This window comes from Papilio machaon, chromosome 7 (genome assembly GCF_912999745.1).
Source record: "Papilio machaon chromosome 7, ilPapMach1.1, whole genome shotgun sequence".
NCBI lineage: Eukaryota > Metazoa > Arthropoda > Insecta > Lepidoptera > Papilionidae > Papilio > Papilio machaon.
Window position 1 is genome coordinate 4,866,753 of NC_059992.1, and position 72,089 is coordinate 4,938,841.

The 72,089-nt window shown below is 31.9% G+C and overlaps 1 protein-coding gene across 1 annotated transcript; it reads right to left on the reverse strand.

The window, feature by feature from the left end:
• Positions 1 to 8,930: 8,930 nt before the first annotated feature.
• Positions 8,931 to 49,607, reverse strand: LOC106715080 (protein O-mannosyl-transferase TMTC2). The gene is made up of 11 exons (XM_045678557.1): positions 49,369 to 49,607; positions 43,585 to 43,718; positions 37,555 to 38,359; positions 21,380 to 22,358; positions 18,174 to 18,288; positions 11,754 to 11,839; positions 10,501 to 10,763; positions 10,131 to 10,271; positions 9,972 to 10,056; positions 9,533 to 9,711; positions 8,931 to 9,255 (listed from the first exon to the last, which is right to left on the reverse strand). Exons 2-11 carry the CDS (start codon positions 43,671 to 43,673, stop codon positions 9,088 to 9,090), a joined length of 2,910 nt encoding a protein of 969 aa, XP_045534513.1. The 5' UTR covers positions 43,674 to 43,718; positions 49,369 to 49,607; the 3' UTR covers positions 8,931 to 9,087.
• Between the last annotated feature and the right edge of the window lie 22,482 nt (positions 49,608 to 72,089).

Here is a 72,089-nt window from a genome sequence, read left to right on the forward strand (position 1 = left end):
TTAACCAAAAAAGTATCTCAAATCCGATGCGAGCTTTCATCCATCATAGCAGCGGGAGTGGCGAAAGCTTGTCGACCTTAATCGAACCTCTAACATGGAATTAAGTAAATTTTGACTTCCTTACATTCAAATTCAAATTAATGTACGTGGAAAATAGAACTTTGTTCTCACCTAATATACGAGAAATAAATAGACGACTGAATACAATTATCAATCTCAACCGTTTTTTGCTTATCTAAGGTATATAAGAATAGCAATTAAAAACTCTAATTTACCCTACAGACAGAGATAATTCCATCTTTGTACTGTGTTACAATTAGTTTAAAAGGTTTTCAATCAATTTTAAGGAGCGGTTATTAAGTTGGGCCACTAGTAAATAATATTTTTATATAATATTGATGAGGTAGTTTATTTAGTTATAAAGCATAAAATACAAATCAAGTCTGGTAATTCTCAACGGACGCAACTTTAGATTAACATGGAAAGTGAAGAATTCTATGCATAATAAGTTAAGTAATCAACGGACCGACGTTGCATAGTAAATCCATAAATGAACGGTGCGGTTATACATAGACTTAAAGCAGACATAAACGGACTGTAAGCAATCGGTTGCTTTTTATTTACAACTGCAACTGTGGTTCGTGTATGGCGAACGTCAACTGCGAGTCGCATTACGCTCACCACTTGAAGCTGTCGATACCGACTTAAATCGGTCCGTGTAAAGCTCTGTTCTAACTAACGTTTTACATTTTATTTAACAAAGTGGAAAGTATGAAATCACAGGACAAAGCAAATTGTTTTCTAAACTAATAAACATTTTTAACCATACCACAGTACAAAATTCAGGACAGTAACATAAAAACATATGAGTTAGTACAACCGTAATATAAGGTAACGTGCCTCAGACATTGTAAGGCACAATAGTCTACTTTTGCAACATAATAAATAACGGTCATAACAATTAAAACAAGGATTCCTTAATTATATGACCGGCTAAAGATAAGACGCTTACAGCCAAATCGTCAGCTTGTTGCGTGACCAGGCGAAGATTTATGACTTAATAGCGAAGAGCGCGCGTTAAGCAGACCTTAGATAAGGTGCTTCTAAGTGATTGTCGGCGCTCACAACAATCGTAATTACTCGAAACTGCTATCTGCGCCAAGCGCCGCTACCGCGCCGGAGGCACGCAATCTCTTTCAATAACGAACTTAAATTTTGTTCTAATTGCCTGCAAACATTCCATTCCATATATGAAACTCAGTTATTTCGTTTTACTATATCTTAAATTCAACACTGCGAGATGAATACATGTTTTCAATTGATAACTAAGAAAGGCTTACAATTAAAAATGTGTATATTTATTGTTAAGTTTGTTTTACATTAGAAAAAAATCGTATCATTACCAAACATTAAACTAAGTGCCAGATAACTTGGAATTTAGATCAGTGATTTACTAAGATTTAGATTTAGTAGTTAAATTTTACATTATAAAAACGGAAACCTTCCTTATTATATTTCAATACGTTAATAAATATACTATTAATTATTAAAATAGACTTATAATTACATTTTCCCTTTTCATTACTTTTAATCCTAGATGAACAATTGAGTGCAAATTAGCAGTGACAATCCGCAGTGGGAAGCCGCACCCAGAAGCCGCACGCATACGGACAAAAAGTTAATCGTACATCATATTACCTTATAGAAACAAACTAAAAGTAAGTGTAGCCTTACAGTTGTTAGCTTAAGCACACGTGACACAATTCCTGAACTAAACATTGTTTTTTAACCCATAAAAACTGAAAGTAATTTAAATAGAAGAATGATTAGTTTTGTTATAAACACGAATTATTTAATTATAAAAATACATAAATACGAATAATTTAATTATAAAAATACGTCTTCATGGAACTTTACTTTTATAATCACAGATTCGTTTCGTTTATCAAATAATAAAAGCTTTATTCTTAAAAATGAATTTATATTTGCAATTTTTAATTAGTTTATTATTTCTTATTTTTTAAGTGTTAACAATTCTGCGTGCCTGTGTGTCACGCAAAATATTAATCGTCCCTGCAAATAGTTCAGACCATCATAATGAACTTCCATTTTAATCCGACCCTGTTTCAATTAACATTTCCACAGTCATACTTTTTATTAAGTTAAATAGAATTTGTGAAGGTAAAATGTAAATAAAAATTTCACTATAAATAAAAACAGAAAGAACTATGAATAGAAAATCGAGATAATATATTATGCTTAGTTGATTATTAAAATTAAAAAAAGGCGGTGAGAACGTCACTATAATGGTAGCTTGGTTCCATATTTCAGTGTTCATTCAATAAATTACTACAACTTAATAATGAACCTAAATTATTTTTACCAACCAAATATTAGGATAATGCGGAAATAATCTGCATATATAACATACTAAGTATATACTTAATCGGAATTAACACATAAACAGCTTGATTTTGATACATAATTAGTCTCAAAGCACTGAGTGAGCCTAATTATCTTGTAAGCAATTCCATTGACTTCCACAAAATCTAGCTACATACATACATATATATATATATATATATATATATATACGTTCTCACGAATAGTTACCTATATAAAGAATACATAGCTATTAGGGAAATCAGCCAATTCTATGAGCATTTTGTTGTCCAAGGAGCAATATATTAGAAATCCAAAGGAAAATCTGTATTTCAGTGTAAATATAAACAGTATTTGTAAGCAAAAAAAATTTCTCTTAATTTTTGTTCTTCTAAACTCATGTTACATGTTTTAATATACTTCCGTGTAGTCATAAAAGTAAAAATTAACGACATTAAGGTTAAGTGAACTTTATTATTATCATAGCTTGTATTTGAAAAAATGTTGGTTATAAAAAAGCCAATAAAAGAAAAATCTACAGTACAAACACAAGGTAACATATGTCCTTACCAACGATTTCATTACATCTGTCCGACCGTCTAATTCTAAAATAAATAAAACTTCATAGAGAAAGCCCTACTAACGTATCTCATTAAAGCGCCACACTAAATCAACCAAGTATAAACAACGTAAATAGTGTGTCTGTTACAAACAAGCCAAATGGGATTTGTATTTCGTACCGAAATGAGAAGTTCTCAGGCGAATGTGTAAATACGTGAATACTCCAAGGTGATGGTGCAGGCGTAAGCATGTGGATTTGATTGCGGAAGGATGCCTGATGCCCAACATTCGATGAGGCATGTGTTAGTTAAAGCAATAGTAATGAGTTAGTACTGAAATTAGTGATTTTTTTTCTTGGAATATGTATCCGTACGACAGATACTACGTAATTAAAGTGATTTAGAGATCGAGTCTTATCAATTTTTTGTTTTACATATCAATTTTCAGTAAAGCGATTTACTGAGACGCAATAAGTCCAGAATTCGGATACTTTTGATTTTGTTTTAACTTTCTAACCGCAAAAGTATAAATTTTTAAGCACTTTTTTTGTGACCGAGTAGTCACCGTTTGCCTGGTCCCGAGGAGGCATTTACAGTTTCACCGGGCTTGAGGTGGCCGGGCTTAGATGGTGCTTAGCCTAAACCTCGTTTACAGCAAACTTAACGTTTGACATTATTATATGATAAAGGGGCAACGAGCAGCGTATCGCCTAAAATCATTTGATCCTATGCTCTTGGACATCCGCAGACGCGTTGTCGGCCTTTAAGGGAAGGCTTTAGGGGAAAGGGGCCTTTGTTCGCTCTTTTCTTGAAGGCCCCTACCTGCCTTACCTTGAACATTACATTCATTCAATGCTTTTATTAATATTTAAATTTTTGTTTATCTAATGTAGACTGTAATAAATAGACGAACAAACTCTTTTTTGTTACGTTAACAGAAATCAAATCACCTTTTGGAAATTGCTTTTATTTCATGTTTCATTTTGATTGATGTAAGTATTTGCGTTTTGGATTTAATAGTACCAGACTAGATTGTTTTTTGTAATTTAAATTTCGAACACAAAAGCCGAGTAGGTTACGTATTTCGAATTTCAAATTTATTCACAATATTAAAGTGAAATTATGCATGAAGTCACAACACAGTAGCCGCTTGGTTTTACCACGAAGATTAATATTAATGAAGTTGCGACATGCCGTTCAGGTAAGCGATGTCAAGCTTCTATCTTCCTTTTAAATGCAAATCGTGGTTTTCTTTTCTATGCGTACTTGTTGCGATACAATCTTGTCGTTTCTTTTTTAATACAGCGAAATATTTTGCCCGTAATTTTAATAACGATAAGCAATGTTTCTCCTTGAAGAAAAAGGTGGTTATTTTTTTTCTTGCAAAAAAATAATAGATGTACAAATGGGCGTACTAGATTACATCTTGACGGCAATTTACAGGTTATTTGCACATAATATTCTACCGTTTTTAGCCGACTTCAAAAAGAAGGAGGTTATCAATTCGACTATACTTTTTTTTAGTGTGTTACCGCTAAGCTCTGCACCTGGTGCTCTGATTTTGATAAAAAAAATATTTTGGGTTGTGGCTCTGCTAGCTAGCTCTATTGACTTAATACCTTTTATAAAACTTTGATTATTATATTCAAGTTCTTAAGAATGCAAATGCTATGGTATCCATGTTAGCGGTTTCATATTTCCACACAATACTTCTTTATTGAGCTACTTTTTTTGTAAAAGAAGGGGAGCAATGAGCCTCGGGAACACCGAGATGATCATTGTTGGACATCCCCTATACCAGAGGAACTATAGATGCGTTGCCGGCCTTTTTCATCGTATATTTTTGGCCCACATAATTAAGTAGTTCTTTTCTACTTTTCTATAATTCGTAGGGAAATAAAAGAAGATAAAATATCGAAGCTTTTATTTACAAAATTACCAACATATAATATCACTTTGGGAATTCGCAGTTTTACTTGCATAACACTATAAATACAATTACATAACTGGTATAAAAACAATAATGAATACAATTCCTGAATCTAATTCCCGTAAATGTAGACACAATTACATAGTAAAACTATTGTAGAAAACTAAACTGGTTTATGGAAGTAAGACTCAAAATAGTATACATACAGTGTAAGAATTTAATTTGATTCCCACTTTAGATGGAATATCGTAAAAAAGTCATAATTATTATGATGCTTTATTTAGTACGTTTGCATGAACTATGACAAGTTTTCGATAATAACCTTGACACTTCATCGATATATTCATCATGGGTAGGAAATAAACTTCCAAGACTGTAAATCTTATATTCGAGAAGTAATGATTACTATGAGGCTGTAATACAAAAACAATGTCTCAATAGACGATTCTAATTTAGAATGTCTTAAGGAACTTAAGTAACATTATGTCATTTCTTAAAAAATCTTTTACGTTTTAGTTCTGTAATATTCAGATGTTTAATAATTATGAGATGACTTCACTACTATTATATATTTAGAAAATAAAATGGGATTGAAAATATTGATATTTAGAAATATATAGACTTATCAGAATATAATAAACAATTATTAATAGACGTCAGTTCTCAATTACACATATATTTTTGGGTTAGATGTTTTGCTTTTGTTATCACACTTGCTCGCTTGTTTAGGAAAGCGCGCGGCATCCACCCGTTGTATTGGCATATACGCCGCATGATAGCCTAGGCAATCATCTCATTGGAATTATCTCTGATTTAGTTATTTAAGTCTACCATATTAAGTTCTAATTAGAACAGTATTATTTTCAGACCAGTCAAATGTTTGTTGACAATAGTCGAGTATATTACTTAGCGCTTGAGGTGTTTTGCAGAAGAGAACTCCCGACCGATACCCGAATACCCGACGTGCCATTCTGAGAATCGGTATAACATGTTAATTTCGAAAGATTTATACTTGTTTAATAGTTTAATATAGAATGGTTTATTTATCTATAATTTAACCACGAGTCCAGTCATCGGATTGGTCCAGTACCTAATGAAAGCTTCTCGATTGAAACAAAATTGACTTTTATAAACACGTATTATTCGCAATGAAAATAATATTTGGAAGTAAACAGTTAATTTGGCATTTATCTATTTACTACAAAGCGTAATTTACATTTATTGTCACAGTGAAGAAGAAACTAACAAAAATAGGAGCAAAAGTATATAATTATAATTAAAGGCGTTTCGAATAATTATGCCTTTAAAGCCTTAACTTTTATTTACAACAATGTTATGTTAAAATGTAACATGTAACAACGATTAATGTATTATTTTAATCTAATAAAACTTAAATAGATATGTTTTTGAATTCATATTAAAAAAGTATACTCTGATTAATGATAATACAAAATAAAATTAATTATTAATGATTAAAACTATAACAAATTTAAATAACAAATATCATTGTTCGAAATATAATTTATTGAAGAAGTAGTTATAATTAAACACATAATAGTCATACACATAAAAGTCCCGTCTTATAAATAGGTATTAAAATAATAAAATTGAATGAAGTAATTAAATTCAATTAATTACTAGGAATAATAATAAATAAATATATTCAAGGAAACTGTGTTGATATATCACATTAAATAAAGTTACTTCACAATTTAGTAACTTCAAACAAGAGAACAAACAATATTAAATATACACTAGCCTTTAACAGTTTTATTGTTTATCGGATTTCAAAATAGAGATTTAAAATTATAATGGAAGACGAAATAAATGTAGATAAAAATAAGTTTACCCAAAATTTTCAAAATGATGGGTTCTTATTGTAACCGACATTAGCACGCGTATAAAATTGTATTTTATTTTAAAAAAGTATTTACAGTACAAATATCTAGCTACTACTACAGCGTTGTTCGAAGACCCTTGAACGTAGACTAGAATTAGGACCATGGTTGTCAGATACATATGTAGCCTAAAACAATTGCTGCAAAAACGAAAGAGTGTGCCTGTTAATATAAACAGTATATTTATAATTATATATTCGTTTAATTCAAATTGATATACAGTTACCGTAACACTTAATACTAGGTATTTATTATATTGTCTGAATGTAGACAAATCCTCGAGGATATTATGGTATAAACACGCGATTTTTGATATGACTGCTTTTAACACTAAATTGTATCTTTCTGACATCATTGACAAGGTTTACTTTATATGAAATTCCAGTGTAAAGTATTTTCATTATATATTCTGGTTCAAAGTATCAATTCCGAAATAATCAATTCCAACGTATCGCTGGCTATAAATAGATTTATCTTATGAAATTATTATTAGGCTGTTCATTTTGTGCTCATAAACATCATATAAGTAGTAATTAATACGGAATTTAATATTAGTTATACATGTTATTAACTTTGATAGGTTTGAATCCGTTGTTAATTTATTATTAGTTTGGATAGTGGTCTGTCATTTTCGTGTTATCATATTTCGTTAAACATGTTAAGTTGAATAGATAAATGAATCGGGCTTATATACTACTTTAATGTTTTAGCCTTGTCTTTTCTTAACTTAATGTGTTTGTGTTGTGTGTTAACATGTTTTATCCTTACACACACAGGTGGGCACAGTTAATCGAAAAGTTAACTTCGTTAATCGTTAATCCGTTAATTAAAAAATTAACTTCGTTAATCGTTAAAGCGTTAAATTCTCGAAAATTTAACGCAAGTTAAAGTTAATCGTTAACAGTTAACCATACCAAAATTATACATACTAATTTCGCACTTATTGTGGCGACACTTGTTTAAAATAGTAATTTGACTGTACATTCTATAACATATTAGTATTAGAGACAAGTATGAATGCATTATAGTATATTTCATTACGAGTGCAGAAAACCTGTCATTGCAAAGAGTTCCGACAAATGTCTACCCGAGCCGAGGCGCAGCCGAAGGTGAGGGTTGAAAGTAGGAACCAGTTGTAATGACAGTTCCGCACGTGTACTAAACAACTATTTTAATACGGTTGCGAAAAAATTAAGCAATTTAATAGAATAATAAAAAAAAATACAGTCGAATTGATAACGTCCTTCTTTTTGAAGTCGGCTAAAAACACAATAAACTCAACTAACTAAAATTTTAAAAAAATGGCGCCAACCGTAAAAGAATACAAACAAAGATTTTTTTTGTTTTCTTCGCCTATTCTGGGTAGGCAAAGGGAACCATGCCCAAACAGCCAAGGTTTCAGTAGATTATTTTTATTGATATGAAATGAAAATGAAATTTAATGAGATGAAATAAAATGAAACCTAACCTAATTCATTGAATCAAATCATTAAATCTGATATTGTAACAAATTAGGAGCTTCTTTTTAGAAATATTTGTATGAATCATAAAAACTTGATGAAAAAATGATAAATGATTTTTTTTTTGTAAAAACTTCGTGGTTTGTTTTTTCTTTTTAATAGACATCATTTTTACAGTTGGGAAAGAGAAGGCACGAGTATAAAGTGTTTTAATACAGTTGCTCAAAAAGTGGCGTATTGCAGGGGCGAAGAGCGTTCGGAATGTGGGAACATACTCATGCTTTTATATACTCGTAATGAAATATACTATTTCGAACCTTCTTTTGTTTTGGTCCTGTTGGTCACGTCTTTCCCGGAGGCTCTGATGCATCACACTTGCACGCGAACTTCACATATATCAATTATCAACTCGTTGGTTCACCATTCGAGTCGCCGACAGTCGCCCAACATAGTTGAACTTACGAGCGTGGCGTGACGCGTAATTTAAACAAAATGACAGCACGTCTCCAAGTTTCTAATTTAACGATTAACGGACTTTTATTAACGGAAGTTGAGTTTAACGGAAGTTAACAAAAGCGTTAACACTTTTTGAAGTTAACTTAAAAGTTAATCCGTTAAGCAAAATGTTAACTTCGTTAATTAACGATTAACGGATTAACGAGTTAATGCCCAGCTCTGCTTACACATATTAGCATTATATATTTAAAATGAAAAATATAAAATATTACATTCTTTAAGACTGTAGCAGGTACAAATTAACGTCATCTTACGCATGTTACATTCTTGTATTTGGCAATTGACATCCTATTTAATTCAATTGATAATAAATAGAGGTAAATCGCTGTGCTATCTATATCTTATTTTCTACGCTGCTTACTCATTAATGTTCGAACTCTCTTTAGATTTGTGATGGTTATTTCGTCGTTGGGCTGCAACTGCAGAGCGCGGCGGTAGGACGCGGCTGCAGCGGCGTATTTACCATTCAAGTGCAGGATCGCACCCAAATTAGAATGGTATGCTGCGTCCTGTAAACAAAACAAAATATATTCCCTTACTACCTGAGCAAAAACTTTACCTACGGTAAAATCATGAATGAGACGGTGGGTCAGTCTACGTAAGCTGTTAACGTGTTTGACAAAATGTTTTTTTAACACTCCATGACAGATGACACTTATGTGTTAGTTACTTATGTAATAGTACCTAATTTCACTGTAAAGAGCCTTCAGTTTTAGAGGTATATAAGTTTTAATATCTGAAAGAAAAATTAACAGAGTTTATTTAATTACAGATTTGTTATCTTACCTCTGGATTGAGCTCGACAGCACGAGCATACCAGCGCTCGGCAGAGCGGCAACGACGTGCATCCCGCAGCGCACGTGCCGCAGCGGCCGCACGCGCACCGTCCGCCGGCGATAGCTGCGCCGCGCGCACAAACTGCTCCGCTGACTCACGTAGCCTTCTTTGTGATCTCAAGAACATACCTTTAGAGATGGTTATGAAAATAATTATATTGTCGAAAAGTAAAGTGTATTCTATTATTAACCCGTGACTAGACAACCTGTGTAAAGTGACAATCATCTTTGTTAAGGTAAAGAACTATTCGATCTCCGGTTGACAACTTTTAATATTTATTCCTATAACTTTTAATAATATTAAGAATACCTTTATTCAATAGAATGTATGTATATATAGTTGTTTTGACAATCAAATTTAAACACACCACTGTGTTTGAAGTACTCACCAAATTGATCTCTTACTGAGGGATCGTCGGGTGCTAACGTTACTGCTCTTTTGAACCACATTTCTGCTTCTAGAGCTCTACTTGTCTGTAAATAGAATAATGATTATAATAACTCGCTCTAAATTTAATTTAATCTTATAAATAAATATAATTATTTACATTTCTCGCTAGAATCTGAGCTAGCGTAATGTGTGTGCCTAGATCCTTCGGCGCGACTGCCAATGCGGAGAGTATGCTATGCTCCGCTTGTGGCCATTGTTGTAGTTGAATGTAAATGTCACCAGCCATGGATAAGACACTCTGAAATAAAATCATATCAGATTTACACATACGATAATAAAAACAACATTAACACTGAATATTCGATCTCTCTGGTTCTAAAGCGACATATAGCTCGCAATAGCAATAAAAAAAGAATAAAATGTATTATTAAGAGTGTAAAAAAGTAATTAAAATTTTCGGTTCTAACTCAAAGATCGAATATTACCAGCCAGTCACTAAAAAGCAAAGACAGAAATTGATGATATACATGTCTTGTCCATCCAACGACAGGTGCGTTCGTATCTGGCAGTATTTGTAGAGCTTCTTTGTACGCGGATAGAGCTTTATGCCAATGGCCTCGCTGTGAGTGTAGCGTAGCCAACTGCACCAGAGCTGATACCCTTGCAGCATCATGCTCCCTTCTGTCCCTGACCCTTAGACCTTCCACACGGGCGCCCGTACGGAGAGCGCTCGCCGCTTCTGCTAGCCGGCCGTCCGCCATAAGAGACGTACCAAGGTTCACATATGCCACTATAATAATTATTAAATCTCAGTTCCATATTGCCAGCAACCAACTATAACTTTATAAGTTTAAAAAAGCAATAGATTCATAAATAAACATAATAGAAAACCACACGGAATAGATTTGAACTAGTAAAATTAAACACTAGTTAAGAATTTGTTTATGTGGTCGTAAAATGAAACATAAACCACGACTCTATTTTTATATTTTCTTACTAAGCTATCACATATGAAAGTAACATATTACTGATATTACTGAAGTAATATGTTACTGATGTACTAATTACAAAGGTATCTTTCAACTTTATTAAGATAATCTTTGCAATTTGGAAACAATGAGAATGTTAATTAGTGGAAGAGAAAGAAAATAAATGACGAAAATGTGCGAGGTCCTGTGAAAATTTTAACATAAGATGTTTAATTTCTCAATCAAAAAAACTATTTGATGTAAATTTTTATTTTACGTTGCTAATTTACAAATGAAACTTTATCATTTGCAATCAATCAAGATTAAATTAAATAATATTTTCCTAGCGTAATTTAAATGTAGAAAAGGGAAAAATCCTTACTTGTAATGTACCAAATAAGCCTTTATCTTTGTAATCTAGATTATTACCACTTGAAGGTTAATAGTGTAATAAGTTAGGCTCTGCGAAAATTAACTAGGTCGTTTCAGGAATCATATTATCGAACTAACCTTCTAATGGCGTTAACGTAAATCATAAACTTTGAACCCTAAAGCAACTTAATTTCTAACAATTATAACATGTAACAAAAATCATAGGATTACTATTTTGAGTACGGCAGTTGTACTCAGAATCGTTAAGCGAATGCTATAGAGGACCCTTAGTGTAGATTTGACTTTACAACTGTGAATAGTGAGATTCATTGTTTGTGTATTAAATTGTTCCCGTAATTTTGTAGTCTAATTTAGTGACAATAGTCAATAACTACAATAAAAAAACAACAAAATCTTGTAGATAAAAATATAATACTCACATGCCATCGATGGTCTAAAATAAATGGCCTTCTCAAAACTTGTGATAGCTTCTCTATACCGCCGCTGATTCTGTAGAAGGATTCCCCTGTAACCAGTCACTCATACGCTATAGTTATCATTCATTATCACTCACTCAGTATCAAGTCCACGAAAAAGGAATGAATCGTTACATTCTGACATGCATATTTTTAAATATAGTTTTAGTATTATAGCTTCTGTAACTGTATCGAATTTGCCGGAGGCAAATACCTTAAATTTTGTTAGCAATTATTTTTTTTTTATATTTATAGCGGACTTTTTACATTCATTGTTTTTTTTCTTTTATAGTGTAACATTTGAACAATCGGCCACCTGAATTCGCCGAAATAGCGAACCGACCGCTGCTACTTAGTAAATGTATAATATACGTTAAGTAGGACTTGTGTTATCGACGTTCTAATTACTGGTAGGCCGAGTATATAGGATCATGTAGACATTTGAGCAAGTGGGGGTGTAGGGGCGTTGGGGGGGTGGGTAAAAGAAGTAGCTTCAATATTACAGGGGTACGGCGGTAGTGCAATATTGTCCGCATGAATAATGCAGGCTCCGCAACGAGGCGGGCTCAGCGCGGCTGAGGCTACACTAATGAGAACCGTCCAACCGGCCCGACCTATTGTGTCTGTGCCTCGCCTCGCCTACGCCAACAATAATTTGTTACTAATTCCCCTCTAATTATTGTAACGTGCTTTGTGTGGTGTTGAGTTTGTGTAAATTATAAGTTTTTTTTTTTTGCATATTTTAAGTAAGTAGCGATATCCCGATCATATTTTGGAATGAATTTTACTGCTTTATTGTAGACGCTGTTAATTTTTGTAACGATAATCTACTTCCGTTTAAAGAAATGTCTTTAAAAATTTGAATGATTGAAGTAGAATTTTTCTGGATAAGAATTTTGTTTACAAAGCTAATATATGGTTTTAAAAAGGCAGTAGCCTACTTTATATTTTAGATGGCATACAATTAAGAAGGTGAACTTTAAATTTTCTTCAACTTTAAAACGATCTAAAATTTATAGTTTTATTCGGCACATTTGAATTGTAAGGTAAACGTGGAAGAATAAATTGAAAGTAATTTATACGGGGTGAGCTCACGATACGACCGCGATGCCCTCGCGGCGCCCCCGCGCTGCCCCCGCGCCACGTCGGTCACGCGATACCGACATTCCCAGATCCAGCCGAGGTGACAAATTGTAAATAAAACTAATCATTACTACGCTCATAATTATTACTGCCCACATTTTGTGCGTAAAAAATAGCATGTGTGTTAAACTACACACGATATTACTGGGAAATGTAGAAAACATTTGTTGTATTGTATCTTTTATACTTGTGCTCGTCAAATTTAAGTTTTAACAGCCATAAAACTAATATTAAAAATATTGTTGTATCTGTCTTTTTCCATATGACAATATGTTTTTATACGATGCAGGAAACCAAAGTAAAAGGCTCTTCGCATACAAGGCAACGATAATCTTTGAAACCCAGAGATTTCAGTCGTTAAGCGACTTACGCAGTACAATGTCGTGAAGTGCTCGCAATGTGATACTCGCGACGTAAGAATAAAATATATATTTTTTTATATTGAATAATCTAGAGCTTGACCACGAACCCACCTGATGAAGTGATGATGTGGTCTAAAGATGGTACGCGCTAGCGTTGTATGCCTATTCACTCTACTCTTGACTCTCCACGTCGTACTTGGACAGAAAAACTGACGGCGGCAACCTATTCCTTATTGAAGATTAACGTTAGTGTTCGAAGGGTCTAAGTGGAGAGTATTTTCATTGGTAACTTGCAAAAATATTTGATTTTTGGACGTTAGCTTGGAGTTAATATCTTAAGAGAATATAACAAACGATGGCAACACAGTTAATAAAAAATAAATAAAAAAACTTGTCAAGGTATAAAACCTTTAAGTGTTGACACGACGTAACTCGAAGCGTTCAAGGGAAATAGTTAATCTTATCGTTTAACATAAATCCATTGTACGAGGCATGTTACAAGGCATTTATAAACCGAATTATGTCACCAACATGTGCAAATACAAATGCTTCACAATTTCTCGCAAGTCTAGCCGTCGAGAATGTTAAATATGTGTTTGTGAGCGAACACGAGTTTAATCTATGCCTTATCGCCAACAGCTACGACTACGCAGCGCAAGCGACGCCTGACTCTTCAAATTGTTTGCGTTCTTCCACTGAATATTTTCACTATATTGTGAACATCAATAATAGTTTTACTTTATTTAACTAATATAGAAAACGGCTAAAACACTCACGTACATTTGCCCGTTGTCGGCACCGACTATTTTCGAGTCCATCGGGGACCCTTAAACAGGGTGAGTGGGACTGGTATTATTTCGCGGACGCGGCCCGTCGCTAACGGTGCCCGATTGGCACGAAACTAGTCGGTGCCGACACCGGACAAATGTACGTAAGCATTTTAGCCGATTTCTATATTAGTTAATGATAATGTCTCACGAAATTTTGAATAATTTCATTACTTTATTTATATTTAAATACATTTAGTCAAAATTATATTCTTCAGCAAATTAAAAAATATCCATTCTAAGCACCCTTTTTATTTAATAAGTATTTACTCTTTTCTTAAGATAGCACAATTACATATTTCTTAGGACTATAGATATATCATAGAAAAAATATGTCAAAACACCATTTGGTGTTAAAAAGACAGAAGTTCTTTTCCTTTTTCCTGAGTAAGCGTTATGATTGTTTATTTAAACATAAACAGTTTCATTAAAAATTAAATGAAATCAATTATTATCTATAAAGTATTTTTTTTTTTACGATTTTATGATGTTTACGAAATAATTGACTGAATACATATGATAATTCTAAGCAAATCTTTGAATAAACAAGTTTATGGTACAAGGTGATTTTAGTCGCAATACTTCCCCTACACAAATTCTCTAGCGACGTGTACGTGCTCAAGTGATTTCTTGCCGCTAGAATTGGAATTACCTAATCTTTGTGTAAAATCGCAGTTCATTTCTCTTTCCATTTATTTTACAGAAAGTAATTTTAGGTAACAGGATAAAACGGTTCCGAATTTAATTATTTCTCTCTCACACGTTTCTTATATCTAAAGATTTTAACCGTGATACTGTAACTCTCAAAAAAAAATAATTGAATATACTTCACAAATCAAAGGACATATTAAAAAAACAGTTTTACAAATTTTTTATCACTATAAAATAACTTGTCACAGTTGAAATGAACAAACAGAAAAATCATCAAAAGGCAAACGCAACTTTTACATGTAACCAATGTAGAAATATTTCATTTTGTACAATACACTTTTTTTTGTACGTTGAACACATCTGAATGTGACTTCGTTAGTCTACAAGCCAAGTCTATTATGCTATCGCGCTGTAGAATTATAAAATCAGCATTTTTATTCTGTTCTATCTAGAATTTTTTTCTTATTCAAATAAATATTTTATAATGAATTGTGATACAAGCGATGTTGTCAATTATTTCTTATTCCAAATGAGTATTTTTTGTGATTTACACTCACATTATACAGAGAAAAAAATTCTGTTCGGTATGCTTGCAATAAATAAACTCAAAAACTACTTTATCAAAATTTAATTAAATATGATTTCAATACAAATTAATAAAGTTATCTCCTATGTCTAGTCCAATAATGTTTTATAGGTAAAAAATATCTATTTGAGTCAAGCATTTAATCAAACTGAGCGGCGGAGGCTCATTTATTATTATTAAGCACTTGACCTGTAATCTACAGGTCCTGACTTCGAATCTCGCCATGTACCAATGTGTTTTTCGATTTCCATATGTACATTTATCCGACGTTTTTACGATGAAGGAAAACATCGTGATGCAACCTGCACATATCTGAGAAGAAATTTAAAAGATATGTGTGACGACAACCAACTCGCACTGTGCCAGCGTGGTTGACTATGGGCTAGTCACCCCTAACTTAGAGTAGGCTCCGAGCCCCTCTGTGGGGACATATAGTGAGCTAATGATTTAATCGTTCAGCTATAATTTCAGAGGAATTCTATTTACAAATATATCACAGAAGGTCATATAGCCCAATAAGGAAAATATACCTTTTAGTTTTTTCTCAGTACTTATATGAGACGAAAATAAACTTCCAGACAGACGTGGGTGGGTAATTTTTAGAAACATTCTTCGCCGTGAAATCGATTATGTATAAAAATAATTCGAAATAAACTCAAAAGAAATAAACGTTATTAAAAACATGAAATCACAAACAAAACATTATTAAGATTCGAATAGAAGACCGATGCTCATTATGCATGAATGACTTACATCGAGATCAGGGCATACTGTAATATCGGCGACATTTTAAGAAATAAATAAAAGCTCTGACGCCCGTGACCCAGAGATTCCGACACAATTCCCTCGTTTCTCTCACATCAGTATATCTACACATACATATGGTTTTTACGAGTGCTCTTAATAACGCCTCAACGTAACCAACGACTTTGAACACATTCTATTTATTTTTGTTTTACTTCATTTTATTGAGGTGTATAAACATTTTCTTAATGGCTAAAATAAACTACTTCATGGTAAAATTTAAAACCAATATACAAGGTTCCTGAAATTAAGAAATGATTTCATTTGAAAATTAAGAAATGAAGTGAACTAAAATAAAAAAAAAATCTATACTTTTCATTAAACCAAATATGCACTAAAAAAGGTGTCATTTGACTTCAGTTAAATTCCAACACGCTGTAATATGGAACAGCTTCCATCTCAATACCGAAAAATCATCAGACTACGATACCAATATTACTATTAGTAATAGTTATAAATACGAATGTTTATATGGATGGATGGATCGTTTTTTGTTAGAAGGCATTTTCAAAACGGCTCAATAGACCTTGTCAAATTTTGGGATAACTGTGGAGCATAGTCTGGAAGATCACATACTAATCAATTTTTTTCTTGTAGTTCGTCGTCGACGGAGTCGCGGGCGACAGCTAGTATTCATTAAATAGAAAACCATCCCTCGGCGAATGCTGTAACTATATAACTAGATTTAGGTTGTTCTTTCACCTATTTTAAATCTATACATGCACATATTACACTGAAGTTTGCACGAGTTAATTTGATAAATTGTGGGGCAATCGTTGAAATATTTAGTTGTGAAATGTCAACAAGGTTTTATAATTAAACGAAAAAAAACCGTGATTTGATGATATCATTTTTGCTATAAAATCTTTCATATAAATTGCAAATTTAAACTTAATGTTAGAAACATAACAGTTAATGTTAAGCTTGTTTGTTAATTAATGTATTACAATGTACAACATTGAATTAATAGGTACATACACTAAGTAAATAAAACAATGTTTTAACAAGAACGTGTTTCCCGACGTTTAGAAGGGAACTTGTAACAGCACTGTACATTATAGGAACGGATCGCTTGACGTTAATTTGTGAAACTGCACGGAAACCCAACGCTTAGGTGGCGGGATAGAGACTAGCGCACCCGATTAATTCAAGAACTCGGTGCCTCGCCAAATTAATGGGACAAGCAGCCGTGTTGCGTGCCTATTGATTGTTTCGTAATTCTAACAGTGGATTCCGACCTTATTTATTTCGTTCATCAAACTGATGCCGTTAAGTAAATTTATGTGCACATTAATATTTAATTTATATACTTAATTTAAGTGTAAAATAGAATGAATGCCTATTGCTGTGTATAAATCTGGCCAAAAGGGATACTGAAAAGTCAGGTACAATATTTTACGTAAGTTATAAACATTGTTATTAAGTAAAAGTTATGTACTATTATAATAATTTAGTAACTGAGCCTGACAGTTTTATAGGCTATTGAGGGTACTGGAATTTCTGATGTGAAATAATTATCTGTCTCAATCTTATGTACCTAATAAATATTTGAATATTTATTAAATTAATTCTTATCCAGAATTATCTTATGGCTTCTGGTATTTAAAGTTATTAAACTTTAAACTTTATGTTAGTAAATTTGATCAAATAGTTTAGAAATCAAGATAAATATAATTTACAGAGTTTTGATAAAACCAATTAAAGGCGGCGATGATCGTAAAAATTTCAAAAAATAAGTTAACTTAGTATACAACAATAGATTACGTGTTATTAACTTTGATGAACATGTTTGTATATTACAATACAAGCAATTGTAATAATGGAGTTATTTCAATTATATGTAATAAACTTAAATCCAATAAACCTAAAATTTAAATAAAGTTCCTATTTCACATAAAATGTAAGAGCTGATATTAATATTATCAAATATTCTGTTCTTGGGCAAACGTCGACCCAAATCATGAATATGAATGAAGAAGAAATGTAGCAGGAAATATAATAATTTACTTACAAATTGTAGTGTACATCGGCCATGTTTGGCCTGTATTTGAGAGCCCGGCCGAATGCAACTTCCGCCTCTGCTATCCTCCCTTGTGTGGTGAGCACGCTGCCCAGGTTCCCGTACGCTAAAATAAACACAATCATAATGTAATATGCTAAAATATTATTCTCAACCTCAAATATTTACATGCACGATATTTCCCGCATTTCACATTTTAGAAAAGCTCTTACCAAGTCTACGTTTACTTTATACATAAAATATGTAATTCGGAAATGTAACTGTATATTATTATTACATTCTCACATCTCCATTTTATAAATTCAACTGAGCGAAATATTAATTCTTTTGACTATAAATCGAGTAATACGTTCTGGTTATAAATCTCTTGTATCGGGGAAATGTTGTGTATTTCTCGTGTTTTTCGGAATTGGAACCGAATCCGAACCTTTCTCCAAATTTATTGCGCTCAGATTAGGGAACTCGAGTGAATATAATAATCGCAATCTTAGTTTACCCGACTGAAGTCAGCGATTCCGGATGTTTTAGCTCATACAGTCACGACAACAACAGTTATTAAAGTATAGGAAGTTATGATATTATATCTGTAATATTTATAGTTTTAACAATAATTTAGACAGAAAATAACATACGAATAACAATGGCTTTCTACGCATCAGGAGCTATAGGAGCTAATACCTGGAATTCAATAGTTACGTCAAATTACATACATAGTTTTCGAAACTTAGTTTAATTTCAATATCAAAGTAAAACTACAACACAGATACAATCTCTTGTAACTAATAAACTCGAGTGCATTTACCCTAATCAGATAACTATTTAAGTAAAGCAAAACATCCGGAATTAGAGATTCCACTAAGAGATATGACGGTGCAAAGCTGGTTAGTGACACTAACGATTCTAATCTTTGGGAACCTCTGCTCAGACACCGCAAAGATAGACTTGATAAAACGTAAGCTTATACAGAGAACTAAGATACCATCGCTAAGGACGCGACACACCGTTTCCCTCTTAGTCTTTGCAATCCACGGAACATATCAGTTGAATCATTTTTAAATGGAAATTGGATGAGATTTACCTGTATCTATTTCAACAGAAATGTTTATTTTAGTAATTATATGTTTGCTTATTTAATTATTTAATAAGTTAATCTATAAGGACGATAAGTATTTTAAGTAACCGATTATTGAACCGTTCAAGAAATAATAGAAAAACATTTCAACAAAAAATTTCGCAATACAAAATATTAAGTTTCAAAGAGACGTTACTGATTTCAAACAATTCTCTTTGACGTCCATTAAAGTAATACTTTTGACCTTTGTACCGACCTATGAAGTAAAATACGACCCGAAATACGGCCGTAAATGGCGGACCGTTTCCGGAGTTGCGTTTCGTGTTTTTTTTTATTCCATCTATCACGACTATTTTGCCTTTATTGGATTGAGAAAGATAGATGCATTGGTACTCTGAACATATATTTATTAAGATCTTATTTATTCGAAGATTAGAGATGAGATCATCTCATTTAAATAGACAAGACAATGGCTCTTCTAAACTGCAAAAATAAAGATGCTAGAAATGAAAAATAATCTTCAGACATTGCTACATTTGTAATACACGTATAAGTTTTTTTTTTAATTATGATGGTTACGCATAAACACTGATTCAAGTGACACCGAAACATTACGCATTTTGCATGTTCAATTAAGCTTTCAAAAATAGTATAAAGATTTACGTAATAACTTTTTTTTAAAACAAGTCTATTAATCTAACAAAAGAAACAAAAGGTAGCAAACCTGAACTCAATCACTTGTAGCTCCAATACATTCACAATCGCTACAAAAGTTGAATTCGATAAAACGCCAGAGTGCGACTGATTACGCGCCACTATCTCTGCCCTAACCAATTTGTAGCAAGGACAGCTCGTGATTGGTCTGTTTCGAATATCCCATTGGGACAAATTGGATCCAATTAGCTTTTAGTGCGAGGTGAAAACAGAAGATTTCCATAAAAAAAGATTATTCCGAACTAAGCTCGCTTTTGTAAAAGGTGAAGCTGAAATTTTAAACGGTATTCGAGTAATAAATGTATTCGTATATATTTCTTAATTTCTTTATTTTTGTATGTAATAGATAAAAGTTTAAAAACTCTTTTTTATATGTGAAAACGATAGATTACATTTGTTTTTTTTTATAAAATCTCAACGTTACAAGGATTTTGGTTCATAAAAGAAAAATATTATTCATCATTTATTATTAATAAGAGTTATAATTTACTTTGTGATGGATTACAGGGATTGTTCATGTGAAAAATTAATACTACTAAAAATAATTATGACCAAAAAACTATTGTTTTATTCATCAATTAATAACAAATTCGCTTCCACTAAATGTTTAAAAATAATGAAACGATAAATAATAGCTATGCTATGTGTTTTATATAGAAATGAAATAAAACGCCTTTCCGAGTTGGCTCTGGAACTAAAGTAAAATGAGAACCATCAGGTAAAAGTTTTCGCTTTGCGCAAAAGTTTGTAATGTGAACACGGGCCCGGGCGGACTCCCTCGAGATACCGTGCATGCATGTTTAATGGCGTCCTAGAAAGGTCAAGAATCTTAGTGCGAGTGGAAACGGCGAATACATTAAAAGCTCTCGAGTTGATAGTATGTAGAGCCGAGGCCGGCCACGACGCGACCGCCTCTTTTCAACTTTGACGAGCTGACGCGACGCGGACAGGTACTTTGTAGCTGTCTCTCAAACAAATTAATTGTGTCTTAGTTTGAACAGAACGTGGAAGTGCTCCAAACAAAGTTTCGGCCAAGGTACAGAGTAAAATTACAGGCGCTGCCAACTTTATATTACTCCGCCTCGAGTCGTTTTGTTATGCCACGAAAACATTGCAAATTGTAATAATTTAAAAGTTTTCAACTCGAAACGTGATTTCCCAAATGATTAATGAATCTTTGTCGTAAGATAGAAGTTTGCTTGTTAGTGGATTAAGTTGATTAAATTTAGAATATATTATAGGTAAGTTGGGAAATTCAATTTTCCTTTTTACCATTGAATCTTAGAACGACAAAAAGAATTGACATCGTAATAATTGAACGGGCGAAAGCAGGGATTTGTAGTATTATTATCAATATATAAATTAGCGTCATAAAATTGATTTTCGTTTATAAAACATAAATTGTTCTTACCTTTTGGTGGATTTATATGTAACGCGCTTCTGAATAGACTCTCTTCATCATGCCAATCTAGATTCCTGCGCAGCGTGCACCCGCACATTGTCAGCAGAGTAATCATCAATGCCAACATAAAAATTCGGCATCGTATTTCATTCCTATTCCAGTTCCTTGTCAAAGAGCCTGCCCCAAGTCCGAGTAATAAACAAAATCCAATACTGGGAATGTAAAGCACACGTTCCGCGACAACAAAACCCACGTAGAATAGAATATTACAGGCCGGCACGAAGGGTAGCACCATGAATGCTATAAAAACAATAATAGACGCTTGTGGCGTGCTATACACGTACTTCTTAGCTATTTGAACTTTCACTGTTTCTTTTTCTTTTACTTTTTCTTGTGGTTTCACACATATGCAATTAGAGTTATGCATCATTGTGTTGTTATTATTAACAGTACGACAAACTGATGTATGATCCATTGATAAGGAGTGTTTACATCCGTTACATGGACATATTGTTGGTTTGCTTGTAATATTGTTAGCTATAACAGTTCTTCTTTCTATTTCTAGAAGTTTCATTTGCTTCTTGCAATTATAATTCCATTTCGATTTTATTTTTAGAGCTGCCTTCTTATAAAATTTTATCTTTTTGTCATGAAATATTTTGAGTTGCATTAGAAATGCTCGCCATGTCACTTTCGATAAGGCAACGTAAAATAACACTGATGATATATTTCTCGGATCAGAGATTGACGTTATTCTTGGTATTGAATCCATTGACCAATCGAAGCTTAAATGGAATGGATACAAGAGGAGAAAAAAATTAAACACTGGCAGGTACGCGAAAGTATAAAGTCGGGTTAAAAAAGATGGGTCCCGTGCTGTCGGGTTGTCTGCAGTAGCGAAAGGCGACGGGTTCCCTTTGAACTTCAATCTCCAGAAGAGAAGTATGCAACCACCAGTTCCCAGGGCGAAAATGCTTCGCCATCGATACTGAAACAAAAAAAAGTTTAAGTTAAAGCGCTTGTTTCAATTGTAATCTGATAGTTGGGGCCCCTTACTTGGCATTTATACACCCGACAATTACACTAGTTATCCATCCACTAGAAATCCGGTCATCTCAAGCTTGGCGAAGCTGTAAATGCCTCTTCATTCAAGGCAAACAGTGACTAATCAGTTACAAAAAAAATCCCAGAACAAATTCAATAAAAATCTAAATATAACTGAACAACATGACACATCTATTTTCAAGTTAAAAGTCATTCCCAATTTTTAAGCAATAAAAAGAATCTTTCAGGAATAGACTATTGTGTATCGTAAAAGTTTTTTTTTTTCGTAAACCACCTCGGAGTAAAAGAAAAAGTTTTACCAAGATTGATTGATCGCTTTAGCGAGAATATTCGTTAATATCCGTCAGCCCACTAAATACAACATGACAAAATGTTTTCTTTTTTATTCAACATCCATAATCACATTTTAAAATTACTACCTAAATAAATACTTCGTGAATTTTCAAGTCAATGTGACAATAATAATAGATCACGATTCTCAATTATTTTAACGTTCCTATTTTAAAATTGTAGAATGTGAAATTGTGTTGCTATTTTTGGATGAAAATAAAAAATGAATAGTTTTTATTTTGTGCCTGAAATTCACATGGTTCGATTCGGTTTAAATCTAAGTTGAATGAATAGATTTCACTATTATATCAATTAAAAAGACATAAGGTATTCGACAGTCTCGAACAAAATTGCAAACATGTTGACGTTACTACCGTGACGACAAAGATTTATATCGGAAATATTATTAATGGCAGTTCTATCTCAAATCCCTTTACAAGTACTATGATAAACTGTCTACCATTATTCATTTGTCCATTCTGTACTGTGGATATCTTGTAGCTAAGTAAGTACTTAAATCTATGCTTAGTATACCATAAGTGAAGTCAATCAATTAATACCAGTATTTATAAAAAAGAACATATGAAGTACATATTGGGTAACTGCATCGATGCATTTGTAGCAACAAATACGTAGCTTCATAACCCGACTCTTTGGTAGTTTATTAAAACCATAGCGTTCATAGAATGGTCGGCGTTTCATTCCAATATAGTATAGAAAAGGTCAAAATGGATGCAAAACGAGTATAAAGGCCTACATCGAAATCTATATGAATACAGCCGCTGTGCAGTTCAATATGCAACTATTAATCCTTGTTTTCGATTTTTAATATTTTTTTAATTCCTAGTCAATATAAATCATTCGTCAATAGATTTTTTCTTATTGAAAAAAAAATTAGAAGAAATAATGATAAAAAAATTATTACATTAAGACAAGATATAATGTAGCTGGAAAACTTTATAAGAAAGTATAAGTTCAAGGATAAGTTTAGTTTGAATGCAACTTAACTTGTTAATGTTTATTGAATTTCTTATGACAACTGACATGCTACATAGTCGTACTTTAAACACCTATACGTCTTTCCTTCTTCTTTATTACTTATCTACTTTATACTTTTTCAATGAAAAAGATTATTTTAAAAGATAAATTGCAACGTTAGTGAACAAAGATTTAAATGTTACGAATCGTTTTAAACTAAAGTAATTTTTAGTTGACCTAAAAAGTTTATTTAAAAACCTGTAAAAAATGTACTAGAATTTATCGCAAAAAGTCTATTGACTGACGCCAATTCAATTACAAGCTCGATTAGTTCTTAACGTGGAGTATTTTAATACGTTTAGGACGGTGTTATGAAAGTTTGTCAGTGTTATTTAGTAGCTTAGGAATCGAATCGACACGAGATTGTAGTACGTTGGCTTGTTAGTTGCGGAAAGCCGGTGGAAAAGATTTATGAAGGTAGCCGGGTATCGCAACCGGCCCTGGGGAGACCTTTGTGCAGCGCTAACGACTTCGGTTCGAATATCCAGCACAATTTACACCCGAGACCTTACAGCATTATAGAGAAAAATATAAAAAATTGTGCTCATAAAATTGCAGGTGAAAGATTATGGTTTATTTGTTGAAATAATACAATTAAGCAAAATACTCCAATGTAATTCTAGTATCGCTACATTAGGTAACGAGTAACGAATTCAAATAGTCTTCATACTTCCAACAATAATTAACAAAGTTATTCCAATCGTAATATAATAGGCGGGACAATTACAGTTAGACTGAGTTAACTACAAGTTTAAGGCAAAGCAAACGTCTAATGAAATAAGCCAGCGAAGTTAGGCTAGTTTCACACGAGGCAGAACCGCGAGGCCGAATTGGAGACAGTGCAGTACTGCTATTTGCTTTAACAAAAATCTACTAGTCTTCTAGTTATTTAAAAAAAAAACAAAAAAATGGGACCCACCTGCAAGCACTTCCTTTCGATTAAAATAATTTTTATCAAAATCGGACCACCAGGGGCCGAGTTTCGCGGTAACACACATAAAAAAAAAAAAAAAAAAAATACAGTCGAATTGATAACCTCCTTCTTTTTGAAGTCGGCTAAAAAGCGCCGAGACTGAACAGTGGTAGTACTGCAGTATCTAATGCTCTGCCTCGCATTTCTACGCTCTTGTGACACTAGGGTAAGGCCAGACGTCAGCGGAGCGCTTATCTGGAAAATATAGTGGCTGGCTGACATTAGCATCCTCGCCTCGAACACCGTCTCATTTGCCAGGCCCTCTGACAAACGTCGTTAACAACTTACTAATGTATTACAGAAATAAGAAATATATTTGCCATAACTTCAAGCAACAATCTACTCATAATTATGGTACCCTAACCTATGTCCAATTTTATTAGCTTTTCATTTACGTAAATAATGTCTAATGATTTAAAGGTATAGCACATAATAGACCAATTCTTCATTCGCATTTTTAATAATCGTAAAATAGTGGTATTAAAACGATTTAAGTCCATTTGCTATTTAAATGGCAAAAGCGACGTCTGACATTTCAAATCAACCTAATGTATTTTGTTCATAAAAAATAACCGCGTTTTGTCATATTTAAACACGGTTTGGCCGGTTGTGGGTATTGTTATTAATTGATTAAAAAAGTAGTAGTTGAATATTAGCACAGCCAGAGCTTTAATAAGTTTGATTCCATAACACATCATGACAACTAAAGAACATTCCGTTATAAGAAATTCAGACATGGTCTGATGTCTAAAAAACATGTTTAAGTGACATAACTTTGTATGTTAATGATCTAAATTGACTTAGAAGTCACGTTAAAATGCTACACGTAGTCAATTCGTTTAAAAGAAAATAATTTATTCAAAAAATCTACGACAATTTGTGAGAAAAACGTAAAGACAAACTGATATCAATTCAATTTGAATTTTTATGAATATAAAGTAAAGGCGAAACAAAAACATCGTTCTAATCTTTGATCAAAACAGTCGTTCTGTAGGTCGTAAGATAAAATCAATGAACCTCGGCCGAGCACCGAGCAGTGACTTCGGTGCCCCCCTCAGGATATCTCGCGCCGGTGGGGATTACCTTTGTTTGTTCCCTGAGTCGGTACAAAGCGAACATTCTATTGACATTGAATGTCAGTGTAAATACTCGGTGTACCTTTATTTACTGAGTGGACGTATTATCTACGCCAGGGCACGTCCGCTTCGAATCTGGCCAACTAGTAGGTTGCTGTAAATGCACATCTATAAGCTAGCAATTTAAATTCAATTTACTCATAATTTTGGAGTAAATTTTAAAATTAGGAAATATTGAGTTGTACAAATATGTCTTGGTTACAAGAAAATACTAATTATTTTAACTTTAATAGAATATCAAATTTTGGATTGTAAAGGATAAAGCTTTTGAATTGCAGGCAAAAGTTATTAAATACATAGAAATAGTATTAAATCTTGGTTAAAAATCGTCAAGTCATAATTACTTTCACCTTTCGAAACAAAATATGTCAAAAAATTTCAACTCATGTACCAGCTTACAATTCTTAATTACTCCAATCGTAATTCTTGGGAATTGAAAAAGTATGTAGGTCAGGACTATAAATAAAACATACCTTAATTTTTTTTGTAGGCACTTGACTGAAGAAGGAATGTATAGTCCGGGCGATACTTATTTGAACTTTCGTGTACAATACTCGTTAAATTATGGCCAGTAAAAATATAAGTTGAAAACGAGCAGTTTGTAAATTGATACTTTCGGTCGGAAAGGTATGAAAGATTCGTAATAGACCTGTATTATGAACTTATTGAGTAATACTGAAAAATTATATGTCATTTGTAAATAACACACGTAAAATTGGTTTTAATTTGATGATTATCGAATATTGATTTGATGTTGAATTTTCTAGGTATTTTACTTATCTATATCTATATATATAAAAGAAAGTCGTGTTAGTTACACTATTTATAACTCAAGAACGGCTGAATCGATTTGACTGAAAATTGGTGGGCAGGTAGCTTAGAACCAGGAAACGGACGTAGGATAATTTTTACCCCGTTTTCAACTTTTTTTATTCCGCGCGGACGGAGTCGCGGGTAAAAGCTAGTAAGGTATATAAAAGAAGGTCGTGTTAGTTACACTATTTATAACTCAAGATCGGTCGAACTGATTTAGCTAAAAATTGATGGGGAGGTAGCTTAGAACTAGGAGACGGACATAGGAACCTTTTTATCTTGTGTGCATTTTTTTATTCCTCGCGGACGAAGTCGCGGTTAAAAGCTAGTTTGTAATACAAATAAAGTTAGTATTTTCGTTGAATTATAAACTAGTTCTCTTCGTTTAATCGACATCCTTTAGTCGATATCTGGACCCGTGAATATGATTTTTTATTTAAGTAAAATTTACCTTAATAAGGAACGAATTTAAATAACATTTTTTTAGCCAGAGCCAATGTTTCCTTCGCACTAATTTATAGTCAAAACAGTGATCTTTTTACTACTAACTTACTAACCAAATTATGATTTGAAAGTATGAATACTTAATAGACATTGAATTGAAGTCCGCGCAAGAGTTGAACCACGTTTCATTTTAAAGTTTACGACTGATCGTACCGACTAAATTGCCTGACCGGTGAACTTTAAATTAGTCGCTAATTGATGGATCGGTCTTGATTTTTATTCTAGAAATAAACATTAGCAGACACCATTTATAGTTTTCCAATTTTATAAGAGCACATTTTATAAGAGCAAATTTTTTATCAATTTGCGTATTACTTTTACATCTTATTTCATATTTATCACGCATTAAATATAATAAGCCCCGATGGTTCAGTGGTAAAATGAAAGACATTTTACGAGTTCGATTTTCAATTACTTCAAAATCTGTACCAAGTATTACTACTACTGATTTATTACTATCTAAGCTCGTAAAAGAAGCGAAAGGTCTATAAAATCATCTATCAGTAGTTTTTAAATATGTTTGGATGCACCAACTACTAATTTAACAAAGACAACCAGCACATGTTTTATGTAGCCTCTAGGCTATGAAGTGTCGCGAGTAGTTTAAGAAGATAATTAAGGTATATTCGTAGACAGACTGCATATATTGTATAAAATACGGAAACAAACATATTCATGACTATTCTAAGTTTTCTCTGTTCCGTATTTGAGCAATTCCGTCTGAAATACGAGGTCATTGTTGGTGGCACCGACGGTGTCAGAGTGAAGGGTGGGGCCAGGAGAGGGGCGGGAGCTGGCACAGCTCTTGGAGCGAGGAGTGCGCCCGACGTATTACTGTTGCACGCGCACTAGAGAGAGAAATAGAACGCCAGTGTAGAGTTCATTTTAAGTAATTGTATTTTATCTATTCTGCGCTTGAAAATTTAATAAAAAAATTTTTGGTTAAATTTTAATTTAAATCGCGATAGTTCGTGTTACATTAAATAAAACCATTGCGGTAATTTGAGTTGATTAACCCATTATGTAGCATCAATTTCGAAACGTTTAAAGTTAATTAAAGGTTATTTGGTTAAAGGCATAATAGATTTATGCGTCTTTTATTTTAAAGAATTATTTTTAGTAGGAAACAAAACTACTGATAAATAACTATCGGGATTATAATCACGAAAGCAATATGTCCGTGGGATTTACTTTATTAAATTCTTCATTAGGAGGAAAATAATAAGTGCAATCGTAGAATGCATCAATTTTCAATTCTAGCTTTGTTAACTCTAATTAATGAATAAATATTATCTCTATTCATAAGATGGGAGAATGTTTTGACTTACGTTAATGATACGTTGCTCAAACTAATTAGCACTCGCGTCCGTAATCCAGAAAGTTTAAGTAGAGATGATGGATTTCTTGCACACTTCTTTAATAATTAATCTTTATTAAGTGTAAATACATTAGTCCCAGTCAACATTCTGCCGGTAAAATAATATGATACTCTCAATCAATTAATTTAACAACTAATAAAACAAAATCATCTTTAATATTAGTTAATATAGATATAAAGATAGATTATGACCTGCATTTCATTTGTTTGCAATACAAAACAACTTCGCTAGCAGCTGCGCTCACCTTTACGTGTTTTCTTATTTACGACATGAGCGGCGGTGGCGGAGGCGGCGGTGTTAACGTCTATTAAATTACTAGATCCCATCCCACGTATCTCGGTATTCAGAGCAAAACAAAACACGAAGGAAACGCCTTCAGAGTCATGCTCGTAACTTCGCGCCACTGCCGATTTAATACCAGCCATGCTCGTTTACTCCAACTTTTGTGTAATTATACTTAACGTTCCGTAACATTAAATTAACTTTTTAATTAGATTTTTTTTCTATAAAGTGTCGTTGAATTAAATTACCACAAACGTTAATGGTTGTACGCGCTCTTTAGCAATGACTGCAAGTGTGTTTTTTGCAAAATAATATGCAAAAGCTTGAACGTGATTGAAATATATTTATGTAGAAGATTTAAATTATAAGCGTTGATTTCGCTTAATAGAAGATTATTATTTAAAATATAATTATTTTGATAGTATTTTAGGTGACCTCTATTACTAGAAAACAAACGTGTAGTTTTATACAGAAATAGAGTGCTCTAGTAAATAAATTTTAATGTTAAAAATAAGAATAGTATAGATAGATATCTATGTAGATATGTATTATGCAATGAAAAGTTAATTCAAGATAAAACACTTTGGGTAGACGAAATTTCAGTAAAAAGTAACGATATTATCTAATTTTTGACGCCGAACCCGAGGTAGTTGGGTTCTGAACGGAGCGTAAAGTAACACAGGTGTCGAGCGAAAGGATCCGATCGACTTTCTTACATTGCCAACTGAAGGTACCATTCACAACTTTATCCGCAGTCGTTTCTATCGATTTTAGATTAAGAAACTTTGTAGGCCTAAAAATACTGCTTAATAAATTTCTTTTTTACAGTACATCAATTTCACCGAAACGATGTTAATTTGAGTTGTTGTTGCCTCCAATTTGTACGAATTACAAATGTAGTACGATTAATCACAAACAATAAAACAACTGTTTATTACAAGTGCAATAATAAAATTGTTAATTTAGTTTTCGTCATGTTTATTCAGATCTGTGTTAGTTGAACCTGAAATGAAATCTACAAATATTGAAATTGTTTACTTGTTCTCTGTCAAAGCAAGCTTTATAATATTACTATTGCCCGCGACTCCGTCCGCGCGGAATTGAAACACGTAATAAATAGCTTATGTGTTCTTCCAGACTATGTTCTACGTCTGAGTCAAATTTCATCAAGATCCGTTGAGCCGTTCCTGAGATTCCTTCAAACAAACATACATCTAAACATTCATATTTGTAATATTAGTAAGAAGTAAGATTTTGCTACATAAATTATTTCTCTGACTGATCCGATGAATTACCCTGATTTTACAATAAAGCCCTAAAGTGGATGAAATTTTCATATTTTAGAATGCATAATACCTATTCATTTTTTTTATAAAATTAAAATATATGTCACATTAAAAATTATGTACACGCGACAGCGTCTGTAAAAATGTGAACCATAATTGTATTCGTGAATCTGAATGTGAACGTTACCGAGAGAGTACGTGCTTATGATTGTCGTATTCGGATATAAAATTTATATTTTATCTGTGCCGTTTGGCTTCCTGCACAACAACTGTTGAAACTTGGCTTTAAAACAGATTGCTCAACTTATATATATATATATATATATATACATATATATGTATATATATGTAAGCCATATTCAAAGGCGTCCCATATTATACAAATATTAATCGTATATAGATTTTTTCATTACTTTTATATTTTAACAAGCTGTCCACGTCAATGAAAAAAAAAGTATCCTATGTATTCTTCGAGACTATGTTTTACATCTGTGTCAAATTTCATCAAGATCCGTTGAGCTGTTCCGGAGATACCTTCAAACCAACATCCATCCATCTATCCATTCAAACATTAGCATTTATAATATAAGTAAGCTTTATGTTTAAAAATAGAATATATTTGTTAGAAATGTATATTACATATCTTCTTTATGGTAAAGTCAGTATTTTAGTTTTAGTGACCAATTATAAAGTAGCATTAGTTCTATAACTTATGTTTAAAGTGTAATTACGTGACTCATGTTTTTTTTAACTAAGTTACGAACCGAATATAACCGAATAGAAAAACGAATAAATTTTTTATTAAATATTTCATTAATTACAAATTGTTAAGTAACAAGTTTAAGTAAAATAAAATAGAAGGTTTTCATTAACCTCTACTAGAATTTCTTTACCTTACGAGATGGTTTTTCATTGCGCAGTTTTCACGTTCATAGAGAGAAATAGTAGACCGCCAATGGTCCACGTTTGAGAAGATATTGATTTTTAAATTTTGAATCCAGCACGTGTTATTAGTTTCACATTTTAATGGGTGAACATTTTTAAGCTAGCGGTCTATTATCACTTCTACAAATACTACTTTAACTCTTTCACATTTCGTAGAACATTTATATAGATGTAAAAAAGATGGTTATTGTGATGGTAAAATAAATCTGCGTATTGTATTTATTGTAAGTTCTTTTGAGTGAACTAAAAAGATCGGAACAGGACGTTTATTAACAGCTATGTTTCTGAGATGCTCGTTTCCGGCTCTTTGTGATAACGCCGACAACTTCTTTCTGTCTTTTGAATTGAAGCGTACGTCGAGCTGCGATTGTTGAGAACATAAAGGCTTTTTTTTAAACTTAAATCGTACAAATTTCAAGATTACTGATAAGCTCTATTGTTATGGTCAGTAAAGAAACTTCAAGAGTGTTATATATCATATTACAGTTCATTATTGTGCTGTGAAAGTAAAAAAAAAAAAAAAATTCTCTACAATTTATATATATATATATAAATACTCAAAGGTACGCTACTTTTAGGCTATTTTGTAAAACTTTATACTTTATATTGTAACAAATTGAATGTAGCAGTTACGATGTCAAATGGAAATAATATAAGGTAATTCTTACACCATATTAAGACGAAGAGATGGCGCATAAGTCCATATATTTGCTCAATAGCGATTATATAACTTTCTTGGGGGTGCGAAAATATGGAAGCGTGGGGGACTTCGCCGAGATTTGATTTAAGACTTACCGACGAACAATTGGTGCCGTATTTTAATAAAAGGGAAGGATTTAATCCGTTTGATCGTTTTTTTATACGCTAATATTTTCACAGAGTCAGATAAGTATATTATTGAAGCACAATAATGGTTAACCGTTGTTATATTTTTCTCTAATTCTTAAGTCGTAAAAGTCATTGGTTTGCTCTAGAAAACAAAAGAGAAACTTATTTAAAGTTAATTATAGCATGAAATAATCGTTGCAATAATTGTCATGTAAAGTATATTTTAATTTTAGGAATCTCCTTTTAAAAATTCTAAGACAATACTGTTTCAAGAAATAATAAAAATAATGACTATATCACTTCTTTTCTCCGCAGTCCTGAAGCATTGGTTGCTTGAGTCATAAAATTCCGCAGCTTGTTCTGTTTTTGTACCATATGTTTTATTTTATATAGAAATTAAGAAAACATATGAATGAATAAATATCACTATTGATTGGTTTCTTCATTTCTCAGGTAGAAATGACATTCCTTACACGACATGACATCTTTCCAAACCAGCTTTAAATATAGTCTAGAAGTTAACCTAACAAGCGAGGTCTTTATTTAAAGTATATACTTATACTAATGAAAATTAATTGAAAGAACGGAAGTCATCGTCTCCCTTTCATTATCCCACTCACATGGTGTCGGCGCATAAGGTTTTATAAACCTTAAAGATTTGGCTTTATTTTTTACGGCCGGCCGCCTGCCTGTCATCAACTCTACTTGGGAATAATTGAAAGAATGGAAGTACTGTATTATATTAAAATTGATTAACCGGATTTAATTAGTTTTTTTTTTTATATAATTAAAAAACTAGTATTCAGACTCAACCCAACTACCAGTACTCAATACTATGAAACTTTAAAAAGAAAATTGTCCGTTCCAGTAACACTTAATTTTACATGTTGTTGAGGGGAGAAAGGGGGATAGTGGAACACGAAGCGGCGCAGCTGGCAGCCGTCCGAGCGGACGTGGCTATACATAGCGCGCCCTAACGAAATACAAAATACCATTATTCTTCTCTAAAGACAAGGAGGCGTTCAAGCAATGTTATATACAACCAGATTTGTTCCCCACGCCGGCGTACGGCTAAACGTTATTGTTTCCTTTTACGAAGAAAACACGTTGAAGTAAACCTGTTTACAACATATAATTGCCCAAGCCTTTTTTGGAATTACATATTTAGTAACTTAATTAAAAAACTTATCTTTTCTCCTTAAAATAAAGGTAAATATGTTATTTTCGAAAGAGGTTTTCCAAACAAACACACAAATAAACGGATTATTTATCTCCGTACATTCGTGTCACATCAAAGCAAAACATTCGTATCATAAAAATGTAATTACTAATTTAATCATAAAACGAGTGTTTATTTCAACGAGTATTAATTAATATTTTTTATTTAAGCTCATGTATAGCTTAGCTCATGTATAGCTTAGCTTTTTGCCTTACTTCATACATAACGAGTCGCGCAACACCGAGGTAAATCTAAAAGAGCAGTCGCTCGAGGCGCCGCGCCGGATAGCAAAGGCGCCAAATGCGAACGACAATTTCAAACGAAAAAGTCCGAGCCACCTTTTGATATGCTCTCCCGTTATCTTACAGTTTGCAGTCTCCTGACTATTCACGAAAATTATAATATACTAATGTTTAAAGAGGTAAGATTTTTTATTCTTCCGATTTAGCTACTTCCTTAGTTAAAAAATTAATGCAGTTTAAAAAAAATATTAAAAATAAATACGCGAACATTCGTTTTAAAATTACGGCGGGATGAGCTGTTCAATTGATAACTTTAAATAAATGTAGTATATACAGTATAGCTTAGTACAAATGTTCAATTTCAATTCATTGTTTTACGAACAATGAAAGAAATAGGAAGTCTCATGGCTTACACTAGAAACGATTTTTATTTTTCCCCTGTGGCTTTTACGTTATATATATATATATATATATATATATATATATATATATATATATATATATATATATATATATATTAGGGTGATTCAAAAAAAATTTTTAATTTTTTTTTTTAACCGATACCCTCTCAAATGTTTCTATTTGATATAAAAAAAAAATTCACCAAACCCGAGCCCTATAGCTCAACTCTAAGGGGTCGCTACTGTTTTTTTATTTTCCCATTTAATTAACATGGGAAAAATCGTTTTTTGTTTTAAATTGAATTTACACATAATTAACGCAATTTTTTATAAAAAACGATTTTATATTCTTAAAGTAGAGTCTTCGAGCTTTCCAAAACTCTATTACAAAGTACAATTATCTTTACATAAAGACTAATTACAGCTATTTAAAAATCACTAAATTTCGAAATTTGAAAAATGCTTGGAATTATTTGAAACAACACTTGTTAATGCAGAATAATTCAAATTAATAGCATATCAGAAAGGCGTATTTATCTTAACTGCTACATTGTACTCTAATTATCATTAATAGAAAACTATTAACTGGAATGAACATGTTCAATTTTTTATTTAGATTATTAATATATAAAATATGTGACAAAATTATATTCCATGATTACTTGTAATCATACACTTAATTCATTTATCTTATTGATATCATGTGTGCTGCAACCTACACTACGTACTAAAAACCATTTTCGAAATTTGTAATATATAAAAATTCAATGCTTACTAATAGTTTAAGTAAAAATTTTGAGGATTGTGCAAAAAAAAAAATAATTCCAAGCATTTTTCAAATTTCGAAATTTAGTGATTTTTAAATAGCTGTAATTAGTCTTTATGTAAAGATAATTGTACTTTGTAATAGAGTTTTGGAAAGCTCGAAGACTCTACTTTAAGAATATAAAATCGTTTTTTATAAAAAATTGCGTTAATTATGTGTAAATTCAATTTAAAACAAAAAACGATTTTTCCCATGTTAATTAAATGGGAAAATAAAAAAACAGTAGCGACCCCTTAGAGTTGAGCTATAGGGCTCGGGTTTGGTGAGAATTTTTTTTATATCAAATAGAAACATTTGAGAGGGTATCGGTTAAAAAAAAAAATTAAAAATTTTTTTTGAATCACCCTAATATATATATATATATATATAACAATTGAACATTAAAGAACGGGAAAATATATTTGAGTGGTCTAAAAACCGAGTCAATTGTGTTTTGTAGTACTATAATTAAAGTAGAATGAAGGTAGTTAAACCACAATACCATAGCCTCAACATACAATAAAAAAAATCAACGACCTAAGAAATAAAGAGCACTCGAGTTAAAATAGGTTAAACAATCCACTCGTTTCAACGATAGGGGAAAGTTAATACAAAAGCGATTCCTCTTATTGTTCAAAAACAAATAAGAATTAGGCCATAAAAACTTTTGCTCGCGTACTCTATTGATATCTAGTTTATAAACTTGTACGTTTCAAACCTAAACTAATTTGTACTTTAAGAACCCGCTTCTATTTTCTATTAATAAGAACAAATAACAGTAATGTAAGATTTCTTATATTGTTAAATGGAATCAGAAGAAAATCAGAGTTAAATTTGTTATTCATTTTGTCAATAAGTCTAAAGACACGATTTATGTTGCGAATGCGCTGCCGGTCTCTTAGAAGTACAAAAATGTTATAATTTTATACAAAATTGATATACACTATATTCAAAGTTAATATGAATGTTCTGCGAGACATACAAATGGATGGTAAGGGTTCGTTTGCCATTAGAAGGGACTTATTAATTCCCCTTTCGACAGGCCGACCGAGAAGGCCATAAATTCACCTCGACCAAAGGGATGACCAATTTTGGAACATTTACGAGCCACAAATTACGCGACCGCTGAAATATACTAGACTACAGATGCTGAATGACGGCCAAGTTAAAGAAGGAGAAGCTACAATGTTAATTTAGTTCTGTAAAAATACTGCAAATTAAATTTTTTTTCAGTTACCTTTTAATAACAACATATTGCGATTTCAGTAATATTGTTGTTAATTAAAATTCAATCACGTGAACCAAATGCTATACGTAAAATAAATCACAGTTAAATTTTTCCGAATAAAGTAATTACTTTTATGAAAAACAAATGTCCATTTTTAAAAATAAGAACACATTTTTATGATTGTTACCATAGACAACATAAAGCTATTGTTTTATTTACATCATGACATAACTTTCTTAATAAGCAGACACAAAAATTTATGATATAGACTATTTTCACGTCTTACAAGACTAAGTTTTTGTCGTAACAAAAATATTATGCACAAAATATATTTATCTATTTTTATTATAACTATAAAAAGTATGAAGAAACATTCAGTAGGTTAATGGTTTAAAAGGTACTTTTATTTGTTCACATCGATATATCAAATCCAGTTTGGTAACGTCGTGTGAGCTAACTGTTTTATCACTTTATTGCATGTGATCGCATAAACTTGCCAAGGCAACGGTAATAAAATGTTACTATAGTCATATTTTCGCGTAGATCCGCTCGTTGCTAAGATTAAATTGTAGGAAAAATATATTATGAAGGTTTATTAAATGTAAATAGGGGTTCTATTTACACCTTTGCATTTCCTGAAGAAGTTACAAAAGTATTTACTTAAGCACAGATATTTATTTCTGATAGACAGATCAGATAGTATCTTGATCTGTTAGAATATATTTCTGTTGCATTTTAGGAAGGCTCCTTATCAATATACCCAAAATCTGGATACAGATCAGCAATTTTTATAATTTATTGTGATTAATATGAACTGCTTGACCATTTCGTTTTTAAGTATAAAAAACTTATAAAATCTTGTGCGCCGACCCCACGTAGGTGGGATAAGGTAAGAGAGATGATGGTGATGGGTAAAACTAAGTTTATAAGTAAAGAAATCCTTCAACATAAACGTAACGAATTTGATTTTTTATTTGAAGAATTGAAGCAAAAAGAAAAATACAACAGCTATAAACATACTACAGGCTCTCAGAACATTTCGGTTTTATATTTATCCTCACAGCACATAAAAGTCCTCTATAAAATATTTATTTACGAAAAGATTACGTTTTCAATTCACAGGAGGAAAATTTTATATGTATTACTCTTAATTGACAACGTGCAGGTGCTACCGTGTTAGAATTTCTACTAGATAAAATTAAGTATTCATATTCTTTATTCGTACTTTATTTGAATTGTCCGTCGCATTCTAGCATGTTTGAATTTCTATGTAGGTGAGAGCGGAAAAGAGAGTCATTTTCCAAGTTGCAAATGAGTCTGCGAGCCGGACCCGCAATATCTCTGTCATGGCTAGCCGCACGTGAAAATTAGATTTCATTAGCTTTTCTGCATAAAACCGGCCCGTGTTCAACCTGCGCTTCATGTACTTTCTGATGTAATATTATAGTCAATTCCTTTATATATTAAATAAATATCTTACATTGTATTAAATGATAAATTTACTTTAAAGGAAAAGGAATAAAAGTACGAGACAACTTCTTTATTTCAATGTCTCAAACTTTAAATCCTTCTGTAAACTTTACTGTTGGTTATTGTTTTCAGTTTTAATATATCTACGGTACAACATTGTATGAAGGCATTTCTGCTTAGACAAATAGTGGTTTCAGAAGTACAGAAAATATTAGAAAAAAGTTTAGTTAAATATCTTACCTTCAACGACGACTCATCGTGACGCGTATCTCTTAAAAGGTCGTAGAGGATACAAAGTGGTACAACCATAATCCCCGGCTCCTTGCAAAGCGTGGCAGCAGTAGCAAACAAAAGTGTTCCCGCCAACGTGAACCACTGCATAAGTTCATACGAATACGCACTCACGTCACTGTCACACTGACACTTTTTTAACTTCAGAGTACCCGAATCGACGTCGCACGTTTTCAGTACTGGTGTCCCAATTTTGCTAGCTTTCAAAAGCTTTCGAAAATTCGTCGCTATCTGTTCGAAAAATCCATGGCAACTGAATCTTAAAATTTGTACATTAATTGACAGTTGCCGGTGTGTTAAATCTTTTGTGATATGCCGGCATGGCTTCCTTTGATGCTCGTTTCGGAGTCTCGAATGTTCACAATAAAGTAAAAAACTTAATAGGAAAAAGTTGCACGCCGCTAAATCCGCCCGTCCAACTACGCCGGCTACGGCTTCTGTATGTATCGGATGAGCGGCGAAACTTAGGCCGGCCACTGCGCTACCTACTCGCGTGCAGTAAGCAGGCAGCAGCCGGCGAGCTGTGGTAACCACCAGCGCCGTTGCCACCGAGTGGAACAATATATTGAGAAAGTGATAACTCCATGGTTTAAATCCACTCAGAGCATAATTCAGTCGGTACGAGGCCACACACAAAGGGCGGTACGAGCCGTGCGAGCCGGGGTCCGTGAGCGGTGTTCCCCAGAAATCGTTTTCAAATAAAGCCTTTATTGGAGTATGCCCGATGACGTCCGGGTTGGAGAGGATCGCCCGTCTGTGAAATAAAATTGCAGCTTTAGATCCATTTTATTCGAATACAATTTACAAATTCAATGTACATTTTCCCAGCAAACATGGGCTTAACATGCACACACACACACATAAAATTATCAGATATATTTATTTCAATACCCACGTGTTCTTTTTAAGTTAAAACACTTATCCCATTCATACTATCTCTGTTTCAAGGCACAGACTAATTTATTAGTAACAATTAAAACTTTTCTAGCTAAACAAATCTGCTGCCTATTATGATAATTTATACTAAATAAATGTTTACGTTTAATAATAATTATACCAGGGAGAAACGTCACGAGTATTATTTCTTACTGATGTTAGTTAGTTGAGTATATTCTCTCGACATTTTGTAATTTCTTCATCATAGGAAAATTAATATTGTAGAGACGGGTTCTTTGGAAAAATTCTAAATGAAACATGGTAACTAATAGTTACATAAGAATAGACAGTAAAAAGAGTATGTCGCTTAAAAAGAAAAAAAAAAACAAAGAGAGGATTGCAAGAAAATTGTCATCGTTTCATTTCATTATCGTTTCATATTGTATCTTACATATTCTGGTTATTATTCAGAACATTTCTAAATATTGTGACTTAGGCTGCAGCAATGAAGCTGTGTCATTTTTTTCCAGGGAAAAAAATTACACTATTTACAAATTAATGTTCGCCAAACCACTCATGTGGTTTGTAAGCGCACCTTTTTAAAGAAACTTTCCAAACACATAAATGTAACCTTAATTAAATACAATTTTAAATTAACGCTATCAAGTTATTACTTATTTATTTATTTATTTATTGCTGAGCCTTCGATACAAAATAAATCATTTCAATATTTATTAATGCTTTAAAATATTACAAATTCGAAAGTTTGGATGTTTGGATGGAAGGATGTTTGTTATTATTATCTAGAACAGCAAAACCGATCTCTACATAATTTGGCTTAGCTGTAGAATATAATTTGGATGAATACATTGGCTACTAATCACGTTTTTTTAAATACCGATCGGACGTAGTCGCGGTAAAAAGTTTGATAAAATATCATATAACGGTGACAACAGGCGGTATGAAAATCCGTTGCATTCTGTTGAAAAGTATTTAAGCAGTGAGTACGCCTGCGGCCTCACGTCCTCCTACATTTTCCCGTAGCGTTGATTAAAAAACTTTGCCTTCAATGTTTTTGTTTGCACCAACATTCTGTTATTTCAATGTATTAACATATTAACATGTATTTATATTATGTTTGTGTTTTATCATTAATATTAACTCTTTATAATTCTGTAAAGTATTCAAATTTAATATAAACGCTTTTACACATCAAAAATATGTGCAAGATTAAAAAAAAAACCCGATATTTTGTTACTTTAGTAATACTAGAAACCTCAATAATATATAGACTATTAGTTGTCGCTCGGGACTCCGTCGGCACGGAATTAATAAATAATCTTAATAAGTAGCCTATGTGTTCTTTCAGACTATTTTCAAAAATTACTATACTATACTATTTTCAAATTTCAGCAAGACTCGTTGAGTCGTTCCGGAGATACCTCAAACATCCAAACATCCATCCATGTAAACTTACACATTTATTGTATTTGTAGGATAAAATCATAAATTATTTAACAGATTGAAAATATAAAGTTAAGCCTCTAAAAGTAAAAATTGCGTGTCACGACTTTCACGATATTCTAAAAAATTAAATCTCGAAAACAAAACTAAACTAAAAAGTCAGGGTAAAACCTTAACCAATTTGTGAATTTTCCAGCAATTGCCTTAAGCCATCGCCAAGCCCGCGTTTAATGCCTACCTCATCTCTTTATCTATTGATCCCTCATACATTTTATCCCCTTCATCTTAGATTTGGAGTGGAGAGCCAGTGAAAAAGGCGATTGAATAATATATTTTTATGGAACCAAAACCGTGCTTACCATGCGAAGAAGGAAAAATCACCCGAACAATTCGGCCATTGTGTTGCAAATTGTAAGAGCTTTTTCCTTTACCTATAAACATAAAGTTCTCGTCGAATGAATTTCCATTTTAGAATATTCTTAGCTTCCTACCGAGTTAAGAATATTTTACTCTATTTTTAAAATTTTAATGTTTTCTTAAAATACAATTTATTATTTTATCGTCTGTCTCAAATGTTTAACAGCTACACTTAGATAAATTTATTGTTACATCAGCAGTCTCTTAGTGTGAAATATTTTGTCTAGTGGAGTCTTCTTATACCAAACTAGACTTTCATTTAAAACCAAAACACACCTGCGTACACATACCAGATATCTAAGTACATTTATATCGCTCTTTGTTATTTTTATACGAGTATAACCAAATACCAAATTATGATAAGTACAGAGTGTACAGTTACTTTTAACATAACGTTAAAGTCAAATGCAATGATAAAAATATACAAAAAGCTTTATAAAATTATTTTCTTCACCTCGAAACTATCATCATTGGAAAACAAAGTAGAAGTTAGATTGAGATAAAGTTGGCACTAGTATAACACTCTTCGCAATGAAAGTTGGGGCCAGCTGTGGCGTGGAGTCGTCACGTAAGCCCTCAATTACGAAACACTGAAGTGGTTTGCAGCGCTACGGAACAAAGTTCATCCATTCTTTCATCATTACCGTCGGTAATATGTTTAACAATCGAAAAGAAATAGACCTTTATTTTTCTTCACTTGATAATTTATAATATAAAATTCAAAGATTTTTGCTTTTATATACTCGTATAAATTAATCTATTATATACAAATTAATCTATTATACTGTGATGTACATTTTACTTTTATAATATGTTAATTTGAGGCGTTTTTGATTTGAGAAAAGCGGATGAAGTAACACGAAACAGCTAGTCATTATTTACTATGTTATATTGCTTTTACGTCTTTTTAATCCCTAGTTATAGATCGTACATTTTTGTTATTAATATCTTGAGTCTATTCAAAGCTTCGAGAGCGTTCCTAATATTGGTTTAATACTTCGCCATTGTAGTATAAAGTGCCTTTATCCATTTCACTACGTTCTTCTCGTCTTAAGTGGCGTTTAGCTGTAAGTATGAAAAATAAGTTGAAAGATTTTTACTGTGAATTTCTCAAACGTTTTACAGACTAAAGTAAGTACTTATGTAATGTACAAATATAAAAAAAAAACCGTATACAGATACAAAATTAAAGCCTTTTTAAAACCTGTCTGGTAGAAAGAAATACCTAATGTTATTATTTTAAATTTGACAGACTTTAAAGCTTGTCATTTTTCAATTTACCATATCTTTTAACATAAATAAAGACAAAATTACATATTATATACGCGCGAAAAACATTAATCTTTTCTTCTCATTAACCATAAATCTTTTTCAGTCGATAAAATAGGCGTAGCGTTAATTTGTATGAAATTTATAATTTAACATGTATAACGATATAATTATTCAATTTTACTATCCCTAAAAACTTCAGGTCAAAATCCTAAGTCGTTGTCGTTGAGTACGCCACGCTTTGCTACGCTTTTGCTACGGATTCTGTTGTAGAAGGAAACTTTGAATACCCACAGCATATCGTATTAAATAAACTAATATTAAGCTCTTCGCAGCTTAAAATAGTTCGACTCAGTGGTTTTGGACTTAAAAGCCCATTTAAGCTAGATCGACAAGTTGTACCGATCAAATTTCAAACGAGATATCGGATAATTTGGCCAAGATAATGTGTAAAATAAATGGTGGCTCCAGGGGTAAACACTTAACTGGTAATCTTAAGATCTTGAATTCGAATCCCACCATGTACCAATGTGTTTTTCGATTATCGATTTATATATGTACATTAACCCGCCCTTTTTTAGGACGAAGGATAACATCGTGATGCAGCCTGCACATACTCGTATGTGCGAAGATATTCAAAGATATGCGTGCAGTCAAACGCATTGCACTGGGCCAGAGTGGTTGACTATAGCCTAGTCACCTCTTACTTACAGTAGAATGCGAATACCGCAGTAGGAACGTATAGTTTGCTTATGATGATGATGATTAATGTTAATTGGATGATATAGATTAAACGCGAAAAGTAAAAGTGAACTGTGAATATGTCTATTTGAATATTAATGGCACTTGAATAATTAAGTGCAGCAATGTATCAATTAAATCTAATTGACATCGTTCATGTGACGATAAGGCTTAAACTGATACGCTCGATCGTGTAAATTGTACAGAAATAGATTTAAATCAAGAATCGATGAGTCTAGCACGATTATTTTTGACAATCGCCTTCGTAATCGTTATCGTCGAAACTAGTATGAGACTTTTGATGTACTTTACACCCGATAGCGGCGCTGCACAAATTTTAAAACTCTTATCGATGAAGATACGATGGTGCTAATGGTGCGATGGTTTTTGTAACTCCATGATAGTGCACAATAAAGTATATTTGTATTTGTATTTGTATTTGTGCTTGTCACAAATATTTGTGCTTCGCTGACGGTTTCCTCAAAAATTATGCGTAAAAGACAAAATAATATTAATAATTAATTCAAGATATTGCTAGCATACTAACCTAATTCTAAGTTCAATTTTAGATGAATAAATCTGAAGATGAACTACAGCGACAGTATATCATTAATATTTCAGAGAAATGTTTATCATATTAAAACAAAGTTCAGATGCAAAATCAACTCGAATTTGATTTTTGGAAAATTATGATGAATAAGGATTAAATTATTCTTTTGGTGTTTCATTTTTTTTGCTCGGCTCTGGAATAAACAAATAAATACTTAGTTCGGGCAATGCCCTTACCTCACCGCGGCATTGAATAATATTTAAATTAAGGCAATAGTTTGACTTAATTTAAACCTTATTCAATTTTGATTTTATTTCTTGTTAGTACATAAACTATTTGTAGTACCAGTGAAATGAAATTGCAAACTTAATTTGACATTTGAAATTTCGAATTCGAAAAAATGATTGGATCATTGAAAAATTACTGTTATTAGTGAGCTCTTGAAATATATTTTTGTTCTATACTGTTCATTGTCTGAAATGTGCAAAATGTAAAGTTTGGGTACTGCAAACATCAGTTTATACCATCCTGAGTAAGGTGCATTTACTAAGCTAGTGGGTACTATCTCTTCCCTAACCACATCACCACAGAACATCGGGCGTTCGTCTTTACATTTAGGTCCGTAGAGGCACTTGACTTTAGTTCTGCAATTTTTTAATTACCTGTCGTCATAAACAAATCCGGCGTCGAGCGTGTTGTAGTATAAGAGGAAGGCCAACAATGCGCTGGCCGCCGTGACCCACTGATCCATTGTGTTGGCTCCACTGCGGGCATCAGCGATGCTTTACTCCCACCTCTGTAACAAGATCATTGTTAATCACCACACCAAATTAATTCTTAGAAATAAGTCAAAGCTTCGCTCTTGAATTTAGAGGTGCGATGTATACTTTAACGATTACCTAAAAAGCCTCTTAGTGTGAATTTCACACTAAATCTATACCCCGTTATGACCATTTAACAACTCTTAATTGCGTTACTTAATTTTTTGCTAATAGGAGCTTTCTATAGGTGAAAGCACTTTAGTAGTTTTATTTATATAACATTTTTTTTTTCAAAACTATCTACAATTTTCTTATACGTTATAATTCAGTTGTTTTAGGAAATATACAGCATATTCGAATGACGAATTCAAACCACAAGCATAGATATGAAAGCCACACGTAAGTAGTACATTTAAAAATAATTAACATTATCTTCATAATAGTATATGTATAAACGTGGTGGTTGTGTGTTTGTTTATTTTCTATATTCCTTTGAGTAAGTATGCCTTCCGGCTAAAGCATACAGTTGCACCGGAAGAAACTCGGGGAGGCCAACCAATGGAGCGGTGGATTTATTTCAAAAGTGTAGTGTGTAATAATAAAATTATATATTGCCGTTATGTAATTATCGTATGATCATATTGCCGCCGATATAATCGATATAATCGCCGATCTTTATTTTATATTGTTTTGTCGCTAAGCTAAGAAATAAATTTGAAACTAAAAGCAAAATTAACCTTGTTCTACTCAAAATAAAGATGCTTTCAGTTTGGCTAATACATAAAAATGCGTCGCTTCTTGAATACTTCAACCTCTCAAATAGCAGCAGTTAGCAGATCTAGAGTGGTCATCAATTGCTCTTCAACATTTACCTTTAAGGGATATCTCAAAATTAGGCGATTATATTTGATATGCATAAAAAAACTAGATTATTCTAAGCTCATAATGATGAATCCAACAAATAAAATTATTTTTATGAAAAAAAAATATTATCAGTTTCTTTCTGACAGTATATCGGTAGAATGTACTCTCAACGGTAAGACTTTTAGCGCTTCACAATTTAATTTATTAAGTTTCAGTAGTAACGAATTAATGATGTCCATATTTAGATTTACTAGATACATCCTAAAATTAATCAGAAATTTATTTTTAATTAACAGAAATTAATCAGGGTGTTATTATAAAAGTTCAAGTTATCCAACAAATAATGGACACAACTTTCTAACAACCGAGAACTACGAATTAATTACTCTAAAACAACTGCAATTAATAGGAGAGGTAATACATAGATAAACAGGTGTTCTGATATATATTTTAATAAGAGCGGTCTATCATTATGCAAATACAAACAGTTAATAACTATAATGAAAGAGGATAGAACTGACGCAATATATTTGGAACAGGACACTTTATACAAATTGAAATTTATTGAATACAAGTTTGGTAATAATTACAATGAGTAACTTATAATTAAAAAAAAAAAACATTTAAAGCAGTCACTTCTGATTAATTAAAAACAGACATTGAATAATCTTACTAATTACTAATATTATAAATGCGAAAGTTTAGATGGATTTTTATTAGAAGATATCTCTGGAACGCCACTATATAGGTAGATCTGGATGAAAATTGTCATAGATGTAGAACATTTTTTTATATCCGCGGGGACGGAGGCGCGGGTGATAGATAGTGTATTAACAACTTCATCAGATTTTTTAATTAATTTTTTAAATGCTACTTCGGTAAATGAAAAATAATCAATGTATAAAAGTATACGTTCCTTTCATATGTTGCGGCAGAATGAAACAATCGCTCAGAACAAATAAAACGGAGCTCATGAAGCGAAAATAGACAAAGAATCAGATACAGGTAAATAATCGTGCATGCTATGAGAGGGGGAAGCATTTTCACTATTATCTCCAAGCTTGACTTCGTAAACAGTATTCGAACAATAACAGCTATATTTTCCTTCCTGTAATTTCAAGATACTTTCTAATATTGTTATTAATGAAAATGTTTAGCTCGTATCCTATTATTACTTATTTTAATTATACCAAGACTTTTATAAAATAAATACCAATTTAACCAATTTTTTATTAAGTTCTTAAATAAATATGAACTTTTTAAGACCCGTAAACAATTTATTCATTAAAATTTGCTCAAACACTGTTCATGGTCGTAAAGATAATTTTTTTTTGCTTTTAATTTCATACAAACAGACATCACACCATAAAAAGTTAAAAGTTTTGAACTGTTTAATTGTTTTGTTGATAGCATCTAAGGAAAAAATTAAGAAATCTACAGGAATAAAACCATAATAATCTATAACATGTAAAAATTACGCGTAATTTTTCAAATATCACGAGTTTTTCACAGAAGATTAACACGCATTTCTGAGGTAACTGCCATTACTGAGGCTATAAATTTCTTTTCGTGGCTCGTTACATTCGCGAGAGCGCAGAATTTATTGAAAATTAGCTCAAGAATCTTTATCGGCAAAGTATAAATGGAAGAAAGACAATAACGGAAAGAGTACTCATTCATATATTATCGTTAGGATTCAAAGAAATTACAAAAAGGTTTTTAGATATACGAATTAGCTGTTACCCGTGACTCCATCCGCACGGTAATAAAAAAAAAATTAGTAGCCTATGTTTTCTTCCCGACTATGTGCTACGGCGGTACAAAATTTCGTTGAGATCCGTTGAGCCCTTCTGAAGATACATTCTAACGAACATACATCAAAACTTTCGCATTAACATATTATTAAGATTAAAAAAATATATAAATTCTAAGCAAAATGGTGGTTTTTATAACTCATTTGAAAGTCCGTTCATTGAAAAAAAAAAAAGAAATATAAAAATAATATCTACCCACACGATGTGGAGGTTAACACCGATTTTTACAGGTTGTAAAACTTTTTTATAGCAGTACTTTTCATTCAGTTAGAAATACTTGCAAATAGTCGTATATTCCTTTTTTTGCTCGGGTGTTCTGTAAGTGATACATTAACTCCGCGTTTAAATTTCCCCAGATCTTATTAAATTTTTATATCAGATTAATGTTCCACGTCCAATGAAAAGTTCGCGTCGATCTCAATTACAATTTAATAGAAATTTATTACAATATGGTAATCGTTTTTGAACCAAACGTTCTAGTGAACAAATATTTTTTTAAATCTTGTAGTTTTTATTCAACTCTATTTTCCTTCTTTAGAGCTTGTTGTAGTTTTAATTTTTAGATTAATAAATTTAATAATGTAGATTACTTAATTTTAATAGAAATTAATGCGGACATATCTAAACTCTTCGTAAAACCTGGAATTTCTTCTAAAACACGTACCCAAAAACATATTTTAATAAAACTAAACCTAAAAAAATCTTTAAAAAAAATAGCGATCACAATTATTTTTGTAAAGAATTTACGGCAGTGGAAACTTGCCGTAAAAAGAACATTTCATTAATTTCATTTGTTTATTTTATAATTCAGCGACAAATGCATTAATTTTCCTTGTCCCTTTTATTGTTAAGTTATTTAACAAATAGCTTATTAGTAACGTGTATGGTTTCTTGGAATCTTGTACTAATGTATTCTATTCTAAAGACCTAGCAAGTTTAAGTTTTTACTTAAGTGCAACCGCAAGTCGAACAAGAATGCAATAAATCCTGACCGTCGTAGATTTCGCTCCCTGTTCAATGTTGTGATACATAAAGCCGCGTTCACATTTGTCTGACGTGTTGTGTCGTGATGCTTTCTGTCGTGATGGCTACTGTTCACATCTATGTGACGCGTTATGACGCATTTTTAATCAGTTCCGTTATAGCTCTCAGAGAGTTTACACTCGATCAGCTCGTTGTCCATACCTTCTGACGCGTCACAACACGACACGTGCGCGTGCACACTAGTCCGACCCGCTGTGTCGTGTCGCTGCGCCGTCCCCCGCACCTCACCCAACTGACGCGGACCGGGATCGCTACTGACGCGACACGACACAAGCCATCACGACACACTGCGTCAGAGAAGTGTGCACGCAACCATATTAATTGTATGAGACCGATACCTTTCTGACGCATCACGACACAACACGTCAGGCAAATGTGAACGCGGCTTAACTCTACGACTAGATTGAGTGAAGATTGCTTCGATATACGGAATTGGAATTTATGTTATTGTATTATTGAAATGAATATTTCAGTCTTAAAATATCATAACATAATAAACTGTTTTATATAATTGCTTCCTTTATTTCTTCAAAAAGAACAATTTTTTTTTTTTCATTTAATATATTAAAAAAAATATTTTAGGAATCGTCATAAGGCCGCTACAGACGTTTAGTTTTAACTGAACAGTCTAAACAATTCAACTGACTGAGAATCTGTAGCGAGCTTTATCATTTTCAATTGATACAACTATTGTTATTGAAAATAAAATGTTTTTCGTTTTCTATTCAACTGTATTGATTTTAAATGGTGATATAAATACCATGTCAAAGTTAGTGCTGCCAGTATATTTAAAAAAAAGTGTAACTTTCAGAATTATACAAATTAAATTATATTTCATAAAATCTACATTGCTTTGGAAAACTAAGTATGAAACTTTTTTTCATTATTTTTTTTTCGGCTCTCTCGGTAAGACTTGCGTATCATTGCGAGCATAAAACTTGATTCTAATAAAAATATAGGCAATATCGTGATTAGTATGCTATCTACCCACACTCGCTCCACGTGCCGATCGTTAAATAAAATGTTCAATATCATGTGAGCCGTAAAAAGGCTATGAGATGGTAGATAGGGTGTCAACTGTGCTCGAAAATTTCCCGAGGGTGCAAATACGGAAAATAAGTAATTTATAACTCTTTGATAATATTACTTACGTAAAGCGAATGCCGTTTCAATCTACCAATGTGTTAATACTACGTTCAATATTAAATAAGTTTAAAATATATCTCTAAGACTGATAAATATGTTTTGTTTTGTTTATATTACAATTAAAGTACAGAAGTATAAATAACCTACTGGTTAAGGGTACAGACTACTGATAACATGAAAAAATAAACAAATTTTAAGACCAAATCTAAATTTCTATAAATTTCTACGAAAATTCTTACGGAAGCATTGTGATGTAATAAATAGTTTACATTTTTATTTAAATTCATACTCATTAAGTTCTTCTTTCCTGTTTATTATTATAAATTGATGAAATATGGGCAAAATATTTGTAATGAATAAATAAACATTGGTTAAAATAATAGCTTTAAACCGTCCACGGTCTTCAAGAAAGTTTTCAACAAAAAGCACGCATAATAATACGTTGACCTTGAAAATAAAGGCTAAATAATTAAATTTTATCTTAGTGCCATATTTGTTTTTTAGTTTCACAAACGTAAAGGAACACGACATTTTAAATAACAAGATAAGATCTTATTATACTGAAAATTTAAATTTGTTTAAAGCTTTTTGAAGGTTTAACTTTTATTTATAACATATTAAATTAAAAAAAAATATAATCCGGGAAGTTCGGGAAAGGATAGCAAAATGATTTTCTTTCAGGTTTTTATGAGGAAAAAGTGAACGCTGAAAATTTCGTTTCAGTATTTGAAATGGAAAACTTCCGTTTCCTCAATAAACACAAAATTAAAACTCTTTTATGTAAAATATTTCTTGAGTATTCATTAATATTACCTACCTTGAATTTCATACTCCGTACATCCGCCACTTTCGTTTAATTTCTTTTTCGTTTTACACATAACGAACATTTGATGACAATCACACGAATGTCATCAAAACTTTAAGTACTATAGTCATATCCATTTTATTTAGTCAACTATAGTTCGATGTCACAAGATTTAGTGCGAATGACATTCATTGATGACAATATTTTTTGTTGCGAGTTCACCACAAAGGACAACGTGACCGTGAGCCGACAGGGAACATACTCGGCCAGTCTTTAGGGCTGCTGCTCACCGACTGACGTTAGTGTTCACGACACATCTGCATTTAAGAAGCCGCTATCGTTATGCGACTAATCGATTGGTCAGAGAGAGAAGCAGTGTCACCCGTCTTGCTCCAGGCCATCTCCCTCTCAGCTCGCGCAGGCGCAATCCAGCTGGTTCTCTTTTAAAAGTGGCGGAAAGTAAATAAACTCATACGAAATGTTTGTCGACGGAAACATAAGACGGAATGGAATTCAGCTGATAAGCTTTTAAATACGGATCCTAATTAAATATACAAATGAGAAGTTTTTTGGTTGATTTTTGTGATATTTTCTTATTAAAAATTGAATACAAAACAGTAGTTCGTCTTAGAACTGTGCTGCTAAGAATGTTGTAACGTCACTTGTTGCGCGGTGACTTTGTTCCGGCGATAAGAAGCTACGTTTGCCTTTGCATGACAACCTAACACTAGATTAGACTTATGAAGTTACAACCGTAGTTCTTTTTTTTAAATTAACATGCGTCTTATACGAACTCTTTAATTAGAACAATTTTTTGTCTGAGATTAAAACACAATATTTATAGTTGAAAAAAAAAATGAAAACATTGTTTAGAAAACTTAATTTTTCCGTTAAGCATTTTTACTTTCAATCTAGACCACTTACTTCATCACAATTTTTTGACAGTTTCCTCTAATCTTTGTCTCTGTCTTTTGTTGTTATAATTGTCCTTGAAATGGTCCTACGGATTAAGGATACCTAATCAAGAATTAAAAGCTGGAATATGTTTTTGTGCCTTAAAATAGTGGCCTTTAAATGTTTAACTAAGTTAAGGTTTTACAATTATCATTGCTTTTTGAAATAGAATATACCAGATGGCCCGTTAGCCAGAGCCACTGTGAAAGCCAGTTATGGAGCGCGAGGTTTCGTGTAACTGTGGGCGTTGGGCTGGCAAATGTGACTACGAGCCAACACATATTATGTTTTGAAACAAAAACAATGTTAAGAGTAACAAAAGCTTGCTTATTAATACAGTAATAAGTTTGGTATGTAATTCTTTTAAAAGTAAAACATGCTTTGTTATACTTTATAGCAGGCAATAATTAAAATTTTAAGAAAATAAAACAATACCTCAGACATGTAGTTTTGTAGGAATAGAATTGAAAGGACGATTGAAAGATCGTTGAACTTTCAGCGAGGGAAGCAGAATGTAGGAATCCTTAACTTTAAGCTGCGTTTCTATTGATATTGTCACTTTGATTTTTATATTCCAATTACATACGCAGTATTCTAACAAAACAGAGTATATCGGACGTTAAAAATCATACTAAAATTATACTTGCGAATGTTTAAATGGATTGATAGATGTTTTTTACAAGGTATATTCGGAACTGCTATACAGATCTCACTGAAATTTTGCATAGATGTAGAACATAGGGTGGAAGAACAGATAGGTTACTAAATAGATTTTTTTTTGATTCCACGCGAACGGAGTCGACAGCTAGTAAAATAATAAATTGTAAAAAATACTACTATCAATTTACTGCAACAACTTTTTTAAAGTAGAAATTACTACAAAATTCGAAGTCCTTATGATTCGTTTTACAACATAAATAATTTTATCTACAGTTCTAAAATTTTATTACCAATAAAATAAAATCCAGTATCAGTAATAAATTTTCGGGCTGCTAAACGTGAATTTATTTAAATTACTTACAATAAAACCCAAAAGTCGAGTCGAACCCTTGAAGTGGATATTTGAAAATTAAATCCAGTTGTAAACTCAGACGTGTGTACACTCGTGAAATTAATAAAATTCACACGTTTCCCGCGTTGGTACAGTCGCGCGTAACTATGATTAAATTAACACAGGAGAGCACCTCGTAACGCTTTTTCGTTTGTGTCTCCTCAGAGGGGCCGGTACTTCGACTGGCGAACTCTGGCGAGCTCTTAACATTTAGCCGGGAGCTGTATCAAACGACGCGGAAATACCCACTTACTCCCTGATTGCCACACTACGGGGGTTAATGCCATTGCTGATTCGGTAGACCGAATACATTTCATTTTCAACGTTAACGCTTTTTACTTTTAATTTTTCTCTTATTATAAATCACATTTTGCAACTTGTGAAATATTATCGTAATATTTTTTAAAGTTACCAAAGAAAAGCAAACATATTCAGTACTTTTTATGAATATTTATTAGCCGTCAATTGTTTGTATAATTTTAAAACATATTATTAAAAATAATTATTAATAAGAAAAATAACTTATTAAATTTTTTCTTAAACATGTTATTTAAGATCACTTTATCAGTTTCGTCAGTTATTTTATTTCTCTATCGTTGATAACGCGACTTACTTGAACCTTATTTTGTTTCTTTAATTACACTTCTATCAGTTGTGTACACAATGATAAATTTTGTTGATCTCTTGTTAAAAGCAAGTAAATAGTAAACAATAAAGGCATTCAAACACGACAGGCTATCCGCAAATTATTGTTTACATTGCGTAAACTAAACACTACTTAAACTGACAGCTCATTGTCAAGCAGATGCTTTAAACTTGATTAATTGACGACTTGGGTACGTCTGATTAATACACAAACATTGATCAATTCTAATCCTTTATCATAGTAATTGTATAACACGTATATAATACGTATCCGTTATACATGTGTGTAATGAACAATGAAATGAAGATATAAAAATAACAAATCTTTGCTTACTCATCAGGTCGTTGACGTTTCGTTTCAATTCTTACTAAAAACAACATTAGAAATAACAAGTAATGATTTATTTTACGCTCGATAAAGTTATGTATTTATCAAGAATTAAATTTGAAACAACTTTGTCAGCGATTATAATTAAAACATCCGTAACATTGTCCGGATTGACACCATCTGGTTGAACAAAATATCTTAATAGAATGTCCACTTTGAAGGATAGCTCTTTCGCTATCTGCTATATAATTATTCGTATAGTAGAGATGTAAAAATTCACGAATACTTATATAATAATACTATAACAGTCTCTACAGATTAACGCGCGAGCTTATTCTGACCAAAATAAAAAATATCCTTAAAATTAAAGGTTAAACAATTGTGTGACAAAAGATAAAAGTGCACAACATTAGAAATATTTCTAAAATTAAAAACCATAACTTACAATAACGTTATGTATTTTTTCAATTCAATAACCAGAATTCATTAAATTACGATACCATGAGCACGACAGAACAGTACAAGGGGGGAGAAGTGGGGGACGATGGCACTAATGAAATGTAGCCAGGGAGCTTCACTGGATAAATGTAGCGAAACAAACTCACACTGCTACAATTCCCGAACAAAACATCGATAAAGAAACAATGATTCAGAATATGTGTCTTGACAGATAAAATATTTAAAAACAATTTACCTCTTCATTTCTATTGCAAATGTATGAGATTGATCTAGTGATATTGGTCGATGTTATACAAGCGTGAATAGATTAATTACACCATAAAATTATATTGTAATATAAAATTTCATTTATATCATGTAACATATTTTTTTATGCTTACATACTTTTTATTTTGTATCTCTTTTATATTGGAGAAGTCGCAAATATAATGTTTAGAATTGATTGAATACTTACCCAAACCTTTTAGTGTCTAGAAATAACATAAATTTACTTGAATATTTGTAAATAACTTGGTAACCACTCAACATATTATATGCTCTCTACCAAAATTATTAAGGTTTTTAAAGATGAAATGTGACGACGCCGTTGTATTTACCTCATTATCCTATTTATATATAGTACCACTATGCAATCATTATTTACCACTGGTACCAGCAGCTGTACATAAAATGTATTTTTTTTATCGAAAGGTATTACTATATGTTTATGTTTTAGTATTTTGGCAGTGAAATGTCACGATAATGTTAAATGTTACAAAATATTTAGTCATAGTAAATTAAAAGTAATTTATATTAAATTTCTTCATGGCACATCTTGTGAATATTCAGATCTACGCACAAGAGCTGTAACATTTTATATTAAAGTACTTCGCTTGATGACTAGAACGTATTTTGCCAAAGAGGAATCGTGCACACTTGGTGCTACATCCAAAGTTTTCATTGTAACATCTAAACTTATGCAATATGGCGTCTGCTTCTTTAATACTTTCCACAACGCTCGATTACGTTTAACGGCACAATTCGGATGAATTTTCTTATTTACTGTAAGCCGGCAGAAAATCGGGCTGAGCTAAATTCTTAGTTGGAGCGATTTCACACTAGACATGTTTTCTAGAACGAGTTTATTGTCAGCGTGTACATATTTCATTCTGCTTTATAAGTTTCTTTGTAAAATAAATCTTGGTTTCGAGCATTACATTTTTGTCGTTATGTCGAGTGAGTTAGTTATAAAATATTGCACGAGAGTTGTTTATAACAGTACACATTGAGATAAAAAAACAAAACATTATGCTCATTTCTTTTCATTTCATTTTTTTTCTTTGTATTGCTTTCTATCGACCAGGAATTGTGACTATGTCGCGTGTAGTACGTCAGACTATAATAAATTATCAGCTTTGATTCAAATGTAAGGCGCAGCTAAAAGCTTTAATAAGGTTCGGAGTATACACGTAACTTTAAAAAGAATTGATCCAAAAACCTTATTGGAGGCATAAATAACAATGTAAGTTAAGCGGTACGATACTCAACTTTACGGTGAGTTTTATTCTCAAAATAGTACTGATTTTGGGAGTAGTAAATTGTGTCATGGACCTAAAACTTTGCAACATTAAGTCTGCAATATAAGTTAGACTTTTTTTCTTTGGGTGATTACTTCGCATATTGATAAAACAGTTACTCTGAAAGAGTACGTCCGCCGGTAACAATATAAATGTACGAGGTACGAAAAGTTTATATGCCTTTATATATGATATTATACAAAGGAATGTTGACACGAAATTGGCTATTGTGTGGTGACCGCGTTAGTTGGAAGCATTTAGGTACGGCTGGTTATTGATGGCGACGGTACCGCCGACGCTCCCACGTCGATATTATATCAATAACCCATCGACAAAAAGCCTCTTCGCTGTCACGGCGTAATTTAATTTAAGCCTGAACTAGGAGTGGTCATTATGTAGGGAACGTATTACACATACGTTGCTCATTGTTGTCTATTGCTATCCCTATCAATATTTTATGAAGAAACCTTTTCATATCGTTACAGGGATATATAAAAAAATATCAATTTTAATCCACGAAGAAGGCGTCTACTCAATTAAGTAGAGATTAATTCATGTAATTGTTTCTATTAACAAAAAAATGTTGTATATTATGTCTATCGCCTTAGTTCAAATATGTTTGGGTGAAACTAAATTTAAATTGTATATTTCATTAACATTTATTTTCGCCTACATTAATTTATAATCTGTTTACTTCATACATATGTGCCAATGTACAGTATTTCCTACGTAAAAGTACATAAAGGCTGTAGTACAGTGAGAGTTTGTAATCCTGATTGGTTTCATTCACCATGGAGCACGTGGTAAATAAGTCGTTAAAATTGCAATTTACGATTCCATTGGTATCGCCGCTGGGGAATGTACTGCAACTACTTTTGGACAAACGATTGCATGTTGAGATACGAAAAATTTTGTTGACTCGTGTCCTATCAGTTGTATTTAATTTATTTTATCCAAATTTCTAGATCAAATAAATGTTAAGCATTTCATAAATGTTGTTGTAATTGTGTGTCGGATTATTACATTGCAACAAAATATTCAACATTTTGCAGATACGATATTTCAATTGTCTGTGAACATCATTCATTAATTTGACGTCCACTAGAATGGAATGGATTTATAAACATCAAAAGGTTCGCATCGTTAATGCTTTATGTAGCAGAAGTATATATTTTAACGATTTAAGATTTAAAAAATACCTAAAACAATTATTATTTCGTATTTTATAATAAAGTTACACGAAATAGAAGCGCGGTGTTCTGAAGGTATATAGGGCAAGCCACTTAGACATATTGTCCATGATACACTACACCCTAATAGTAATTATTATTAATGATAGCCAACTTACATGAACACCACTTTGTAGCTATAAACTAATCTATGAAATTTTCCAGAAATTTCCTTTTACGTTACATATTATTAGTTATGTGGTCAAAAAAGTTTGACAATCAATAAAAAAATAAATCAAACACTGGCAGTTCATATTTATCCATGAAAAGTCAAATAAAAAAAAAGAAAATCTAAACAAGTTACAGTTTGTGGGCGATAAAATTTGATATTTCAAAAAAATGAGCAGTGGTGAGAATTCAAGCACTGGGCCGGTTGCCAACTCCATTCGCATTGCAGAAAGATGAGGTATCCATAAAACATCTTTACCAATAAAAGTTATATTACTGAAGTACGATAGATACGACGTGTTAACATTCCAACCATAGACAATGTAGCAAACCTTTTTTTATGTAAATCATTGAATGTAAATGATAAATAATATTTGCTCTTAATATGGCCATAAAGTAAACACGTTAAAATTATTGACTCTTTGAAAAAAAAAAGACACGAAAATTGAAATGAAATATAAAAAAGAGAGTTTGCGTGAAACGTAGTTTGATCTGTTAAAATATTTAGCTATTATAAATACGTTTACTTGGAAAATAAATTAAAAATCATTAAAGAATACTGAAGTTAATTCAATAAAAACCTCTAATGTTCCACATTTATTGCAAGCACGATACGTTTAACGAGATGTAGTGGTTACATTTAATTCCGTGTGCAAAGAATTGTTGGCGAACGAATACATTCTTCTCTCTTAAAAATACTGCCAAGAATCCACTATAACAGTATCTTCGAAGAATAACATGCCTACAATAGGCAATCTACACGTAAAAAAGTTAAGTTAATAAACAAAGATTTTTTGAAAGACAAAACTTTTTATCACCTGTAACTTTCTTTTTAGATTATTTACTACAACTACCTACGGTAAGAATTATCAAGTTTTCACGAGTAAAACATTAAAAATTAAAATAAAACATATAAACAAGTAGAACTAAAACAAACTAATAAGTCTTTGAAATAGAAAGATATTGAGGGTGTGGCTACATTGTTAAATTAAACGAGTGTTATTATTTGCTAAGCTTTTAGCGCAGCCACAAATATAATTGTAAGTAACGACGTACCAGGAGACACATTATCCGGTGTACTTATTTATAACAGAAATTAAAAACGAGGGCTCATTTCTGTTTTATCCATTTGCTTAATGGACTTATATGGCACGAGGGACTTTGTATACCAACTTTCATCATACTAAAAGCAACGTATGCGAAACAGCAGTAGATTAATAAATTCCGTTTTTATAATAATCTCTGCATGATATTATTATATTAACGAAATATATTTGGTGACAGCGTACATAAAATTCCTTAATTAAAATTTCGCTCTTCATAAAGTTAAATTTTAGCAACGAAATTAGCTTGGCTTAACTTTAATATGAATGAACTTTTGTAAGCCAGTGTGCATTAAAATATTTATGTACATTATTTAAAATTAAATCCGTAAATAAAAATATAAATATAAATATGAATACCGCTAACAGCCCTTAATTTGAAAAATGATACTTGACATTTGAATTCTTATATTCTTTATGTTAGACAAAAAGGGTTTGGCGTAATATAAAGTTTCAAATTCCAGGCCAAAGTTAACCACAAATATTTGAAGCGAGTATCTGTTCTTAGAAGAGCACGTTATTAAAAGTTTATTTAATATCGTTATAACCAGTGATATTACCAACAATGTCGTCCTTGTCTGTCAGTAGAAAAAATATTTTATATCAAAAATAGAATTTAACGAACTATATAAATTAGATGTAGTATAACGTGGCAATAACCTTTAAAAATGTTTTTGTACAGGTGATTTCATAGTAGAAATTAAAAAAAATATTTGTTGAATATAATAGATTTAAAAAAAAACTATTTACAAAACGCACCATATGAATCTACATATAGTTCAAATTTTCGTATAAATTAAACAGCTTCGTTTGAATAATTTTGTTTAGTTAGTAAAATTGTTTAAAAGTTCATGCCACTGTTGGGGCTCTAAATTGTTAATTTAACCTCGAAGATTTAATTATGCACATCACCTGCTGAGCCTGTTGGTGTGAAGGTGTCACAGCTAACCTTGTTTATAACGTAGTAAGTAGCCCCCAACCCTTCGCTGTTCTGGAAAAGGTATTGACCTTTTTGCTTCACAAGAAAATGTTTGTACAGTAAATATATTTTCTATTCCTACAAAAAATCTTCTCCTATAAAAAATATGAATTTGTTATTTATAAAATAGTAAAACTAATTATTGTAACTCTAGTATTCTGGTTGAAAGTATTACTTTATTTTGATTAAGCTAACGTACCATTTTACAACCAGATGGCCAGTTTCAGGCAGATTGTGATCAAGATCTGGCTTATACCTTATTAAAAATAATTATATATTCGTAAATAAAATATTGATATAACATATCGAAACCCTGGTGTCGTCACCACGTTACGATGACAAGACAAACGAAAAGCCTTTATTTGTCACTAATTAGAGGGAGTGAAATAACAGGAATAAGGCGCGGTCCGCAAACGTAAACCAATTAAGAGCAATTACAATTATATCAAGTAACATTTTAATTTAAAATACTACATAACTACAATTAATTTAATTAAAATGCTTTTAAATGTTTTATGTATACGCAAGTGAGTGTTTGCGTGTTTAGTTTTGGCATAGACTTAACATTATATCCGATGTGTTGGTGTCGAATGCCAAACTGTGTGTAATTTAAAGCATTATTTAAGTAAGCAGCATTTATTCACTATCACGCAATTTCCCATTAAACTCACTATTTGACGTAATACGACTATTTAATTGCAGAATAAAACAAACCCTTTTATTGACAGAAAATTGAAGATGGTAAATTGATTACTATAACATTGACTTTAATGAACTATTTGATGAAATAGTCTCTTATTTCATAGTGAGAACATAAGAATAGTTATTAATTAGCACTAGCCCACTGGTTTGCTTTTATTAAAAAAGCTAAAACATCAAAAGAATAAATCGGCAGCCTAAATAATTTAAGGATAATTACGTGTCTATTGGTCATAATTTCAAACCGAAACGTTTTGTAGTTTGCAAGTGAAAAATAATGTAATTATTTTTCCCTTGTGCGCAGTTTCTATAGCGATACGTTAAAAGTACTCAGGGGTTTTAATAAAGAAAAGGTCGAAAGTTTATTTATCTTCAAGTTTCATTAAATTAATTAAAATAAAGTAAAAACTTGCCAATTTATCATTAGTTTATCATATATAATTTAATGTTGAATTAATAAAAAAGGGAGCACACTGGCGCTATACGGTAAGAAGATAAAACTGAAGGAATTACTCAGCGATGGTAGTTTTTGTAGGTACCGCCAGGAGGTGCTGTAACTTTGATACTCGGAACTTTCTTGTTTATTTTGCCTTGGAAATGGATATGGTAATTTTGAAGTGGATCTGTTTGAATAGGTCCTCATTTAATTTTAATTATTAAATACGATTGAATGAAATTTGATTATAGATATTAAAAGCGTCTACTTCCAACCGGGACTTATATAAATAAATTGGGTGTTTTACTTTAAATGTTTAAAAATTAGATAGAGAGGTAATTTTTCATCAACTGAAAAATCTGTATTGATTTGTGCAAACTTATAATATTTAATTATTCTAATGCAAGATTGGTTTAAAATTTTTTCCATTTAGATACAATATAATTTACTTTTTAGATGAAAATCGGCTTTATTTCAATTTTCAAATGTACTTTGTAACTGTTTTTTTCGTTAGCATTGACAACTTGGTAATCCATCAAAGTCATCTCTTGGGTGTCGTTAGATGAGAGTTTGGGAATTTTAAGATGCTACGTCAATTATCCAAATTATCCTATCCTATCTATAATAATTTGTACAAAGAATAAGTTAACTGTAAGTCAATGTATGGAATTATATAAAGCTAAATAAGTAAAATTAAAATCTATAATAAATATTCAATACTTAGGTACAGGAATAGAAATACAAATCATGTAAAGGTTAATTAAAACAAAAAGCGATGTAATCTTTTGTCTACTAACATAATAAGCTAACCCAATAGCAACGTAGTCTTTTCGATCGCCATGTACCTGGACGCTGTGAATCTGGATTCTAGCTAGAGTCCAATTTTGAGGTTTATTTTAATTAGAAAAAAGACATGATTACTCGATGAGACGACCTTGGTTTTCCATAGCTAGTTAAGTTTTATTGTATACTTTTCTTCAGTAAAAATTATAATTTTTTTCAGTTCACTATGAAAAATATTTTTAAGACTTTAGTTTTATAACTTTTACAAAATTAAACATTGTAGACTAATTTATTTACATTGTTTTCAAAGGACAAGTTGGTTCGCTTTGTTAACACAGTGTCCTTTTTATTTTTACTCTGCCGTTAACAAGCCCGCATTGTTCCTCCGCAGTTACACGCCGCAACCCTTTTGTTTAGCTCTTACTTAGTTTTTCAGTTTATATACTGCATTAGAGATAAGACAAAGTTTATTTTATTTCTCAAAGGTCCATGATATAGAAATGGTCTGTAATCATTTCGCTGGAAGGAATAATCCCCTTTTCATTTTAATACGACAGACGCAGAGACGAACTGGTGCATCTTTTTAGGGTGTAACAGCAAACAATTTCTCAAAAGACTCTCGAGAGTTAAGTACTTCTTAGACGAAATTCTGAAGCATAAACTTTTCTCTTTCCTTTCCACAAATTTCCATTCTCTCTACCATTACTTTGGCCGTAGGTATTAGTGTCCCGTAAAAGTAAAAGGTACCGTAGCTTAGTCGTAGCTGTTGTAGTCGTGATCGTAGCATACCTATACTAACATATTATCATCAGGAGAGTAATTTTCCTTTCAAAATACTAAATATTCATTACGAGAAAACGAGGAATATGAATAATCTAATTGTTATATTTCCGTACGTAACTACAAGTTCAGAACTCGTCAGACAAAGACCTGTAAGCCCCAAAAGTTCGTTCAGAATATTGTAAATTTAATGTACTTCAAAGAGGTGAGAGCAATTACTTATCATTGTACATGGCTTTATGTATAAGTTTATTATGTACATACTCGTATATAGGGCGACAACTGTTCCATCATTTGGTTCTATCGTGTATTTATGAATAAATAAATAAAATTATTGTCCCTACATTTTAGAAAAGCAAGTCATTGTCGCTAATAATGTTGACGTTCTATAGATCAGTTATATATTTCTTGATATTTATCCTTCCGTATGAATAAATTAGTCTAATCCCGTTTATACCTATTGAAAAATAAAGGGACGTTTTTAACTTTGTATTCAAGTTCTCTCTTTATACAGTATATAATATCTACATCATTGAAGTATTGTACTCCAAGAAGGTTATAATTAGCGTTTCCACAAAATTCACAAACACGAGGCAATTTAATTTTTACCTGGAATTTCTGCGTACCAATTAAATAAAATATGAAAATTTTAACAATTTTTTTTCATCCTGTCGTTCGTTCCAATCGTTACTGAAAACTATTTAATTTCTTTTGCTTCGATACAATTTTATAAATAAATTATTTTCTTTTCAAAGGATAATATTTATTTTTGATAATATTAAACAACGCTGTTAACATAATTAAATTTTGGCAGTGTTCTACTTGGAAGATTATTAACTGAGAATTGACGAGGGTAAGACATAAACCTAATTTAAATGGAAACTACCAGGAGAGCAGGAGTATAACCGTTCGATAATGTATCAGATTGTAATGCAAATGAGCAAAAGCCACTAAGTATCTTGACAGAGCTCGGGCAAGATTATTGAGATTGGTTCCTTCACGGCCTCTGCATGATTACGATAAGCTATTGAATATCGAGCCTTTGTCGAATATTGGATTTAAAATCAATATCGCGACCATAAGATTGAGAAGCAAAAGTTGAAAATCGTAAATCTTAATACTTTCCTAAGACAATGAATAATGAGAATAGGACACGAGTTAGTTGTTATCGTAACATTTAGTTTTTTCTGAGTTTCAAATATATAAAAATATTATCTAGCTACAACAATCATTATATTAAATAAACATTTTAATAATTTAAATTTTTTGGTTATTTTGTTTATTGAACAAAAAAAAACATTATTTCGACGTCACGACGATTCGCTCCAATTTTTCTGTAAACAGTGCATAAAATGAAGAAAAAAAAGACATTTACTGTTTTCAATTTAATATCCACTTATAAATATCAATGTCACATGTTATTATATCCAAATGGTCTTTCAACTTACAATTTTACTCTTATTGGGGAATTTAAATATGCAGTTACTTACCAAAAAATCTTTTTAAATACTAAACTTTTAAAATATAATGTTAAACTCAAATACCATGATGAGATTATACAAATGGTTGATTTGTGCGCCGGTCAACCCTCTCTAACAAAAGGGATCTAACAAAAGTTATACAGTAAATTCTCCACCCGTATAGAAATTTGTAACGATTACTGTTTTTAGAACTCGATAAACTTTCAAAATCATGTCATAATTGTACGAAATTTTTCCTTTTTAGGTTCGGTACTTTGTTGTTTGTCTTTCAGTCTGTCTGGCAAGAACCTTTCTTTTCAGGAACGCATAGAGGTATCAAGCTGGAATTTATATCAAATCCTCAGTTCTACTTTCCCTTGGAGCTGTGAAAAGTCTAACTTCTTAGCCAACCCAATCAAAAGATACAGCCGTTTATTCCGCAAATATTCGACACTCGCAAGGTAATCAAAATCTATAGACTACTTCCTGTGAACAGGAAAAGAATCTTGAAATTTAGTACGAAGCAACGTCTTATTGCACAGATGAAAGAAAAATTGCGAAAATGGTAAGTTCTACTTATATACCTAGAGGTTTGTACAGAATACTCGGTTCGCGAGTCCGTATCGCACTTCTCCAGTTTTTTATTAAAAAATAAAATATTTGATTACATTATAATGTTACCGTTGGTCTCCATTTATTCTAGCTCTACGACTTTCTTCTAATAATGTACTTAAATAATATGAAGCTTAATCTGTAAAGGCTTTAATATATATATTTTATTTATTAAAATAAAAAAAATTGTACGTAAATATTATCTATAAATATAGATAAATATATCGAAAGATTATTTGTTATTTAAGAGCTTTCAAATAAATCTCCGTAAGCTTTAACGTACACTTTGCTTTCTATAAAATACGAAATGGCCTTGGACTTTTGTTTTAATTTTGTATAGATCTACATTAATACTTTTTAAATAAACGCTTCACTTTTATGGCTGAATTTTAAAAGCTATGGCATTTTTTGTGCATTGCTTTTACTTTAATGAAAATGCAGCGGCAAGTAAGCCTCTACGAAACTTTCATTTATATTAATGAATTAAAATATATTTTAACTTTCATTTATTTTAATGAATTAATTTATATTTTAATTACTATAATACAGTTTTTTTATCTATGAAATTTGAAAGTCTATGTTCCTAAATCAGGAGGCTGTATATGAAGAGTACAAAGCCCAAATAATAATTAAAAACTTTTCCGAGTTTGTACCAAATTGTAATGCGTATTGGGTTCAGCTAGAATCTTGCTAATAGTATAAATTTGGATGGATGGATGGATGTTTGTTTATTTGAAGGTATCTTCAGAACAGCTCAACGTATCTCTATGAAATTTGGCCAAGATGTATAACATTGTCTGGAAGAACAAATAGTCTCCTAATTAAGTTTTTTTTTTTTTCAATTTAGTTATTACCAAATTTTTGGACATGAAAATTCTTTTAACATTTATGGATAAGAAAAATAACTTTCCCACAACAAAATCAGAGCTTTTTTTAATCTTTTAAGAGCAAGAAAACAAAGTATTTAAGTACCTTTTAGCTTTCACCTTCTTTAATATACGCGAAACAAAATATTATTTTACATTTCACGTCAAAAGATAATGCTTTGTGGTAAAAGCCTGAAAAAGCTTTCCGGTGTTTTAGCACTCTAACTTAAACTTAACTTGACTTCTTATGAAGATAAATAAAATACGAAATCTAAGAGAGAAATATGAAACAAGCGATGACGTTTTTTAATTTATATAATTAAAAATTATAAAAAAGAAAGCCTTACATTTTATACATTTTGACTCTAAATCTACAAATCTGTTATTTATTGCTTTTTAATACTGAATAACCCCATCTTTAGTTAAACGATTTTAATTATTAAATAGATAATGATAACGCTAACCATCCTTTCCCACATTCCAGATATAAACTGAATATCAATTCAATTCAACGTTGCATTCTGTGCGATGATCGATGATTGAGAATAATATAAAGGGAACTAACACGTTGAGTGCCCGAGAGATGCCTCTTCACATTCTAAGTGTGTATTAGCAATTCAAATGAACTACTTAGTAGTAGTTAAATGCTGCATTGATCGCATATATTAATGTAGATTATTTTGTTCAAAATTCCGCCGTTAATTTTCCATAACCGAATTGAAAAGATGCGTGAGTAACCCTTTACATACTGACCGAGGCAGTTAAAAAAAATCTTCTTGAGGTGTCTCTCCGACTAGCGAAGGTTAGCGTTATTAGTGTTAGTTGACGAAAAATTAAAACGTCAAAATCCACTCATAAATTAAAATTTAAATATTTCATATCTTGAAAAATAATAAAACGTTTTATTTTGCAATAAGCCACTTTAAGACAAAGTTACATAGCCTTTAAAGTTTGCGGACACTTCAGAAAACTTTTAAATTACCTTGCCGCTTTTCCTAACTTATTTTGAAGAAAAAACTAAATCGAATTGCCTTCTAAAACAAAATGTTTACAGTATATTTTCAAATGGTTAGGTATTTTATATAAATTATGAGAGAATACCATTCAATCAAATTATAGAATATTAAATATTATTATGCTAACTATTGGAATATTACTAAATATTATCGAGACAAAGGTATTCCAAATCTTTGTCTATTTCTAGACATCATTTTCTTTCTAATCTAATTTCATTTCGAATCGAAATAGACGTAGTTTGAAAAGAGTCTAGGTAAAGAATGTCTGGCTTTTAAATTACTAGGTACTCCTTAGCTAAGCTTTGATATTGTTCAATAAATGACAGCTTTCATTGTCACTAGCGAGGATTTAACTTTAGATGTCTGTACCAACTTGTAATATTAAACCTTTCAATGGTTCAGTCGTTTAGTCATTTTAGTGGTCACAAAGGGAGTAAATGGTATTCATATGAATCCATACATGATGTACATATCGTGGTAAACCTTACCGTCTTGTTAGTCGGACAAAACTGTTGACTGCTTTTTCTGTATAATACAAGGAGATCACAACTTAATGGAGAACTCCAGCCACTTCATATCTATAAATGAAACTAACTTCAAATTAGTGGAATAACAATAAGAGCTCGTTAACTTTCACGTGTAAAAGATTATTGCAATTATCTCAAATTTTAATCTTGCAAATTATCTCTTGCGTATTTAACGTCTACAAAATTAAAAACTAATTGCGATTTATGGTTGAACCATTTACTTAATGGATTTATTCACTGCGAAAGTCTTAGGTAACAAAATTTTCATTACGCTAAAAGCAACGCACGGACATTTTTTCAAATTCTAAAGAGATATAAAAACTGTTAGAATCAAATTATCATTATCTTTTTGGACTACTCTGAATAATTTTGGAACTCTATTGTATTTAATTAAATGAGTCTGTGATGAAGAAATAAATAATAAAGACAAACAAAGTATTGGGTTTTTTCTTTTTTCTTGGATTTTGTGTTTTTTTTTTAATTTGTTACTCGTATTTATTTTAATGAATTAGTCAATAAAATTAAATTTCTATTCGTGTTCTAGTCTCCATTACTCCATATTGGAGTACTATCAGGTTTCTTATAAATTGATATGATAACCTTGTACCCTCATCAAATATGAATACAAATTTAATAACAGAGAATCAACTTGTTACACTTTACATATTAAGAAGTATGTCATACATTATGATGTATGAGTCCGACGTCTCTCTTGTCGTATAAAAATATTACCTTAGAAATATTCACAGTCCCAGAATTTGTATTAGTTTTGATAGATGTGTGTAATTTTTATCCTTTCCTAACATACGAGTACGCCTTGAATAATGATATAAGAAAAGGTCGAACTAAGAAAACAAGACATCCCCGAAGGTGTTTGTCACGTAACTTACCAATTTGCCTTATGCCTTATAGTGTTTTTGTTTCTTTTTTATTCTCCGATATTTTTTTTTAATACGAAGTTGTGTAGTGGTGAATTTACTATAGGTTATTTTTTTATATAATGTAAAACTGCAGAGAAAGGCCAATGCTGACAATGAATGGAATAACGTGAAGACGTCAGAGAAGTCTTAAGTTGGTTAATTTGAAAATTTTTTAGCAGTATTTTTTTTTTTCAAAATATATAACACATTTTGAATATTAGTTATTAAACATAAAAAAATATTTTTAGTTGCAAAATGAAAGTTAATTAGTATCAAATGTGCATAGCAACGTTCTTGGTTTATAATATATTCAACAGCTTGGTCAAGTAGCATAATACACTAATAAAGCCACGGCAGCGCTCTCCACTCGAGTGCAGTTTGAGGGGACCTCTGCGCTTCCATACAATTTTCACTGGTTTATTTTGGTACATAGATACACTAAAATACAAGTACCAACTTCAAGCTAAAAACGGTGCATATAATTGGCAATTTTGTCCGTAAAACAATAAAATAATACTCATATTTAAAATCGACTATTGACGCTTCTAAGCGTTTTCTAAGCGTATTCTTTAAAGCATTTGTATATATAGCTATAGCCTTGTCAATAAGAGTTCAAAATTTAAAATTAATGGCAATAAAAGCACGTCAACAAGAGATTTCCTTAAAGTGGACTGTTTAAGTTCCCATTGGACGACCATGAGTGAGGCAGAAGATGTCTTACCCATATTGAAATTTATCAATCAACGCCAATCATAAATAACTAGTCATCCTACCTTAAAATGATTTAGTTACTTATTCGTAATCATCCTGTTTTGTCACGTCACAATAATATTTATTTATATCCTCACGTACATTATTTACGTATTTTATAGCAAAACTTTCCGTTGCCCTTATTTATAAATGAAGACGAAATTTTATTATACAGATTGTATTTCTTTCCAGAGGCAAAACACAACAACAAGTCGGAAAGTTTTGAGGTATTTCCCTGAAGAAATCGCCTCCATATGTAAATTAAAATACCTGAGGTATGGAGATGAGAAGTCCGGATAAACTAATCGAAGCGTAAGTTATATACGTACAATATCTTGTATTGCAAACGCGTGTATACTTTAGTTTAAAGTAACTGACAACAACATGACTCACGCCCATAAACCCAAAGAGGTAGGCAGATATTGAGAACTTTCATTTTGCATGGTCTTGGCACACCTTTCCCGCTTCTTCTCTGCTACTTCGGACGTCTGTTTCGAGTCATCATAATTCCTAATAAATAAATAATTCCTATAGTACTTAATTTATCCTTCACTAAATAAGTTTTAGACTAGAAATATCAATCCCCAAACTATTTACACATAATTTATTTATGAACCTAAAAAACTATTTATTCCTCGTATAACATAACATTTATCAACAATTTAGAGACGTTTGTTATATTTAACGCTTGGATGGTTACGGTTATAATTGATCAGACCTACGAGAAACAATAAGCTGAACAAACTCCGAGTTTCTTAACACAAACACACAATCTGTTTACTATTAACAAGCAAGTAATTTCTAACGTAACTTGTTATCGTAACAATTTGATCGCACAATTTGGTAGAGAATTTATATTAAATTAATTCGACATTTCAACTAACTAACAACTTGAATTGATTTATATATAACTAGCTTTTACCCGCGACTCTGTCCGCGCGAAATAAAAAATAGAAAACGGGGTAAAAATTATCCTATGTCCGTTTCCTGGTTCTAAGCTACCTGCCCACCAATTTTCAGTCAAATCGATTCAGCCGTTCTTGAGTTATAAATAGTGTAACTAACACGACTTTCTTTTATATATATATAGATTTGAATCTTTAAACGTTGACGTCGACAAATTTCTGAAAATTATGAATTTATATTTTAATTGCTGTTTTCATTTTAGAAACTAGTATTAGAAAGTAGTAACTAGTATTTTGAAAAAATAAGTTAAAGCAGCTGAATAAAATAACAATATCGATAGTAACCTTGAAAACCTTGTCATTTATGTAAATCTTTTTCAAAGACAAATTTGAAAAAAAAAAACGATCGGTAGCTAAAACAACTATCTAAAACAACATCTTTGATGAATAGAATTATACATGTTAATAAAATTGATGTGTCTGTATATAATACAGAAAAAAAAACATATTTCGTACGCATGATGTATTTGCGTAGCTGTAGTTGTCTGACTGTATCTGTATCTCCATAACGGCTGGACAAATTTTGACGGTCCTTTGAAGCATAAGTAGCTGTTGCACTCCAGCATACTATAGGGTACTTTTCTGCGCTGACAACGTCACGGGCTTCCGTTAGTTTGTAATAAAATCATAAACTTTAAACTGATAAGCATAAGAAAGCGAATTTAAATATTACATTGTAACTATTACAGTTAAAGCTAATCTTGAATAGTGTATTTGAATATACTTCACAGTTTATGCGTTAAAGCGTTGTGCGTCTAATTATAATTCATTCCTAATTCCTAACTCCCTTAGTTTCTAGTTCTATTTGTATGCATGTTCCACTTCGTACTCTTGTTCTTGACATTCCATCCTTGACTGGGTGTGAACTAAGAAGTCTCAACCAAGTGTCAGAAACTGCTCTTGGCCTAGTTTCCGTAGCTTCAGATTCATAATGCTGTTATATTTTTATATGAAAAAAAATTAAGATAATGTCTTGCAAATTTTCCACAACAGTAAGGTAAGTTAAGTAGTTTCAATTACATTAAAATAAAAATTGATGCGGCTATAATTTCCGACATATGTCATAAGAAAAACAATTAACAATCATAAACCCAATCTTCGAAAAAATTTAATTAAATGGTGAATAAACATTCCCTAAACACTAATGTCGGCAACTTATTGAAGCCTTTATTGTTAAACTGTCTTTAACTGTTTAACATCTTAATCTTATTTTCAATTGCAACACATTGAAAATAGCATCCATCTCTGGTGAACGTAGCACGTAAGTCGTACTTTAAGACGATTTCGCGACTGAATTTGTTAAATCAGAAGCTAAATATTAGCAATCTGAGTACGATACACCAATGTGAGTCTTTACCACTTTATCACTTTTCTGTTGAATACGCGAGAACGCTACCTACACGTCACGTCAGCATTAGCTGACTTTATAAACTTTGGAAGCCACCAACACAAAAATATATTCATAACGTTTAAAAATTTAAAACGGTAAATGAAGCTTTTGTAAAAATTTTCCATTACTTATCAAAATACCGACAATGAAAACAGTGGTGGGCAGTTTTTTAAAATAAAACTTCTTGAAAGTAAAACATAGCTGAAGACATATAATCTCGGACAAATACTTTCTCATTAATCTTTATAGAAGACTAGTAGTTGCCCGCGACTTCATCCACTAGGAATTGAAAAACAATCTAGTAATAAATATACCCCATGTCACACGGGGATAGTGTTGCTTTCCAATAGTGAAAGAATTTTTCAAATCAGTTCAATAATTTCGGAGCCTATTCAATGCAAACAAACAACCAAATCTTTCCTCTTTATAATATTAAGAACAAGCTGTCACCAGCGACTCCATCCGCGTGGAATTAAAAAAAAAACAGACTATGTTCTACACCTGTGCCAAATTTCATCAAGATCCGTTGAACTGTTCCGGAGATACCTTCAAAAAAACATCCATCCATCTAAACATTCGCATTTAGAATATTAGTATGATCGTATAATATGATAAATTATGATAGATAAACATCAAAACTTTATATCCTTTTAAATATGTCATCAATTTTGTAGTAGTACAAAAATATCGCAAGCGCTAAATCAAATTTTAATTAAAAGCACAGGTAGCTCAAAATTGGCTTGTCGTTTACGTAATAAAGTATGCTCAACCTCGGGAGATAAAATAATAAATTTTGTCTTGTATTTTCCATGCGATGCTCGAGCTTCGTTTGTTTACACTGCTTTTATATACCACGAGTTAATCTCTTGGGCAAACATAATATCCATTCTCAAAATAATGATACTCCACATATGTAAGTTAAAATATTTCTCCTTTATATTTTACTTGTTAAGTATCAACGGTAGTTGACAATAGCAGTATCTTATTAATTTCCAAAAGCAGCCAGGAATGAGCTTAGAACTATATTTTAAATTAGTACTAACAAAACCGTCTAACCGTTAACAAATATATTTATTTGAAATGCTTTAAAACATTTTATCGGAAATGGATTTCAATTTCTGCAAGCTTCGTTGGTTATTTCAAAATATAGAGTATAAAAATAAAAGACAAACGAAATTTTAATTAAAGTTTGGAGTATTTCTGGTCTTTTTTTTTAATAATTCAAATCTCTTTGAAAGCAAAGGCAAAGTAGTTGTTACCGTTTTGTTGTACAAATGTTCTGTATCATTTCCGTCCAATTAGCGGCAACGGACTATCTGCCGTCGCTTTGTGTCCCCATCTTTTGTTTTTAGACGGTTTTGTAAAATCACTTGCAGTAAAAAATTCTTTCGGGAGCATCGGTGGTTTAATCGTTTTAAAGGAAAATAAAAAACGGTTTATACAGTTACGATAAAATAAATAACTTGAAAATTATTAGAGTACACTTTTGACTTTATTTTTACCAGACTAAGATGAGGTTATCTTGAATATGTTTTTATGACCAATAATATTTGTATATAGCCTAAATCGCTTCTGGATTTTCGCAAATAAGGTCTCATTCGATTGGTATTTTTCAGTTGTCATCTGATTCATTCTACTTTCGGTTGAAATACTACTACCAACTGCATAAAAACTCTACTAAGTTATGATCAAATATAAGATGTAATAAGTTGGCATAACCAAATCGAGTTTCCAGATAAATGCAAATAAAAAATCAAATTTTATGCTAAACATAATATATTTAATTTATTTCAAAACATCAGAGACTGTATTTGTAATCATTTAAACTTTACGGATATTATTTAATATACGAATAACTCAGAAATCAATGTTAATTATCGTACAATTTAACGAGTCTCAAATATTTGATCATTCAACAGATAAAGTCAAATGGGTCGTAGTATACCGACGTCGAAATTCACCGTCCTTTCTGAAATACTACAGCTATAAATAATACAAGCAAATTAATTAATTCTTCGAAGTATTGTTTATTTATAAATTTTATAATGCGAATATTTCGTATCGTATTTTGTCTCTACTATCGTCAATGATTATAGAGCAAAAAATACAAGGTTGTACTAATTCACTTCATTTCTTGCGACACTAGATAAACCGTAGGATCAATTAAAAACTCATTATATTTTTTTTTTTTTTTTTTTTTTTTATAAGAGAAGGGGGCAAACGAGCGGCGCGAACACCGAAGTGATCATCGACGCCCATGGACATCCGCAACACTACGAGAATTGCAGATGCGTTGCCGGCCTTTAAGAAAGAGATATGCTCGCTTCTTGAAGGACCCTAAGTCGTAGTGGTTTGGAAATACCGCCGAGGACAGACTATTCCACAACGCGGCCGTGCGCGGCAAGAAATTTCGCGAAAACCGCACTGTTGTGGAATGCCAGCCATCCAGATGGTATGGATGGTACCTGGCGGTCTGTCGGGTCGTCCGATGACGAAACTCGGCGGCAGGAATCATTCCAAACAGTTCTTCGGAACACTCCCCGTGGTATAAACGATAAAAAATGCTGAGGGAACTGACGTCCCTCCGCAAGGCCAGAGTATCAAGCCGATCGGTAAGAGCTCGGTCGTTGACGATTCGAGTCGCTCTCCGTTGTATGCGGTCAAATGGAAGAAGCTGGTATTGGGGTGCTCCCGCCCAGAGGTGCGAGCAGTATTCCATGTGGGGCCGAACTTGCGCCTTGTACAGTTGTAGGCGGTGGCCCGGCTGGAAATACTGCTTCGCCCTACTGAGCACACCCAGCTTTTTGGAGGCCAGCTTGGCCTTGTCTTCCAAGTGACCGCGAAACTGAACGTCACTCGATATGTCAACGCCGAGAATACCGATACTGGCTGAGGCAACCAGGGGAGTGCCCTCAAAACGAAGATCTACGACAAAGGGTTGTTTTTTAGCGGTAATGGCGCATACTTGTGTCTTTTTGGGATTGAATTCAACGAGATTTCGCCGACCCCAATCCGAAACTTCACCCAGTAGGGTCTCCAGTTCAGACACAAGTTTGG

Bases quoted from the DNA above. Each gene is read 5' to 3' on its own strand.
- LOC106715080 (XM_045678557.1), bottom strand. From the start codon at position 43,673: ATGGATCAGTGGGTCACGGCGGCCAGCGCATTGTTGGCCTTCCTCTTA. The intron at 10,764-11,753 runs GTGAGTATTATA...TAATTATTATAG, and splicing joins TTTTAGACCATCGATGGCAT to TGGCATATGTGAACCTTGGT. The intron at 10,272-10,500 runs GTATATCATCAA...ATTTTATTTCAG, and splicing joins TCGTTGGATGGACAAGACAT to AGTGTCTTATCCATGGCTGG.